The sequence below is a fragment of the Nicotiana tabacum genome, chromosome 3 (assembly GCF_000715075.1).
Source record: "Nicotiana tabacum cultivar K326 chromosome 3, ASM71507v2, whole genome shotgun sequence".
Taxonomy (NCBI): domain Eukaryota; kingdom Viridiplantae; phylum Streptophyta; class Magnoliopsida; order Solanales; family Solanaceae; genus Nicotiana; species Nicotiana tabacum.
This window is the reverse complement of record NC_134082.1, coordinates 47,787,497-47,859,585: the sequence shown is the minus strand read 5'-3', so window position 1 is coordinate 47,859,585 and position 72,089 is coordinate 47,787,497. Positions and strand designations below refer to the sequence as shown.

General features: G+C 37.0%; 3 protein-coding genes and 1 long non-coding RNA gene across 4 annotated transcripts in view; 1 reads left to right on the top strand and 3 right to left on the bottom strand.

Annotated features, from left to right (window-relative positions):
- Positions 1–245, bottom strand: part of LOC107830384 (glycine cleavage system H protein 2, mitochondrial) — a 4,204-nt gene extending 3,959 nt beyond the window's left edge. The window contains exon 1 of the mRNA XM_016657920.2: positions 50–245. Coding sequence (XP_016513406.1) covers positions 50–125 — 76 coding nt within the window. The 5' untranslated portion in view covers positions 126–245. The remainder of the gene's footprint in view (positions 1–49) is intronic.
- Positions 246–28,620: 28,375 nt separating this feature from the next.
- Positions 28,621–43,823, bottom strand: LOC142179425 (uncharacterized). The gene is made up of 3 exons (XR_012707501.1): positions 43,161–43,823; positions 29,941–30,008; positions 28,621–28,942 (listed from the first exon to the last, which is right to left on the bottom strand). It is a non-coding gene; the product is annotated as an uncharacterized LOC142179425 (long non-coding RNA).
- Positions 43,824–48,665: 4,842 nt separating this feature from the next.
- LOC107822410 (uncharacterized) lies at positions 48,666–53,490 on the top strand. Its single transcript, XM_016648948.2, has 3 exons — positions 48,666–48,832; positions 52,567–52,788; positions 52,900–53,490. The coding sequence occupies exons 2-3, from the start codon at positions 52,597–52,599 to the stop codon at positions 53,032–53,034; spliced, it is 327 nt and encodes a 108-aa protein (XP_016504434.1). The 5' UTR covers positions 48,666–48,832; positions 52,567–52,596; the 3' UTR covers positions 53,035–53,490.
- Positions 53,491–53,627: 137 nt separating this feature from the next.
- LOC107822409 (uncharacterized) lies at positions 53,628–58,354 on the bottom strand. The gene is made up of 4 exons (XM_016648947.2): positions 57,673–58,354; positions 57,010–57,315; positions 54,905–56,905; positions 53,628–54,789 (listed from the first exon to the last, which is right to left on the bottom strand). The coding sequence occupies exons 1-4, from the start codon at positions 58,262–58,264 to the stop codon at positions 54,434–54,436; spliced, it is 3,255 nt and encodes a 1,084-aa protein (XP_016504433.1). The 5' UTR covers positions 58,265–58,354; the 3' UTR covers positions 53,628–54,433.
- Between the last annotated feature and the right edge of the window lie 13,735 nt (positions 58,355–72,089).

Here is a 72,089-nt window from a genome sequence, read left to right as displayed (position 1 = left end):
ATGATAAAAATGTTATATACAAACGTGAATCTATGTCCATATATATTACCAGTAGCAAATGCTCGGTGAAACGTTGATACCCTGAGGTATGAAGCAGCCCTTGAAGCCCACAACTTGGTAGCCATTTTTTGAAGTACTCAAAGCAGTGCTCCTCTCTCTAAGTTTGCGGCACACACACTCTTTTTTGCTAGGCTAAAAGCTTTAAAAAATTATGTAAAAAGCTAGAAGCTATAAATAGTTTTTAATGATTAAATACATGAGAAAATTTGGCAGAGGAGTTGGTGGATCGATGTGTCACTAGAACTAATATGGAGAAGTTGGTGAGTGTGTTGTTGTAACCTTTTGTTGGCAGGTCATTCCATGTGGAGCGTCTCACGGTAGCTTCCTGTTTCCTAGCTTTGACTTTTGACTTTTGACTTTTTCTTTTGTCACTTTTTTTTTTTTTTGAGAATATGAGCATTTTATTTATAAAAAACTAAAGTAGTGCAGTGCTATTACAAGCCTTGTTGACACTTCCACATATGCCCTTCATGGCATCAATATTCCTTAGTTCAGCTAGGCTGTTACAAACATTAAATGATAGATTACTTACTACAACATCTTTTTTGTCCTCCAGCATCATGGACTCGACAAAAATAGGTAAAATATTATAATACAAAAGATTATTTATAGTAGACTATCTTGATCCTTTCTTTTCCATTTGATTGCATTCCCTTCCAGCTATGCCTGAGAACCACTTGCCCCATTTTGACCATTAGCCATCTACAATCAAAATTAATATTATTGTAAGTTATATATCCTTTTTCGAGGTAATGTATAACATTTGTGGAGTCTGTTTCCACTTTTAGTGGAGTGAAATTGTGTGTTGCTGCTAGGGGTGTTCAAACCGAACGGGAAAATCGCACCAAATCGAAAAATCAAACCAAATCGATTAAAAAAATCCGACTAGGTTTGGTTTAACTTGGTTTGGTATTGAGTAAAAAAAATCCGAACAAACCGACATATAAATATATAAAATTTATTTATATTTTTAAGACTTTATAGTGAATTTTCTTTAGAAAATGTAGAAATATTTGGGACACTCTCATGTATTAACCTTGAAAGCGTAAATTAACGAAAATTATTGTTAGACGACTAAGATAATAACTATCATGTGTTACTAAAAAAATTCTCCCATTAGAATATTTTAATAGATCATATGTTTGTCAATTTTTTTTCATATTTACTAAACATATATTCACTTATCAAAGTTTTATCTATAACTTTAACAAAGTAAAATTGAAATAATATTCATGTAACAAAAAAACCCGAAAACCCGACAAAACCAAACCGATATAGTTGGTTTGGTTCGTTTTTGATAAAAATCGAACCAACCCGGTCCATGTACACCCCTAACTGTTGCAAAGATTAATCCTTGGTGGATTGCTTAGAGTTCTGCATGAATAGGAGAATCTGCGTGTATTGACTTTATGAATCCAAGAAGCCATTTTGAATCAACATCTCTGATGAGCCCGTCTATCCCTGAGATTGGTGTAGCACTTCAAAAAGTACCATCAACATTAAGTTTGAACCATCCTATTGAAGGTGCATGTTCCATTTAATACATACGGGAATTCTTCTTGAAGTGTTATTTTCCCTATCAGTGAAGAGCTTATATTCTAGGGCATGTTTCACAATTGTTGAAATTGATAAAGGGTGAGAGGTATTATTAATGTTGTTACTATTTTTATTTAGCCAAAGGTTCCATATGATGAATGGAAAGAGGTCTTCCCAGTTTAGTATACTGGGCATTGTGAGTAGGTTAAAATCAAGGGGGTTCAAATTTTTTAGGTAGAGTAACCAGTGATCATTTTGATTGTTTATGAAAAAATGTGGTGGCTGACGTAACAGTGAGTGCCAAAAATTCTTAGCCAAAATACAGCGTAGAAAAATGTGTTCGATATCTTCTTCCCCCTTACGACAACATGTGCAAGTTGAGTCTATATTAATGCCAATGTATTGTAAATATTTTCTACACGGAATTCTCTCACGGTAACAAAGCCATAGAAAGAACTTTATTTTGTTAGGACAATTAAGGGTCCAAATCCAGTCAAAGTTTTATCTATGTGCTTTTGATCACTACAAGGTTCGTTGATGATCTTATAGCATGATTTGGTAGTGAAGGAACCATTAGTGGCTTCTCCCCAGTAAATCCTATCTGCGTGGCTAATGGAAGAAATAATAATAGAATTAATTTTATCAGTTATTGTACGAGGAATGTCGAAGGAAATTTTATTAAGAACCCAAGTATTATTTTGATGGAGGTCTTTGGGTGTGAGAATTAGGTCTGAGTTATTTAGAGTCCCTACTAGAAGTTTGCGGAGTGGTTGACAATTGGGAATCCATCGACAGTTCCAAATATCAAGAGAAGAGTTGTCACCAATTGTCTAGGTCATACCTTTAGAGCAAATGTCCCAACCAATCTTTAGACTCTTCCATATAAAAGAAGTGTTCTTAGGAGAGTTGTTGATGTACTTAGTTATAAGAAGGTTAGCCCAGGGGGAATGAGTGTAGTTTAATAGTCTCCAAGCAAGACTTGCTAGAAGTACTTTATTTTAGGAACGGGCTTTTTTGACTCCTAACCCCCTATTGGATTTACCCATTATGACAGTGTCATATTTGAGAAGATGTAGCTTTTTTTTGCTATCCGTGGTTCCCTAGATAAAATTCTTAATAATTCTATCAATAGCTTGAAGAAAGCTAGTAAATTAAAGGTTTTTAAATTTTCTAGGTTTGACCATAGGTTGACTTTGTTGTTATTGAATTTGAATTTTGGTCCCGGGAAGGTGTTAGGCACCCCTTTCGGTCTACAACGGTGGGTCCCAGATGAACTTATACTTATTTGAATTAGTCTTTTTATCAAATAAATAGTTTAAACACATACTTGCAAATAAAGGCATGTTTTGGACATTGTATGACTCAATTAATGAGACAAAAGGAAAAGACTTGAACAAGTTGCATATATAGAGAAAAGTAAAGTTTAAACATCAGGAATTGGGAAAGAGGGGTCCTAGGTTGGTTAGCCTACAGGATTACCCCACGCAACTATGACGGCCCCAAAGGGGTCATCACCTGTTTTCTTATCCATTCCGAGCTTCTGAGGCCTTGAAAACCTCATTTATAGTTGCCTCGATTTGCGTGCGCAGTCCCGGCGCATAGCCGGAAGCTCAAATATGAAATTCTGTGAAAATTTGCTAAGTTTTGATATTAAAATTAATAACTTTGACTTTGGTCAACATTTTGAATAAACGAACCCAGACCCGTGATTTGACGGTCCCAGGGGGTCCGTAGGAAAATATGGAACTTGGGCGTATGTCCGGAATCGAATTCCGAGGTCCCAGGCCCGAGAAATGAATTTTTGAGTAAAAATTGTTTTCTGAAAATAATTAAGGAAAATGGAAATGAAATTTGATTAGAAAGTGATGGTATCGGGCCCGTATTTTGGTTCCGGTGCCTGGTACAGGTCTTATAAATGGTTTAAGCACTTTCTATAAAGTTTGGTTGAAAACGGACGTCGTTTGACGTATTTCGGACTCAAAATGAAAAATTTGATGTTTTAAGAAAATTTGAAAGAATTCTTGGATTTTAAAGCTTAATTCGTGGTATATGATGTTAGTTTGGCGATTTGATCGCACGGTTAAGTTTGTAGGATGTTGTTGAGTTAGTGCATGTGTTTGGTTAGGAGCCCCGAGGGCTCGGGAGTGTTTCGGAGGTGTCTCAGAGTGATTTCGGACTTAGGAAACAGAAAAATTGCAGAAATAGTACCCCGTGAACAGTATTGTTTACAGTACCCCGTGAACGGTGCCGTATAGTACCGTGAACAGTATCGTGCCGTGAAAAACGCGTGAACAGTACCCGAAATTTTTCTGGACATTGTCCCATTTTCCATTTTTAGCGAATTGGAGCTCGGGAAGAGGCGATTTTCGGGAGATTTTCAGAGAAAACAACGGGGTAAGTGTTATTAACTTAATTTTGGTTAGATTACCCGAATCTATTTCTAGTTTTGGCATTTAATTGGTGATTTTAGTTGGGAAAATTTTGAAACCCCTCTTAGTTTAATTTGAAGATTTGAGGGTCGAGTTGATGTCGGATTTTAGTAAAATTGGTATGAATGGACTCGTGGTTGGATGAGGTTTCATATTCCATAATTTTTGTCGGGTTCTGAGACGTGGGCCCCACGGGTGAATTTTTAGTGCAATTTCGAATTTTTAATGAAAAATGTAGAATTTCATATGGAATTAATTCCTATAATTTTTATTGACTGTATCGAATTGCTTATGACTAGATTTGAGAATTTCGGGCACGAATTCGCGAGGCAAAAGCTTGTTGAAATTTTGAATTGGTTGCAAAGCGAGGTAAGTGTTTGGTCTAACCTTAGCTTGAGGGATTAGGAGTTGTGTCTTATTTGCTACATGTTAATTGCGGAGTACGACGTATAGGCTTTGTAACGAGTATCTATACGTTAGTGTCAAGCATGCCCGTGAGTCTTGTATTATAATTGTTATGACTCCGTTGTGGTTTATTACGCTTCATATGTTATTATCACCATTGTTCCCTTGCCGGGATGTTGTTTGATATTATTGTTCCCTTGTCGGGATGTTTGTTTGATATTATTGTTCCCTTACCGGGATGTTTGTTTTGATAGTATTGTTCCCTTGTCGGGATGTTGTTGAAATATCAATGTTCCCTTGCCGTGAAGTTGTTATACTGCTCTTGTTCCCTTGCCGGGATTCCTTGTGATTATTGTTGGCTTGTAATTGGGAGCGGGTGGTACGCCTACCACAAGATATAATGAAATGGGAGCGGGTGGTACGCCTACCACAAGATATAATGAAATGGGAGCGGGTGGTACGCCTACCACAAGATATAATGAAATGGGAGCGGGTGGTACGCCTACCACAAGATATAATGAAATGGGAGCGGGTGGTACGCCTACCACAAGATATAATGAAATGGGAGCGGGTGGTACGCCTACCACAAGATATAATGAAATGGGAGCGGGTGGTACGCCTACCACGAGATACATGAAATGAGAGCGGGTGGTGCGCCTGCCACGAGATACAGGAAATGGGATCGGGTTGCACGCCTGCAACAAGATGTGAAAAGAAAGTGAAATATGCCTTTATTTTCCTTATTCTTGTTAGTGGTTGGATTTTGATTCCTTTATACTTCTCTTGATATTCTGTTTTAGCTTTTTATATATATATATATATATATATATATATATATATATATATATATATATATATATATGTATATATGTTCAATACTCCAAATTTCAACAATTGTTACATTTTTAACTCAAATGATTTCTCAACTAAATTTTCCTTAAACCATTTGAAGTTTTACTTTACATAAAAAGGAATTTCTACTATATTTTGATTTATTGATTTCTCGTATTAAAGGTAAAGGATTCATTCGATATTGTACTTTAATTGAAAAGGGTACCTTCTTTATCAAATGATTTCTAAAAATAACTTCATCTTTCCTTGTTGATTTTCTAATTGGGTTGGAAATTGTACTCTACTTTATATTAAGTGAATGAGGCGTCTCAAGGTGACATTTACTCGAAAGAATTATATTCGAAAGATGCTTATTTGAAAGATATTTTTTTAAAGGAAATATATTTGAAATATATTCATTGAAAAGCATATTATCTTAGAGATTATTACTTGAAGGATTTATAGGCAAAAGTTTTATATTTGAAGGACTTGATAAATTGATTGCACTTGTATCTATTATTTGTTGAGAAACATTTATGGTGTTCTTGTGGCCTGCTATTTACACCACTGGTTGATCATCATTGCCATCATTGTTATCTGCTTCCTATTATTTTTGTACGCTATATTGCACAGGTTTATTTGGTAGTCTGGTCCTAGCCTCGTCACTACTTCGCCGAGGTTAGGCTAGGCACTTACTAGCACATGGGTTCGGTTGTGCTGATACTACACTCTGCACTGTGTGTAGATACTGATACCGGAGTGCTTGGACCGTAGTGAGGGTGCTATCTTCAGCCCACACAGGCGACACGAGGTAGTCCTGCAGACGTCCGCAGGCCTTGGCGTCACCTCCTATCTTTTCCTTTATCCTGTTTCCTTTACTCATTTCAGAAACAATGTTTATTTTATCTTTCAGACTTTGTATGTAGTATTCTTAGACCATCTGTGAAGTTGTGACACCAAATTCTGGGTAGAGTTGTATTTAGACTTCCAAAGTTTTGTATTAAGATAAATTGTCAGATTTCGTCTTCCGCTTAATTATTTCGCTAGTTGCATGATATCTACTCATCATTGATAATGGTTTAAAACTGGAAAAAAAGTTAAGTCATTAGGATAATTTGGTTTGCCTAACTTTCACCAGTAGGCGCCATCACGGCTCTCGAGGGTCTGAAATCCGGGTCGTGACAACTTGGTATCAGATCTCTAGGTTACATAGGTCTCACAATTCACAGACAAGCTTAGTAGAGTCTGAGGGATCGGTACGGAGACGTCTGTATTTATCCCCCAGAGGCTACAAAGTTAGGAAAAAACTTCACATTTATTCTTTCCTCTCGTGCGGTTTGGTTTCTCAATACTAATTGAATTTCTATTCTGTTCTTTCGTAGATGGCGAGAACACGCGCTTCCTAATCCACTGACCAGCATCCCGATCCCCCAGCAGCAGCTCCCACTAAGGGCAGAGGGCGAGGGCGAGGCCGTGCTAGAGGGCGAGGGCGAGGCCGTGCTAGAGGCCGAGGTAGGGGCAGAGCTCAGCCCAGAGCAGCGGTACCAGCGGCGGAGCCTCAGGTTGACTTTGATGATGAGGTTCTGGCCCCAGTAATTCCGGTGGGCCCAGCTCAGGTCCCAAAGGGTTTTATTGCTACCCCAGTACTCCAGGATGCTCTAGTCCGTCTAGTGGGCCTTATGAAAAGTATCACCCGGGCAGAATTGCTTCCTGTAGCCCCAGCCGTCTCTCAGGCTGGAGGAGGAACCCAGACTCCTGCTACTCGCACTCCGGAGCTGGTAGCTCCCCAGTTTCAGACTCCAACAGTTCAGCCGGGCATGGTAGCTCAGACTAACAATGGAGCAGCTATGTCTACCGATGCTTTGTGGAGATTGGACAGGTTCACCAAGCTCTTCACTACTACTTTCAGCGGTGCATCTTCTGAGGATCCCCAAGATTATCTAGACAGCTGTCATGAGGTTCACAGGAACATGGGGATAGTTGAGACCAATGAGGTCGATTTTGCTACTTTTTGCTTGTCTGGATCCGCCAAGACTTGGTGGAGAGACTATTGTTTGGCTAGACCAACCGGATCGCCAGCTTTGACTTGGGATCAGTTTACTCAGCTATTTCTGGGGAAATTTTTCCCTATTACTCAGAGAGAGATCTATCGGAGGCAGTTTGAGCGTCTCCAGCAAGGTTCTATGACTATTACTCAGTATGAGACCAGATTTATTGACTTAGCCCGTCATGCTCTTATCATACGTCCCACCGAGAGATAGAGGGTGAGGAGGTTTATTGAGGGACTTATTCAGCCGATTCGATTTCAGATGGCCAAGGATACTGGGAGTGAGATTTCTTTCCAGGAGGCGGCCAATATGGCCAGGAGAGTTGAGATGGTTCTATTACAGTGAGGTGGTCAGGGGTCTAACAAGAGGCCTCGTCATTCAGGCCGATTCAGTGGTACCTCATCTGGAGGTAGGGATTCATATGATAGAGGCCATCCTTCTAGACCTTTTCAGTCAGCACTTCAGGTTTCTCACGGTACTTCAGGTGGTCGTGGTTCCCATATGCAGTATTCTGATCAGCAGCCCTACAATGCACCACCAGCTCCTATCAGTGCACCGCCGCTTCAAAGTTTCCAGGGTCATCAGCCCCAGCAGCCGAAGGCTTGTTTTACTTGTGGCGACACAAGGCACATTGCTAGGTATTGCCCTCGAGCACCGAGTAGCTCTCAGCATCAGGGTTCTCGTGCCATGGTTCAGGCACCGAGTGTTCCACGGCCCGCCCAGCCAGCTAGAGGTGGGGGTAGAGGTATTAGAGGTGGAGGCCAGCTAGTAGCAGGTCGTCCTAGAGATATAGTTCAGGGTGGTGGGGCCCAGCCCCGATGTTATGCTCTACCAGCCAGGCTCGAGGCTGAGGCTTCCGATGCAATTATCACAGGTATTATTCTAGTTGTGGCAAAGGTGCTTCAGTTTTGTTTGATCCAAGGTCTACGTACTCCTATGTCTCATCATATTTTGCACTGTATCTGGTCATGCCTATGAGGCTTATTTGAAAATTCTTGCATGAATATCTTTGTGCATAATTTGCCAAATTGTATTGTAATTATTGAGTTTTAGCCTACAAGGTGTGTACCCAGGTGGCGTTAAATGTGACTCGTTAATTTGGGTAAGTAATTATGAGGTCTTCATGCTACGTTGTTAGAAAAGTGAAAGCTTGAAACAAGAAGTTGTTAACATGAAGTTAATTGGCAATTTTGTAATCGATTATGTACCACTATTGAAACCAGAGATGTGGTTAAGGTCATACATATGATGTGTTTCAGGTCGAAATATCTTTATGATAGTGTCACACTTGTAATGCGGAGATTGGTGTTATTGATAATACATTGTGGTGATTTGTTGAGTTGTGAAAATGTTGTTAGGAGTTGTTTTGGTGTTACTCTGACAGGTGGATTGTTCCAATTACAGGGGAGACTCTGCCAAAATTTCTGAAAAAATTGGGAGTTAGAAAAATTTGGGATATTGAGATGTGCAAAAAAAGAGATAAGTTACATTATGAGCTTGAAGACGGACTCTACTTCTCATTTAAGGACGAATGACCCTACGTGGGGGAGAATGTAATACCCCGTATTTGATGGGTGCATAGGCACGGATTGCTATAGCCAGTCGGGACTAATATCGTGTGTTAACGTAAAAATCGGACTTTCTAGGAATGATTGGAGTGTAACAAATTTGGTCTTGAAGTTTACAAATATGGATAAAGAAAATAATCTCAATTGAAATGGTGTTGTCGGACTTATGTCGAATGAGATAATGTGGGATCAATCGTAAATATTTGTGCAGAAGTAAAAGCACCAATTGGGTAACCTGAGAATAATTCTTAGTACGTTCGAGGACGAACGTTTGTTTTAGAGGTGGAGAATGTGACGACCCAAAGGGGTCATCACCTGTTTTCTTATCCATTCTGAGCTTCTGAGGCCTTGAAAGCCTCATTTATAGTTGCCTCAATTTACGTGTGCAGTCCGGGCGCATAGCCAGAAGCTCAAATATGAAATTCTGTGAAAATTTGCTAAGATTTGATATTAAAATGAATAACTATGACTTCGGTCAACATTTTGAATAAACGAACCTGGACCCGTGATTTGACGGTCCCAGGGGGTCCGTAGGAAAATATGGGACTTGGGCGTATGCCCGGAATCGAATTCCGAGGTCCCAGGCCCGAGAAATGAATTTTTTAGTAAAAATTATTTTCTGAAAATATTTAAGGAAAATGGAAATGAAATTTTATTAGAAAGTGATGGTATCGGGCCTGTATTTTGGTTCCAGCACCTGGTACAGGTCTTATATATGGTTTAAGCACTTTCTATAAAGTTTGGTTGAAAACGGACGTCGTTTGACGTGTTTCGGACTCAAAATGGAAAATTTGATGTTTTAAGAAAATTTGAAAGAATTCTTGGATATTAAAGCTTAATTCGTGGTATATGATGTTAGTTTGGCGATTTGATCGCACGGTTAAGTTTGTAGGATGTTGTTGAGTTAGTGCATGTGTTTGGTTAGGAGCCCCGAGGGCTCGGGAGTGTTTCGGAGGTGTCTCAGAGTGATTTCGGACTTAGGAAACAGAAAAATTGCAGAAATAGTACCCCGTGAACAGTATTGTGTACAGTACCCCGTGAACAGTGCCGTATAGTACCGTGAACAGTATCGTGTACAGTGCCCCGTGAAAAACGCGTGAACAGTACCCGGAATTTTTCTAGACATTGTCCCATTTTCCATTTTTAGCGAATTGGAGCTCGGGAAGAGGCGATTTTCGGGAGATTTTCAGAGAAAACAACGGGGTAAGTGTTATTAACTTAATTTTGGTTAGATTACCCGAATCTTTTTCTAGTTTTGGCATTTAATTGGTGATTTTAGTTGGGAAAATTTTGAAAACCCTCTTAGTTTAATTTGAAGATTTGAGGGTCGAGTTGATGTCGGATTTTAGTAAGATTGGTATGACTGGACTCGTGGTTGAATGAGGTTTCATATTCCGTAATTTTTGTCGGGTTCTGAGACGTGGTCCCCACGGGTGAATTTTTAGTGCAATTTCGGATTTTTAACGAAAAATGTAGAATTTCATATGGAATTAATTCCTATAATTTTTATTGACTGAATCGAATTACTTATGACTAGATTTGAGAATTTCGGGAACGAATTCGCGAGGCAAAAGCTTGTTGAAATTTTGAATTGGTTGCAAAGCGAGGTAAGTGTTTGGTCTAACCTTAGCTTGAGGGATTAGGAGTTGTGTCTTATTTGCTACATGTTAATTGCGGAGTACGACGTATAGGCATTGTAACGAGTATCTATACATTGGTGTCAAGCATGCCCGTGAGTCTTGTATTATAATTGTTATGACTCTGTTGTGGTTTATTGCGCTTCATATGTTATTATCACCATTGTTCCCTTGTCGGGATGTTTGTTTGATATTAATGATCCCTTGTCGGGATGTTTGTTTGATATTATTGTTTTCTTGCCGGGATGTTTGTTTTGATAGTATTGTTCCCTTGTCGGGATGTTGTTGAAATATCATTGTTCCCTTGCCGGGAAGTTGTTATATTGCTCTTGTTCCCTTGCCGGGATTCCTTGTGATTATTGTTGGCTTGTAATTGGGAGCGGGTGGTATGCCTACCACAAGATATAATAAAATGGGAGCGGTTCGTATGCCTACCACAAGATATAAAGAAATGGGAGCGGGTGGTACGCCTACCACAAGATATAATGAAATGGGAGCGGGTGGTACGCCTACCACAAGATATAATGAAATGGGAGCGGGTGGTACGCCTACCACGAGATACATGAAATGGGAGCGGGTGGCACGCCTGCCACGAGATACATGGGAAATGGGATCGGGTTGCACGCCTGCAACAAGATGTGAAAAGAAAGTGAAATATGCCTTTGTTTTCCTTATTCTTGTTAGTGGTTGGATTTTGATTCCTTTATAATTCTCTTGATATTCTGTTTTTAGCTTATATATATGTATATATATGTTCAATACTCCAAATTTCAACAATTGTTACATTTTTAATACTCCAAATTTCAACAATTGTTACATTTTTAACTCAATTGATTTCTCAACTAAATTTTCCTTAAACCATTTGAGGTTGTATTTTACTTAAAAGGGAATTTCTACTATGTTTTGATTTATTGATTTCTCGTATTAAAGGTAAAGGATTCATTCGATATTGTACTTTAATTGAAAAGAGTACCTTCTTTATCAAATTATTTCTAAAAATAACTTCATCTTTCCTTGTTGATTTTCTAATTGGGTTGGAAGTTGTACTCTACTTTATATTAAGTGAATGAGGCGTCTCAAGGTGACATTTACTCGAAAGAATTATATTCGAAAGATGCTTATTTGAAAGATATTTTTTTAAAGGAAATATATTTGAAATATATTCATTGAAAAGCATATTATCTTAGAGATTATTACTTGAAGGATTTATAGGCAAAAGATTTATATTTGAAGGACTTGATAAATTGATTGCACTTGTATCTATTATTTGTTGAGAAACATTTATGGTGTTCTTGTGGCCTGCTATTTATATCACTGGTTGATCATTATTGTCATTATTGTTATCTGCTTCCTATTATTTTTGTACGCTATATTGCACAGGTTTATTTGGTAGTCTGGTCCTAGCCTCGTCACTACTTCGCCGATGTTAGGCTAGGCACTTACTAGCACATGTGGTCGGTTGTGCTGATACTACACGCTGCACTGTGTGTAGATACTGATACCGGAGTGCTTGGACCGCAGTGAGGGTGCTATCTTCAGCCCACACAGGCGACACGAGGTAGTCTTGTAGACGTCCGCAGGCCTTGGCGTCACCTCCTATATTTTCCTTTATCCTGTTTCCTTTACTCAGTTCAGAAACAGTGTTTATTTTATCTTTCAGACTTTGTATGTAGTATTCTTAGACCGTCTATGAAGCTGTGACACCAAATTCTGGGTAGAGTTGTATTTAGACTTCCAAAGTTTTGTATTAAGATAAATTGTCAGATTTTGACTTCCGCTTAATTATTTTCGCTATTTGCATGATATCGACTCATCACTGATAATGGTTTAAAACTTGAAAAAAAGTTAAGTAATTAGGATAATTTGGCTTGCCTAGCTTTCACCAGTAGGCGCCATCACGGCTCTCGAGGGTCTGAAATTCGGGTCGTGGCACAATGCCCGGTAATCACTCCTCAATGAGGGGCTACACATGACATTAACGCGTAGTCATCATATCCTTACTACCCAATTCCCTCCCCTTGGTCATAGCCTAAAATGCTCTAGCAACCTTGAAAATGTCCTATGTGTGCACTACTCGTCCCTTCCTCCTGGCCCTGGAGGTATTTTAGGACCTCTACTTTTGGACAGTTCTAGACCCTCCTGAATTATTTAAAGGAGAAAAGTCTAAGCGCCAATCAAAACAGTTAGGACTGCACATAAAGAAGGAACAAGTAATGGCTCACATTTTTTACCTCCACAAGCAGAACAAATAAATGCACGTCTCAGACAATTGTTTCAAGTATTTAACAAAACTTAGAACATGATATCTAGGTGAGCAGGAAGTATACAGCATGAATTAGGACCAAGTGTCAAAAACCTATTAGCTTGCCTACTGATTTTAGACCTGTGAAATCTGCACAGTCTCAAATAACAAAGCAGAATTTTATAGTTGCAGAATTTAAATTGCCTTAGAGGCTTGCCTAAGCGCATAACGGTGACGTCCTAAAAGCATGGTATCTATATTGATTAGGAATGCAGTAAAACAGTGATTAGTTTTAAAATGGACAACTTGAGATCCTATAGACATACTTTCTAGCGACATTGATTTAAGGCAGTGTTTGAAAACTCATTTAAAGAAACAAACAGTTGATTAAACCAATTCAGAATGAACTAACATGAATTAAACTGATTTGTTTAACTAAACTGATTTTAAGTTCTATAGGCATGATTTCTATTAGAGCTGATTTTAATCCCTATAGGCATGATATCTAGTTATTAAAGCCATTTAGATCCTATGGGCATGGTTTCTAATATTGTGGAAGTAAAGCAAACATAGCAAATGCATTTGAATTAACACAACCTTATAGGCATGACATCTACCCGATTTACCCAACATATATATAACTACCCACCCCTTTTTCACGAATCACCCCAATATTGTTTACAATAAATATTACAGACCAATGAATTAAATACATAAATGAACAAAAGTTAATCTATAGGGAGCCTACAGTAGGCCCAAATGACTTCCAAACCTCCAATAGCTTCAAATGCCAAAGTTCCATAGCCAATTTTGTGTCCATGTGTGTCAGAGTTCCTTAAGGATCTCAAGTATCCCGGGCAATGCTCACACATAGACCTTTTTTTTAAATAATAACTAATTTAGGTGCAGTGTGGAAAGGTCACCTCTGACATGCCAGAGTTCAGAGAGGTTTCAAGGATCTCAAGGCAGTACACATGCCAGAGGGGCAGAACCTAATATTCTAGGAGTAATGTGAGAGTGCATGATGACTTTGAAAGAGTTTGGTAAAATAGTTAGAAGTGAAAAGATTCAGAAACAACTTTCTTTTAAAAAATACTGGGAGTGACCAGTTTTTTAGAAGAATGCTAAGAGTAAGAGTAGTAGTTTTGAAATCATTCTGAGGAAAACACACTCAGCAAACAACCCAATTAATCAAGGACTACCCAGATTCACTTAACAAGCAGGCTTACAAACAAGGGGTGAAGGGGATTGGGAAACATATAGGGTTGAGACTACATAAACAGGGAGACTGATACAACAAATATCCAGAACAACTAGGAGTATACTGAACAAATTAGTCATAGACATAGAGAAAGAATGTGACAGAATCATGTTGACAACAAAGATATACTGGACAGAATTGAACATAACCAGTACTAATTGAATGCACTAGAAGACTAAATAACTAACAAAGTCAAACCAATTAAAGGGAGGGGTAAGGGAACTAGGTAAACATGCTGGACAAATATCAAAGAACTTAAATGAAGTCAGTCATGCTAATTACTCATAAGGAAGAATTTAAACATGCTTAATAACAGCAAACAAAGAAACCAAATTGAATAACTAATACAGGAACAAACATAGATATATAGGCATAGAACACATAAAGTTGAGTTTCAAAATCTAACTAGAGACATACCAGTTAATGAAGAGAGCACAGAATGTAAAGCAAGTGCAGTTCAATATCTAGCCTTGGCTTACAACCAACTAGATCAGTGATTATCACAAGTAGCAGAGAAAGAAAGGAGAGTTTTGAGTGTGAGTGTATGTTCTTTGAACTTGTGTTCGTTGTTTTTGAACTTAAAATAAGAGAGGGTTTATATAATAATCAAAAGCTTAACAAATAAGGTAAGAGATCAATTAAGTAGTAAATCAGAGAAGTCACATGTAAATCAGTAGGTCCTTCTCTTAATCAATGGACAATTGAATCAACGGTAAAGCATACTAAGTATTTAAGGAAAGAATCAAGTAAGGTTTAGGTATAAAGTAGGTAATTAGGGGTAAATGAATAGAAGTTTTAATTAAGGAAACAAATCAGTAAGAATCGGCAAAATACAAACAAGGTAAGGAAAAAATAATTAAGGCAGGCAATTCAATCAAATAGAGTGGAGAGGTAAGAATCGAAAGTTTAAGGGAAAGTGTTCAAATCAAACCAAGAAACAAGGAATTCCGAATAATCAAAGAGAAAGTCATAGAGTCAGCATGTTTAGCATATAAAATAAAGTAGAACATGAATAGTCACGATTCCATATAACTTTAACAAAACAAATAGTTAGAACGACACTAATTCAAGGAGAATGTTACAGGTCTTAACACGAATAGTCAAGATGAGCATATAGAATCAGTGAAAGGGTTGAACTAAGAAATTCAGTAGAAGCATATTAGGACAATCACGAGAAATCACAAAAACCCAAAGCAAGAACACAATCAGATGTACCAATACTCAAAAACCAAACGAATAACCCCAAAAATTAGGGCTTTCAGTACAAACGGGCTAAGGTTGTAGCAGACTTACAAAATCAGGCAAAATGTATGAGAAGCAGAAGATTAAACACAAAAAGTCGTCAAACAATTTGTAAAAATAATTCGGAAACCCTAGTCTAGGAAAAAATGAAAATCACTTGAAATCATATGATTCTTGTAAAGAATATTAAGGTTATTGTAAAACTCACATGAAACAAACCCAAATCATCTTAGATCTGTACAGATCTAAGAGGTTTAGAAAAGAAATTAGGGTTTCAAAGAGAACCATACAAAGGTGAAGAAACCTGCTTAGAAAACCATAGATCGTAGTCAATATAGGACGATCTTACTCAGAATCACACTGGAATGGCCTGAAACAGGTGAGAGAGGAACCATAAATGCAAGCCAACTAGCCCTGGTCCCTTGAGGGCCCTGGAGATGGCAAGATTAACGTGAGGGAGGCCATTGGAAGCCTGAGAAGTGGTGAGAAGTCATCGGAGATGGCCATGGACGAGGGTTAGTGAGGTTGTTAGGGTTAGGTTTTGAGAGCTTTTGAAAGTAGAGAGGGGTTTCAGGGCGGTGGATAGTATAGAATGATAGGGTTTGTGGGGTCTTTTGGGTTTATTTTATGAATGGTCGTTTGTGGCCATTGATTTTTATGATCAACGACCGATATTAAAAGGTTTCGGGGGCCGGATCGGGTAGCTGGGGTTTGGGCTGGGTAAGTTAATTGAAATTGGGCAGGTAATTGGGTTAGGTTGAGGCTGAAATTGAAAATAAAATAGGCTAGGTTTTAAATAGTCACTTTTAATAGTTATATAATTTACAAAAAATAATAAATGATTTCCAAAAAAATATTTTCTTATACTAAAATGATTTAAAATATTTTTTAATATTTTAAAAATATAAAAGTTCATTTTATGCATCAATAATGTAATTATGCATTAGTAGGGCTATTATTGCAAAGATATGCAATTTAGCCTAAAAATGTAAATGCAATTATAAAAAATGCACTAAAAATATTTAAACAATATTTTGGCATAAATAAAGAATTTATATGACTAAATCACCACAAAAATTTTTTAAAGGATAATTATTGGAAATTTTATAAATAAAAAGGGAAGAAATAAACCAATTTGGAGCTTTTAAAAATTATAGAAAAATTATAAAAATGCTTATGCATGCTTGTAACTGCATTTGTGATATCAGGTTTTGGGAGCTTCTACTGGATGTTTGGTATAGTAGTTCACGTAACTATTATTATTTTACCGTGTAAATTCTATTTCACACTATTTAATTAATGGAAATTATGATTTTAAAGTAATAAAATGAGTAATTAAGTTGATCAATCATTGTTGGCTTGCTGCATCGATTAAGTTGTACGAGACTTTTTGCAGATTTTGGTTCGTGACACTTGGGTTTTGACCAAGCGGGCCCCAGGTTGGCTTTTGTTGACTTTTTCCAAAATTATTGATTGAATCTTTTTCACTCATGGGTAGTTTCTAAATCATATTTTGAATTATTTGAACTATATTTGGTTAGATTTGATTGGTTTGGAGATCTAAAGGAAAAGTTGTGGTTGTGCCTTGATTTGGTTGCAGAGCGAGGTAAGTATCGTGGTTAACCTTGACTTGAGGAATTAGGACTTGTTGTTCTATTTTCTACGTGTATTATGTGTGGGGACAATGTATATATGAGGTGACGAGTATATATGTATTGTCATTGGGTTAAAGCATGCGGTGAAAATTATTTCTTTGTATTATAATATTTCATTGACTATGTTCTCCATGCTTAGGTTAGATTATTACTTTTTAATTATTCGCCTCATATTTATTGTTTATTTTGAATATGTTAGAAATTTTGAAAGTTGAGTTTGTTATAATAGAGCTATAATTGAAGTGAATTGCTTCTCGCCCTGCATTTGTTATTTTGATTTTTATTGTTGCTTGGTGAGGACAAGTGAAAACATGAAGGTGTTGTCGTGCCTTATTTGCATTCACTATCACATATTGAGAGGTTGTGAGGATTAAAGCATGAAGGGTGATGTCGTGCATTTGATTATTTATCATCATAGATCATATTATGGGAGGTTGAGAGTAAAAACACGAAAGGTGATACCGTGCCATTTATTTATGACATTACATGGTGATGACGAGAGTAAAAACATGAAGTGTGATACCGTGTCATCTTTATTTTATTGCCTTATTTGATTTCCAGATTGTTGCCTTACTTGGTTATATTGTTGCTTATTTCGGAAGATGTTATTTGGTGATTTCCTTCTTGCCGTTTTTATGATATTTTCCCATTCACATGTCCCCTCTCAGTTGATATTTTACTATGTCGTGATGGGGCCTAACGTGGAACTAGGCAAGCCGACTCTTCTACAAAAACAAAACAATGTTTCAATTTAAATATTTCTTTAAGCTATTTAATTAATAAAATTTCATAAGATAAAACTGAATAACAAAGTACTGTCGACGCCCCCTTTTTCTATGGGTGGGTCAAAATCGGGTATACGACATTGGGAGGACAATTCTATACCCTTTCGAGAATTGGGTCTTAGAAGTTGAAGAGTCGTCACCTAATGATTATAGTGTATTAGGACTTTTAAGAAAGGTTTGAGTTGGAAAACCAGAGTTCGGGTAAGGGCTAGAAATTATCTTGAGGGGAAGGTGTTAGGAATCCCTCAAGATCCACTAGTGTGGTCCCGACCATGTTACAATTGTGACTTTATAAGTAAACAATCAAGGCTCAAATAAGGACTCGCATATAACATTACAATTAGGTTGAAAACTTTTGAAGGCAAGTAGAGAGGGCAGAAATTTATGAGAAAGGATTTGAATAGTTTTACAAGAAGAGGTGAAAGCAAATAAAGGGAAGGGGGTCCTAGGTTTATGATAAATATGGATCACTTCAATGCAATATCCAACAATCACTCCTCAGAAGAGGGTTGCACGTGATATTAGCGCACCGGTCATCATATCCATATTCTACCCTTCCCACCCCGTTAAGGTATTAAAGCGCGAAATGGTATAGTTACTTATTGCATGCTATTACCCGCCCCAATCCTATCAGTCTAGGAGGCATTGAGACTACTAATCCTATAGGGTAAGGAGTAGGCTGAACCCTCAGGTTTAAAGGATAAAATGCTAAGCGACATACATAACAAATAGGACTGCACATAAGGGAGCATACAAAGACAAATAAAGGCTCACATATCCCTCCACAAGTGAACATGTAATCAGCACGTCTCAAACGCATTTAAGGTCTCAAAGATGGGAGTTTTCAGAAAACAGGAATAGATAACAGCAGTTGAGTTTAGCGACAGATAAAAAAATAGTTAAAGCATGGTTTTTGAAAATCAAGTAGTGACAGTAGCTTAACAAGGTGCTGGACAAGTATTCAAAATAGCACGATTCTGGGCAGAGAATGGTAACCCAGTAGTTTGAAAACATAATAGAACAAGAATCAGAAAATCAGTGAGAGTAAATAGATGCACAATTTCAAGATTTTGTTTCCAGATATAGCGGGAGTTTTTTTAAAAAAACAAATTGAGTGAACTTCAGCAAGAATGGGAGCAATAGAGTTCAAAATTATAAGAGGCTGATTGGTCTTAAACCGGTAAAACATGATTAATCGATTCTTATTAGGCCTAAAATTTGTCTAGGCGTCGTATGCGTTGCCTAATTATCTTAAAGGGTGAACATGCATATCGATTTTTTTAGTTGTAAGAGGGATAAACAAACAGTTAACCATACTTGTATTATTAGATTAAGCATGCTAATGCGGCGTTTAACAATTGCAACTCAGACAAGTATAAAACCCTAAACAACAGGATGTCTAATGCACATAGGAGTTCCTAAAACATGATTTCTAAATGCTAATGATTATGAGAATGCAGCAGTAGCCATTATAACAGTTGTTTGCCTATTATTAACTGATCATAGTTACGAAATGAATATAACAACAGGCTGAAAGTAAAGAACCTAGAACATGATTTCTAATGTGTGAGATGCATGTCCTATACATGTTATCTATTGCGCAGATAAATAAATAGAGTCCTATAAGCATGTTTTCTACCCATTACTTAAACTAAGCATGCATAACCCCCTCATATTCACTATTCAACCCCAATCATTCGTTTACAAATTATTACAAACCAATGATAGCTGAATTACAGTAATAAAGAATAAAATAAGAAGTTATTCTATAGGGAGCCTTCAATTAGGCCCATTCTTCCAAACTCACTCCTTTCAAGTTTCACAGCCTTGACATGGTCAAGGTGCGGCAAAGCTCCCTAGGGCCCCCATTGGGTCCCTAACCAATATCAGCACCGAAACACTTACCAGAATGTTGGACATGTGCAGTGTGGAATTATCATCCTTGTGTGTCAAAGTTCAGTGGGTACTCAGGGGTACTCAAAGCAATACTCACACGAAGGGGGTAGGACCTAATTTTTAGGAGTAGTGTGAAGTGCAGGAAGGAGAGGAAAATTAGTAGTTCAAAGAGTTTTTTCAAAAATTGGAGAGTTGCCCACAAGGATAATGGGAAAAGGGGACAAATAGATCACATAATATCACCAAGAGATGCAGAGACTTGTGCAAATTCAGTAGCATGAGTACACAAAATCAAAGAGTTTTAAAGGACCTAGAAATGGTCGAATTTAGGCATAATAGTAAGTAGTAACAGAATATAGTCATAACAGGCAAGATTAGGAGCAAACAATGGTCATGAGCATGCAAGTATCAACAGGCAATCAAGGGGTCAATTACATGTTGCACAGCAGAAGCATAGATAGAAAACAATTAGGAATATAACACACCAAAGTAGTAATAACCACATTGGTTTGGAACTTTGAAACTAATCAGGACACACTACAAGAATTCCGGAAAAAAGCGACCAAACTTTAGCGACCAAAGTTGGTCTGTCAAGAAAAGCGACCAAAGTTGGTCGCTAAATTGGCGAAAATAATAAAATAATTATTTGATATATCTTGGTCGCTAATTTTGTCAAAATATTGACCGGACTGGTCAGACTTGCTTAGTCAAAGGTATACTGAGATTAGCGACCAACGTTGGTCGCTACATGGGGACCCACTTATATAATTATAATAATTATAATATTATTTTTAAAAAATTATAAAATATAAATAAATATAACTTAAATTAGCGACCAAAGTTGGTCGCTAATTAAGGGGTAAGCAGATAGCGACCAACTTTGGTCACTAAAATGGGACCCAATTATAAAATTTTAATAATTATATTTTTATTTAAAATTTTTTATAAAATATAAAAAAATATAATTCAAATTTAGCGACCAAAGTTGGTCGCTTACGAAAATAGAGACCAACTTTGGTCGCTAATCTGGGATCGAGTTCTAACGTTTAACAATTATATTATTATTTTAAATGTTATATAAAATATAAATAAATTTGATTTAAATTTAGCGACCAACTTTGGTCGCTAATTTAAATTTATGTATATTTAGCGAACAAAGTTGGTCACTTTTCAGGTTAACAATGGTCAAAATTAAAAATCACTTTTGTATTTACTATCTAAATAATATAAATGTAACTCGCTAACACTTTTGTATTACAAAGGATGAATAGATTAAAATATACTCTAACATGCTATATATGCAGTTAAGCAGTACTACGAAGCGTGTGTGTGTGTCTATATATATAAATATATATATATAAGAACATGAAACACTCGGAACACAGGGACAGGTTCTTTTAGGTATTGATACACTTGTAATTTGATTCATCGACTTATAACCTATATATATATATATATATTAACAATAAATTAAAATGTCTCGACTTATATCAATTAATATATGTATATATATGTATATATATATATATATATATATATATATATATATATATATATATATATATATATATAGCTATATTCGATATAATATTAGCTAATGCACTAATACTTAGTGCATAGTATAGTATAGTATAGTATAGAATAGTATAGTATAGTATAGTATAGTATATATACTAAGTGTATTATATATCAAGGTATATTCGATATATATAGTATAATATAGTATATAGTATATAAGCTATATATATATATATATATGTATGTATGTATATAAGCTATATATATATATACATATATTAATTGATACAAGTCGAGACGTTTTAATTTATTGTTAATATATATATATATATATATATATATATATATATAAGCTATATTCGATATAATATTAACTAATGCACTAATACTTAGTGCATAGTATAGTATAGTATAGTATAGTATAATATAGTATATATATACACACACTATATACTCCAATATATACAGGGACGGGTTCTTTTAGGTATTAAAACGTTTCGACTTATATCAATTAATATATATATATATATATAAGCTATATTCGATATAATATTAGGTATGTATATATAAGAACATGAAGCGCTCGGAACACAGGGACGAGTTCTTTTAGGTATTGATACACTTGTAAATTGATTCATCGACTTATAACCTACTCATATGCATGTATATATATTAACAATAAATGAAAACGTCTCGACTTATATCAATTAATATATGTATATATATATATATATATATATATATATATATATATATATATATATATAGCTATATTCGATATAATATTAGCTAATGCACTAATACTTAGTGCATAGTATAGTATAGTATAGTATATATACTATCTAAATAATATAAATGTAACACGTTAACACTTTTGTAATACAAAGGATGAATAGACTAAAATATACTCTAACATGCTATATATGCAGTTAAGCAGTACAACGAAGCGTGCGTGTGTGTCTATATATATATATATATATATAAGAACATGAAGCGCTCGGAACACAGGGACGGGTTCTTTTAGGTATTGATACACTTGTAAATTGATTCATTGACTTATAACCTACTCATATGCATATATATATAAAAGCTATATTTATATATATATATATATATATATATAGCTATATTCGATATAATATTAGCTAATGCACTAATACTTAGTGCATAGTATAGTATAGTATATATATACTAAGTGTATAGTATAGTGTATTATATAATACACTATACTATATATATAGTATAGTGTGTGTATATATATATATAAGCTATATTCGATATAATATTAGCTAATGCACTAATACTTAGTGCATAGTATAGTATAGTATAGTATATATACTAAGTGTATTATATATCAAGGTATATTCGATATATATAGTATAATATAGTATATAGTGTATATATATATATATATATATAAGAACATGAAGCGCTCGGAACACAGGGACGGGTTCTTTTAGGTATTGATACACTTGTAAATTGATTCATCGACTTATAACCTACTCATATGCATGTATATATATTAACAATAAATTAAAACGTCTTGACTTATATCAATTAATATATATATATAAGCTATATTTTAAAATATTATATATTTATTTATATATGTATATATATATAGCTTAAATTGAATTAAAATCCTAAATTTATACTACATATGTACATAATTTTAAATTGAATTAAAAGTAATTTAATTTTTTTAGAAATAGCGACCAACTTTGGTCGCTATTTTGGTCAAAAAGTCAAAACTTATTTTGCTACCAAATTTTTAATTCCAGTGTCAAAATCGGGTTTTCCCTCCCATTATTTCAAAAAATTCCCCAAAATCTCTCTTTTCTCTCTCACACTCAACCCCCCCCTCCGACTCCCAGCAGCAGCGGCGCCACCGATGCCACCGACGACCACTGACGGTAGCAGCTCCACCGCCGGCGACCTCCATTCCCAAGGTAGGTTTCTTTCTCCTTTCTTTGTTTTTTTTTGAAATACAGTGATTTTGTTTAATTTATCCATGTTAGGGTTCAAAGTTATATATTATTTGTTCCACCATGTTAGGGTTCAAAGTTAATTTCTCCATATTAGGGTTTAATTTCTCCATGTTAGGGTTCAAAGTTAGCTCAACCAAATTAGGGTTCAAAGTTATATATTATTTGCATTTTTTAGGGTTCTTATTAATACATTTAGTCCAAAATATTTAGTTTTACCTACTAATTTGGGGAAGAAATTATTTGAAGAGAAGAAACCCTAAGAGTTGCACCTTTAGGATTTAAAATTTTAGGATATGACTTGAACTTTTGTGGATATGAGTTGAACCTTTAGGATATGAATTGAACCTTTAAGATATGAATTGAAATTTTTGGTTTATGTATTGGAAGTTTAGTTTATAAATTAAAATTTTAGGATATGAATTGAACTTTTGTGGATATGAGTTGAACCTTTAGGATATGAATTGAACCTTTAGGATATTAGTTTATGTATTGGAATTTTAGTTTATAAATTGGAATTTTAGTTTATAAATTGAAATTTTAGGATATGACTTGAACTTTTGTGGATATGAGTTGAACCTTTAGGATATGAATTGAACATTTAGGATATGAATTGGACTTTTAGTTTATGTATTGGAATTTTAGTTTATAAATTAAAATTTTAGGATATGACTTGAACTTTTGTGGATATGAGTTGAACCTTTAGGATATGAATTGGACTTTTAGTTTATATATTGGAATTTTAGTTTATAAATTAAAATTTTAGGATATAACTTGAACTTTTGTGGATATGAGTTGAACCTCTAGGATATGAATTGAACCTTTAGGATATTAGTTTATGTATTGGAATTTTAGTTTATAAATTGAAATTTTAGGATATGACTTGAACTTTTGTGGATATGAATTGAACCTTTAGGATATGAATTGAACATTTAGGATATGAATTGGACTTTTAGTTTATGTATTGGAATTTTAGTTTATAAATTAAAATTTTAGGATATGACTTGAACTTTTGTGGATATGAGTTGAACCTTTAGGATATGAATTGAACCTTTAGGATATGAATTGGACTTTTAGTTTATATATTGGAATTTTAGTTTATAAATTAAAATTTTAGGATATGACTTGAACTTTTGTGGATATGAGTTGAACCTTTAGGATATGAATTGAACCTTTAGGATATTAGTTTATGTATTGGAATTTTAGTTTATAAATTGAAATTTTAGGATATGACTTGAACTTTTGTGGATATGAGTTGAACCTTTAGGATATGAATTGAACATTTAGGATATGAATTGGACTTTTAGTTTATGTATTGGAATTTTAGTTTATAAATTGAAATTTTAGGATATGACTTGAACTTTTGTGGATATGAGTTGAACCTTTAGGATATGAATTGAACCTTTAGGATATGAATTGGACTTTTAGTTTATGTATTCGAATTTTAGTTTATAAATTGGAATTTTAGGATATGACTTGAACTTTTGTGGATATGAGTTGAACCTTTAGGATATGAATTGAATGAATTGGACTTTTAGTTTATGTATTGGAATTTTAGTTTATAAATTGAAATTTTAGGATATGACTTGAACTTTTGTGGATATGAGTTGAACCTTTAGGATATGAATTGAACCTTTAGGATATTAGTTTATGTATTGGAATTTTAGTTTATAAATTGAAATTTTAGGATATGACTTGAACTTTTGTGGATATGAGTTGAGCCTTTAGGATATGAATTGAACCTTTAGGATATTAGTTTATGTATTGGAATTATAGTTTATAAATTGAAATTTTAGGATATGACTTGAACTTTTGTGGATATGCGTTGAACCTTTAGGATATGAATTGGACTTTTAGTTTATAAATTGAAATTTTAGGATATGACTTGAACTTTTGTGGATATGAGTTGAACCTTTAGGATATGAATTGAAATTTTTGTGTATGAATTGAACTTTTAAGATATGAATTGAAATTTTTGTGTATGAATTGAACTTTTAGGATATGAATTGAGCCTTTAGGATATGAATTGAACATTTGTGGATATGAATTGAAATTTAGGATTGCGGGAGGATTTTGTAGAAGGGGTTGATGACTTTATTAGACATGCAATGCAACTTCCACCAAGAATAACTTAGACACAGTACCTGGCATAGTGTGCCTTTAATTGTTGTTCTCATTAGCGGCAATGATGATGAGAAGGCAATGACATGTGTTTCAAACAGTGATGGTGTAGGTAGGAATTTAATATTTCCTAAATTGATAAAAGAAAAGGTTATAGAGGAATTCTCTACTCCATTTTCCAAGAGGAAGTAGAGAATTCCTCTATAACCTCTTTTTTTATCAATTTAGGAAATGTTAAATTCCTACCTACACCATCACTGTTTGAAACACATGTCATTGTCTTCTCATCATCATTGTCGCTAATGAGAACAACAATTAAAGGCACACTATGCCAGGTACTGTGTCTAAGGAAGTAGAGAATTCCTCTATAACCTCTTCTTTTATATGCTTAGGAAATGTTAAATTCTTACCTACATCATCACTGTTTGAAACACATGCCATTGCCTTTTCATCATCATTGTCACTAATGAGAACAACAATTGATCAAAGACACACCCTGTCGGGTACTGTATCCAAGTTACTCTCTGTATCTAAGTTCATCCCGAGTAATAGTACCACGAGGATAATCACCAAAGCCACCAGACAACTTTATGATGCCAATGAAGTAAGATGAGTTATTCAATGAGACTCGTATTGTAAAGAAGAAGAAAGAGACTGATCTAGAAAGGTGGGTCGAGGGTCGAGCCTCGACTATACATGTAAGTTTTTTACTTTTCATTAAGTATTTTGATTTACTTTTATATAAATTTTGAAATACTAATTCAATATAATTTTTCTTATAGGTTCGCTTCACAGCTGATGTGGGGGAATTCATACGCAGTCAGTCACCTAATGAGTCGGGCGAGGCAATCCAACTTTCGGATGAGGATGCTGAAAAAACACTCCTTGAGTACTTTATATACTTTGAACTAGACAATAGAACCAGTTTTCGAATGGGCTTGTAATAAGCGTTAACTTAGTTTTGTTAGCTTAATGTGTTAGTTTTATTGAACTTTATAGTTTGTTGGTTTTAATGTTATTGTTGTTGTTGTGTTGTTGTTGTTGTTGTTGTTGGCATAAAATGCATGTTTAGGATTTTTGGTAAGCTGGCAGGTGGTGTAGCTGCCAAAACAGGCATTTTCTGGCAAAAATATACCAAGAAAAGCGACCAACTTTGGTCGCTAATTGGTCGCTTGTCCCTTAAAAAAACAATTTTCTGGGCAATAGCGACCAACCTTGGTCGCTATTTAACCCAGATTTCTCAAAAGCGACCAACTTTGGTCGCTATTCTATTTTAAAAAAATAATTTCTGGAAATATAGCGACCAAAGTTGGTCGCTTATAATTAAAAAAAATATTTCTTGAAGTTAGCGACCAACTATGGTCGCTTATTTTTTAAAAAAATAAAAAAATTAATAAAAAAGCAACCAATCTTGGTCTCTATTTTCCAGATTTTAATATATAATATTTGGATTAGAGACCAAAGTTGGTCACTTTTTTATGATTAATAATAAATAAATAAATGACGTATTTTACATTTAGAGACCAAAATTATATTATTAAAATAATAAAGTGACCAAAGTTGGTCGCTATAGTCTTTACCTGGAATATTTGGTCCTTTTACCTTAGAGACCAAAGTTGGTCGCTAATTGCGACCAGGCATGTTTGGTCGCTTTTTGGTCGCTTTTAGGCCTATAAGCGACCAACTTTGGTCGATTTTTGTGGTCGTTTTTTACCGGATTTCTAGTAGTGACATACCAGTAATAAGAGAGTACAGCAGAATGCAAGAGCCAAATATGAGCACAATGTTAGCCTTGGCTTTCCAGCAGGCTAATAATAGTGAGGAGTAGGGAACAACAACAGAGCAAGAGAGAGAAGTAGCACAAGAGAGAGAGAGAGCAATGTGTATTGCTGTGTGAGTTTGTGATATGCAATGTGTTAGTGAGTCTCGTGCAAAAGAGAATAGGGGGTATTTATAGTACTGAAGACGAGTAAACAAACAAGGTAGAAATCCATATTTAAGGAACTGGGTATCAATCATAATCAAATCAGTATAAGGACTCCCCTTTAATTAAAGAATCAAAGTCAAACGGTAATAAGCAGTTGTTTAAAAGGAAAGAAATCATAAAGCATAGTATGATCACATAAGGAAATAGAATAGCATAAGGTATACAATAAAGACTAGGTACATGATACTTAATTAGGGAAATATGTCAGACAAATCAATCAACATATTTGTGCACACATATAGGGCAGAATACTACCTTAATTCTAGAAAATAGTCTCAAAAATAATGAACGAGATTGAAAACCTAGGAGATCAGTATTAATTGAGGAAGGTATCCCATAAATTAAGGAAGCAATTCGAAATCAGTACCAAACTATAAGGAAAATACGCAAAATCACAATTTTTAAGGCAAGTATCACAGTCTTAAAGGGAGCTTGTAAGAATCAGTATAAAATCACCACGTCAACAATCAGAGAAATCTTAAGCAAAGAACACAGAAGGGTAGGAGAATGAAACACTAGCGGCAAAATTAAAGCAAAGAGCACGGAACTCAGAGAAGAATCTAGAAGAACACACAAACACGACAATAATACAAATATAAACCCTAAAGCTAGGGTTTCATTAGACTTAAGCAAAATGTTTAGAAATAGTGCTGAGAATCATGACTTAGTACTCAAAATCGGAAGATAAAGTATTTTCGAAAAGGGGTTAAGAAACCCTAGTTTCCAAAGGGAATAAAAACGTATAAAACTTGAATAATCGTAAAGATCGAGTAGAGAATAGTGCAAAACATAAAGGTATGAGTTAAAAACCGTTAAAAAATATAGAGATTTAAGAGGTTTGGGTCGAGATTAAGGTTTCATAAGAAACCAGAGGGAGAAGTGAGGGAAACCTGGCTGTGAACCTGGCTCAGATTAGTTCGGAGTTGGGCTGGGTTAGTTTAGAGTTGGGCTGGGGTGAATTTGGTTGGGTCTTGGGTTAAATTAAATCTGATGGGGTGGGGTTAAATTGGGGCTAAAAGTGAAATAATAATGGGCTATGTGTTAAATAGCCAATTTCCCCCTTTTATGTTATATAAAATAGTTAAAATAATTTTAAAAACAAATTAAAAGCACTGAACTAATTAATAATATATAAATATTAATATAAAAATACTGAAAATGATTTTATAATTATAAAATGTTGTTAATCGTAAAATAGGTTATAATTGCAATTATATGCAATTTAGCCTTAAAATACCCAATAAATTTGTAAAAATATGCAAAAATTAACTTAATTATATTTTGGTGTAAATATGAGAATGGAAGTAAATTATTCACAAAAAATGATAATTTGGAGAGCAATTACTGGATTTTGTACTACTGAAATAGACAATAAACTAATTTTAAAATCTTAAAAATTAGGGGAAAATACGAAAACTCTTGGGCATGCTCATATATGCATACACATGCCATTTTGAAAGTATTTGAGTATATAAAAAAATACCTAGGGAAAAATTGGGTATCAACAAGTACGGAATGAAAAGCCCGACATCGGGGTGTCACAAGTCATGAGCATCTACTAAAAACTGTCCAAAATTCTAAGACTAATACAGTATGGAAATCATCTAATAATATCTATAGGAATATAGGAGGGAGAAGAGCAAGGCTGCGATCACCATGCAGCTACCTTGCCAACTCCAAAATATCTGCGACGGATGAAAATCAACGCTCCCAAGAACGTCTAACAATCCCTGGATCTGCACACAGGGTGCAGGAAGTAACGTGAGTACACCAACTTAGTAATTAATAAAAGTAAATAAAGACTGAGGTGTAGGAAACACATAAGTCCACATCATGAAATCTCAGTAATTACAACATGCTTTCAAATCAGTATATGAGTCAAATCATATCGTTTAAAATCTAGTTTTCGGTAAAATTATTTGAAGATATTTTTCAACAGTTTCAACAGAGACTCAATACAAATGAGGGTAAAAGTGATGAAAATCAAAGACAGCCTCTCGGGCACAAAATCACTCAGAATCAGCCCCTCGGGCAAACCTCACAGTCACTCATATACGGCCCATCGGGCATATCTCATATCTCATATCTCATATCACTCACTCAGGGTACCCGCGCTCACTTGGGGTGTGCAGACTCCGGAGGGGCTCCTTCAGCCCAAATGCTATAATCCGCAGATAACTCACGTGTTGTACGGATAATTCACGTGCTATAGTATCAATATCTGGATCCGCACGGATAACTCATGTGTTGCACGGACAACTCACGTGCTATAGTATATCCTCACAATTATAGGCCCTCGGCCTCACTCAGTCATAATCCTCTCAAGCCACTCGGGCTATCAGTAAAAACCAGGGTGCTCAGCCTAAAATAACATTTTATATGCATCAAAACGGTGTAATAAAGACTGAGTTATGAAATCAGTAAACATAGCATGACTAAGTATAGATTTTCAATCAAAAATAGTGAGAGGATAATAAGAAAAGTCCCCTAAGGGTCCAAACAGCTTTGGCACGAAGCCTAAATATGGCATTCAACCCAATTTACAAAAATTCTTTCTACAACACATAAGTATCAGATAGTTTCAGCCAAATACACAACTTAATAGTTGCTACAGGACGGACCAAGTCACAATCCCCAACGGTGCACGCCCATACTCTCGTCACCTCAAAACAGTAAAACAATGTAAAATTCGGGGTTTCATACCCTCATGACTAGATTTACAATCATTACTTACCTCAAACCGGTCAAGTTCCTACTCCGCGATGCCCTTTCCTCTGGAATCGTCCTCCAAATATCTCGAATCTAACCAAAAGTAATACAATGTAATCAATATAGGCCAAGGAACCAATTCCTTACGAGAAACTATCAATTCATACTAAAATCCCGAAATTCACCCAAACCCGGCCCCTGGGCTCACGTCTCAGAATTCGACAAAAATTACAAAACTAGAAACCCCTTTCACTCACGAGTCTATACATACCAATTTCATCAAAATCCGACATCAAATGGTCCCTCAAATCCCCAAATCAAACTCTCCAATTTCAAGCCCTAATCCCCTCAATTTCATCCCTAATTTCTACTATTTTCATGCTTAAACAACTGAAATTTACCATAATCACAAGTATTAAGCTCAAGTAACGTACCTCAATGAGTATCCCCTTGAAAAAGATATATAAGGGAGTTTTTCCAATTAAAGTGACATAAATCGAAATGGGATTATTTTATTTATTTTTCAAAATCGCCACTTGGAATGTGTCCCAAGTCACCGGTTTATTTTAAAATCCCAAATCGAGGAGAATTTTGACTTTATTTAAAAGTCTGCGAAACCAGAAAATCTAGGTAATGAATTCTGTTAACCCGAGAGAAGGTGTTAGGCATTCCCGGGTTCCATGGTTCGAGCACGGTCGCTTAACTATTAATAATTAGCCTAATTATCTGATTTATTACATGTTTTAAACTTATTGTACATTTTAACATTATAATTGCTTTTATTTATTTAAAATCGCTTTTAGGATTTATGGAATTATTTCTTGAACAAGTTACGATTATCGTACACTTGCCGTTTTGGAGCACACCGCAAACACGCTACATAAAATGCACCCGCAATTCGTGACATGCTTATTTTATTAATGTTCGAAGTTGTTACGATCGGGTCACATGAAAAATGTACACCTGAATTTGGGAATTATGTATCGTGATTATGCCACGGGAACCCTACCCAAAGTTACGATGATTTATTATTAATCGCGCCTAAAGCAAGCTACGATATTTGAATTATTTCCTAAACCAATTTGAGATTATTGCGAGGTCATGAGAAGTATGAAAAGTTCTTTTTGAACATTACTTGCAGCCTTATTAGGCTACTTGCAGCCTGTTTTAGGATTATTTTTGGATTTAAGACGCTTTTGAATAATAGTACATGTCAAACAATTGCAGCTTTCTAAGTAGCTAGACTTCCTGGGAATCTGATGATCAAGGAAAATAGTTTCTATCCATGCCCAAAACGTTCAGAGAGCAAAAGCTGCAATTAACATTCCTTTCACAAAGAAATCTCCACTCCTAATAACATGATTCACCCCAAATGGCTTCACAGACAAAAACTTCGAACACTTTAACTTTCAAGAATCGTAATCAATCAAATAGAACCTTCACATTCCAAATAAGAATGAACTTTGGAGATACAGATATAACACCAAGACAACAAACAAACATGAACCTTTGCCCGTCAACATTGAAAGCATTCAAATTGAAGTCTTTGTTCATGATTAACATTATAATCTAACAAGCTTTATATCGCGGAATTAAACACGAATTGTCTTTGTTCAAAGTTAAAGTTACATTAACCAAAGGACAACATTGAATTCTATAATGACCAGTTCTTCAATTACATTTCGAATGTCAGCTACATAAGTTTCAAAATAGAGTGAATAAGTGCTCAAATTCAACAGGAGCCTTTTTTAGGCTTGGGAAGAAAAAATCAACCTATAGACTACTCTTGTAACTACATATAGTTTTCCTCTATGACGCCACCAGGTTCAGTAGAAAATAGAAAAGCAGGATCAGTTATATGTTGAATAGAAACAGGATGAAAGCAAATAGAGTTAGCATGATTATCTAGGATTAACAATCATACTTAACTGAAAGTAGGCATCAAGGTAGTTCATACAAGTATCATCCTAGACTATGTCATCAATTCATCCAAATTGAAATCGAACAAACAGTGCAAAACCAAGATTCAAGTAGATCAAATGCAAGAGGAATCTAAAAAGAGCAGAATCTGATTCAAACTAATTTTGCGCAAGTGAAACAACGTCCGGCTAGTGAAGGAATAACAACACTCGGCTTCGAATCTCAGTCAGAAAACCAAATTGAAACTCAGAAAATAATGAAGAAAACTCCTTGAGACAGCAGTAACAAATACACTCTTCAAAACCATTTTTTTGTTTGTTTTTCCTTCGAATCGTAAAGCTGAGAATCTCAGATCTCAAGCTCAAATTTTGACAACTTTTGAATTTTTTGTTTTGTTTTTGAGGCTAGTGAGCCCGTCTTTAGGAGTGAGTGTGTAAGAACGAGAGAGGTGAGTGAGTTGAGAGGTGGGGTGATGGTCGTTCATCTCTGTTGTGAAGAAAAAGGGAGGTATCAGAATTCATATTCGTCTCCTCTTTTGGAGAATGAAACGCCGTTGCCCTCTACGTGAAAGAGAAGGGTCTGATGGTTCTTGCTTTAGCTTAGGAACTCTTTTGGGATAGATGTGTTAGTGCTTAGTCCTCTTTTAGGTTTGGAAGGTGAGAGTCTTTTAATGAGAGGGGAATGAGCTATTGGGTCAGGCGTGAGAATTGGGTAAAAGAATCACATTTGGGCCATTGCATTTGATCTTTGGGGTGACCCAATAAAAAACAGCATTTTCTTTTATTTTCTTTCTTTTCTTTAATTAATTAAAATCCTAAATCAATCTATTTTTATAGAAATTAAAATTCTTTATCTATTTCTAATATTAAAACAACTAGTTAACTTAAAACTAAAGAAAAATGCTAATTTTAAAGACTAAAATCTAAATATGTAAAAATGACTATTTTTTTGTGATTTTTGCTCAATATAATTAATTCCTAGATGCAAATTGAACCTAAGATGGCATGAAATTAAAACGTAATAATTTTTTATGATTTTTAAAAAAAATACATGAAATGCAACTAAATAAAGAAAAAAAAACTTCTTAAATTCCTTAAAAATTATTTTTGGTATATTTTAGGAGTTATTTTCATGTGGGGCAAAAATTAGGTGCTCACAGCTGCTCCTCTTTGCTCAGAAACATGAAGAATTTTCGGGCAAAGATAAAGTGAACAACTGCGAGCAATTTTTGCCCGTTTAAAACTCCATTTGGAAGCATTTTGAAAAAGTTTGATCGAACCTTGCTTCGGAGGTTGCCTACATATTGTTGGCTATAAAGGAATCAGGTCGGTGTAGTACTGAAAGTTTTGGTAGCTAGGACTACTGAGAAACTGTGATTTCACAGTTGTTGCTGCTGTTTCTGCTTGCTGAGCTCCTTATTACACCAAAATGAAAATAAAAACTAAACTAACTAAGCCTATCAGCTACGAGTTACAAGATTCCTATATATAAATTTTCTGGAGCTCGATCTTGAGTCTTGACTGGATGCGGACTCTAATCTGAATCTTGATGCTCATTAGTTGCAGGTGCTAGTTCATTCTTCTTTAATTTTTGAAACAAGACGGGACTTGCAAGGCTTGCAGCTTCAATCATGCCTTGAGCAGTCCAGATGCGGATCCATAATTTTAAGCTTATGGGTTCCTATAACAATCTCAAGTTAATCAACATGATAACTGGACCAACGAACTGAGTTCCAAGCTAAATACTTTTATATTTTTAATGAATTTTTTAGTACAAATATAGGGTCTATGCAAAAGTTACTGGGTTCACGGGAACCCGTAACCTTTGCTCTAGATCCGCCTCTGGAGCAGTCCATATGTTTTTCGCCTTTGCACTTTGTTTCACTTTATTTTATTCTGGATCGAGACTTCTTTTGGTCGTCTCGAAACTTGTGCCTCAAGGCAAAAACTTGCTCATGCACCAAAACAAACAAACAAACGAAATTTTTCTGCCCCAGTTTTGACTAGGAAACTTTCGTGAGTTATTGTAACAAAAATCTAAATCTTTATTGAAAGCAGTAAAATCAGGATTGTGTATCCTTGGAAAAAAAGATATTAGGGAATGGAGCCTTATATCTAAAATAAAATCAAATGGGGATCGGAGGCCCTAAGTTGGAAAGATTACTAGGTTATGTTGGCATCAACTAAGGAATGTGACCCTGTGCCGGAAAAGATTACCAGGTTATACTAGCAAAGCTAGGGAGTGAGACCCTATGTTGGAAAAGATTACCAGGTTATGCTTGCATCAGCTAGGGAATGAGACCCTATGTTGGAAAAACTTACGAGGTTATGCTGGAAAAATTATCGGGTTATGCCAAAAAAGTCCTCAGGTTATGCCAAGGAAGTCATCAGATTATGCCGGAGAAGTCATCGGGTTATGCCGGAAAGGTCCTCGGGTTATGCCGGAGAAGTCATCGGGTTATGCTGGGAAAGGCCATCGGGTTATGCTGGAAAGGTCATCGGGTTATGTCAGGGAAGGTCATCGGATTATGCCGGGGAAGGTCCTCGGGTTATGCCGGAGAAGTCATCGGGTTATGCCGGGGAAGTCATCGGGTTATGGCGGAAAGGTCCTCGGGTTATGGCGGGAAAGTCATCGGGTTATGCTGGAAAGGTCCTCGGTTTATGTCGGAAAAGTCAGCGGGTTATGCCAGGAAAGTCATCGGGTTATGCCGGAAAGGTCCTCGGGTTATGCCGGCGAAGGTCATCGGGTTGTGCCGGAAAAGTCCTTGGGTTATGCTGGGGAAGTCATCGGGTTATGCCGGGGAAGTCATTGGGTTATGCCGGAGAAGTCATCGGGTTATGCCGGAAAGGTCCTTGGGTTATGCCAGGGAATTCATCGGATTATGCCGGAAAGGTCCTCGGGCTATGTCGGGATCAACTAGGGAGTGGGACCCTATGTTTGGAAAGATTACCAGGTTATGCTGGCATCGACTAGGGAATAGGACCCTATGTTGGAAAAAATTACCAGGTTATGCTGGCATCGGCTAGGGAATGAGACCCTATATTGGAAAAGACGTAGCTAGAGACTGGAAACCATATGCTACCATGATTTTGAATCTTTCTTCTTCTTCTTCTTTTCATTTCATTTTTGGCATTTTTTTATTTAAGAAAATGAATAAAATGCAGGAAAAAATTTGGAGGAGACTTCCCTTTTGGATTGATCATTGCTGCAGAGTTGTTTCTAGCCCTTGCGCAGTTTCTTTTGGTTGCACCTGCTTCTTATAAGGTTGCTTTGGATTGCACTTGTTTCTCTTTCAAACAAAGAACAATTATCAGTTCGAAACGGTGGTTGGTTTTGTGACCTTGATTATTTAAACCACTTGATCTTGGCCCCTTTCATCTGTAACTGGTTGTTTTCCTGAATACCTATTGCATTTCTGACCCTTGAGACACTCTGGCTTTTACAGACTTTGCCATGACTATTGGTCGATGAGACTCAACCTTTTCGATTTTATTTTGCCTTAGTAGGCCTTTCCCTTCTTACTTGTTGTTTTTCTTCTTCTTCTTCTTCTTCTTCTTCTTCTTCTTCTTCTTCTTCTTTTTTTTTTTTAAAACTTCGGAGCATTAGGGAACTTTTGGCTCCTCAAACTTTGCTGCAATGGCTAGTCGCTTGGGACTTAACCTCTTCAACTTCATGTACCTTTATAGGCACTTCAATTTGATTTTCTCCTTCTAAGAGTTTTGATTTCGAAACATCAGCCGCCATGGCCGGTCGAGGTCGACTTGATGCCCCTTACGAGGCTGGGTGCCTTTTTGCATATGAGTTTGTATCAAATGAGAACCCTGTAAATCAGTCTTACCATCCTTTCTTTGTCTTAGTTCCGGAATAGAATTAGACCGAAAGGGATTCAAAAGAAAACAGACAATGGAATGGAGAATGAGTTTAAAACAAAAAGTGTCCCTTTCGGGGAAAGGAAAGAAGGACTTATCTGAAGTACATGTGGACTTCAATGAATATGACATGCCTTTTCGACTGGATGTCTGATCTGTGTAAACCGTCCGACTCTCAGAAATTCATCACAACTTTTCCTCAAAATCGAGAAACCTTGCCAGGACTCTGTTGATGCCGATGGCTGTGAGGATCCTCTTTTCGATCAGGGGTGCCCTTTGCGGGTTTTCACGAGCTGGCCTCTCTTATTTCTCTTCTCACCATCGCCTTATAGTGCTCTTTGCGAGTTTTCACTAACAAGAGCCTCTCATTTTCAATTTCTCTGCTTACCATCGCCTTACGGTGCCCCGTGTGGGTTTTTACCAATAAGACTCTCTCATTTTATTTCTCTCATTTTGATTGCATCGGATCCAAGTACCTGCATTCTCCGATCCTTGAACATTCTCACCGATTGATCAGAAGGACTTGAATAGGATTTGGGGTAAAAAGAATTTGGATTGAATTACAACTTTGGAACCTTTCAGGCGCAACCATCGCCGAACCATAGTAACTTCTGCCCCAGTTTTAACTTTTGGGGAATTTTGGATTTTTATTTTGGTGTAACTGAACCCCAGAGAGAGACTGCCTATGTATCCTTTCGGAATCAAGTTGAACGTAGTTCAGGAATTGTTTTTGATTTTTCTTTTGTTTTTCTGTTTTGTTTTGTTTTCTCTTTCTTTTTCCTTTCCTTTTTTCTCTCTTTTTTCAGTTTTTTTTTTTCATTTTCTTTGTCTTTTCTTCCCTTTTTTTTATCTTTCCTTTTCTTTTCCTCTTTTCATTTTTTTATATCATTTCATTCTTTTTCAATTTTTTTTCAATAGCACTTTCAGGTTCCAAATAGGGTAATCAAAGAAAAGTAATCGGCTCAAAGGGTTTGCAAAGGGTTGATAGTATTTGGGTAGCGAGAATAAAAGCCTTCTTCATCCCAATCAGAGAACATTAATGCTTTATAGAGGATCCAACATAGTACATTTTGACTGCATTTGCATTGACAGTTGTTTCAGGGACATTTCCTTCGATGTGTCCCAAGTACAACGCACTCTTTTGGCAGTACTCTTGTTACAATGTATGAGCCTTTCCAATCAGGAACCAATTTTCCTTCAACTGTTCCAACTCTTTGTTTTATTTCCTTAACTTATCTTCATTGCGAACTAATTCTTGATTCATTATTTCGAGGTCTGACAGTGTTTCAGGATCTGGGCATGAAGTCCGCAAGCATGTCATGTTGTTGAAATATACATTTAACAGAACTGAGAAGAGAATAAGAAAAAATGACGAGATTATGAAAAGAGACATCCCTGGAAGAATTTCATTTGATTTTTTTTTGTTTTTGATTGATTTTTTTTTTTGAATTTTAAAGATAGAAGGGTTTACATCGGAAAGTAAGACAATAAAGTAAAACGTTCGGATCACACCCTGAGATAATCCGGATGCAGAAAGGATAGCAAAACTGGCTACAGAGACTCCCGTCTGATGGTGAACTTTCAGGCTTGGCGACCGTTTTTCGGCTTTTCTTTTGTCTCGGCAATGGCTGCAATAGCCTTCAATGCCGGATCAAATTCCTCATCTTTACAAATCATTCCGACTATTGGCCCAGTGTTGTGAGCAGTCAACATATTGTTTATCACATCAGAAGCTTCTTCATCCCAAAAACGATTCTTTCAGCTTCAATCAAGTCTTTAATTGCCTTTTTAAAGGTCCAACAATCCTCCGAACTATGTCCCACTGCTCCAAATTGGTATTCACATCTAGCATCAGCTCAGTGCGAGGGGGACTCGGGGTTCGGTCAGTTCGGGGCCACTGGCTGCAACAGATCTAGTCTGATTAGCTTTTGGAACAAGCTTGAATACGATTCACCAATAGGGGTGAACTGATTCTTTTGAAAGGCTCTCTTAGGCTAGGATTGCACTGGGGATCATTTGATTGGGAATTATATAGAGCTTGGTAAGAATGGGCATTTCTGGGAGGTGGAGCTCGGTTTTGTGTATAATGTTGTGGCCGCATGTAAGGTTGCGCGCTCATCACCACGTAGGGAGGCGGTGCAACAATATAAGCATCATCTTGAAGGGGATAATAGTGTGTTGGGACCATAGGAGGCACATATGATTGGTTGAATGACCTGTGGGCCCCTCGAGCTTGAATCCATCATGGCTCCCTCTTCACTCCCATTGTTGTTCATCAAAACCTTTGAACCATTTTGAGCAGCCTTTGAGGTGGCCTTAAAAGCAGCATGACTCAAGATTCGCCCTGTTTTTAAACCGTTTTCAACCATTTCCCCAATTTTGATAGCCTCAGTGAAAGGCTTACCCATAACGGATATCATATTCTAGAAGTAGTCCGCCTCTTGGGCCTGTAGAAAATCTCAACCATTTCTGATTCGTCCATTGGAGGCTTTACCCTGGCAGCTTGCTCACGCCATTTGACAACATATTCGCAGAAGCTTTCCGCAGTTTTTTTTTCAAATTGGTCAAAGAGTTTCCTGTTGGAAGCGATGTTCATATTATATTGGAACTGGCGGACAAAATCTCGAGCCATAACGTCCCACACATGCCAATGGGTAATTTTTGATCCGTATACCACTCAGAAGCGATTCCGGTGAGGTTTTCCCCAAAATATGCCATTAGCAGCTCCTCTTTTCCACCAACGCCTCTCAATTGGTTACAGTATCGCTTCAGGTGAGCGACCGAGTCTCCATGCCCGCCGTACTTTTCAAATTTTGGCATCTTGAAGCCAGCTGGCAAGTGGACATGTGGAAACATATAGAGGTCAGAGTATGAGACACTCTTTTGGCCGCTCAGACCTTGCATGTTTTTCAGGCTTTGTTCCACGCTCTTTATCTTCTGAGTCATTTCCTCTTGCTCGGGATTTTTAACAACCTTTTCTTGCTCCACCGAGAGATCATATTGCGGAGGTTGAGCGAAAGAGTACGGGGCCACATAAGTTATTTCTAATTGAAGTTGTGGACCCTGAAAGGTGAGCATTGGAGGCTCAATATACGGTCGTGATAAAGTTGGTTGTGCTCTGGTGCAGACTGGTGCCGTAGAGAACAATATTGGAGGTGCCCAGAAAACTGGCACCTGGGGGCGAACCACAGAAGGCATGTCAGGAACATTGGACGGCATTGGAGGGTGCCCGCATGAGATGAGCGGGTTAGGCATAGGGGCGTTGGTAACCTCACCTGACCCGAGGATAAACTCAGGAAACCCAGGGATTGCACTTAGCGGTTCTCTACCATTAGACCAGGCGTCCCACATTTCCAATATGCAGAGATGCAACATCCTATTCTTTTCAGCAACTGCTGATTCTGGTTGTGGAATAGCCAGTGTTGGGCTATCCTTAGGATCGATGATTTGTAGATGGCTTTCAGAGGCCATATGAACCTTTCCTTTGTTGTGAAGTAAGGATGGGAAGCCAGATTACCAACAAAACCAACCACCTAAACAGAACCTGGCTAATTTGCACATCCAATAACCTTGTTAGTTTTGAGACACTTAACGGATAGGAAATGCATATTGGGATGCAATGCACCTAAACAGTTAAACGTTTCTACTATGTGTTTGAACGAGTTGCATATTTCATCCCTGCCTTAATCTAACCTTCTTCTTTTTTCAATCTGCACTTATTTTCATTTTTGCTTCTCTCTAATCACTCTTGATTTTGGTTTTGTTTCTGTAGCTCTTTTCTTTTATGTCGCTCTTTTTTTTTCTTTTTTTCTTTTTACTCTTTTCTTTTTCACTCAAATTTTTCTCTTTTTTCAGTTTATTTTTCACTCAATTAATTTTATGGCTATGATCAAATCCGACAGGGATTGCCTACGTATCATGATGCCGCATGAATCAGATCTTGCGTAGTTTAGGGAGATTGAAAATGGAGTAAATAAACTAACTCATTTTTTCTATATTTTTTTTAGTTTTTTTTATAACACTCAAACCATGAAAGCTTTGAGACAATTTTTTTTTTCAATTCTTTGTTTTGTTTTTTTTGAATTTTCGAAAGAAATGCTTTAAAAGAAGAAAAGAAATATTTTTTGGATTTTTGATTTTGACTTTTTTTTTTTGAAAGAAAGACTTCTGAAATTTCTTTTTCTTTTGATTTGAACATATGGAATTTCAAAAGTAAAAGGAAAATATTTTTGTTTGAATTTTTATTTTTTTTCTCTTTTTCTAAAGAAGAAAGAAAAATATTTTTTTTTTGGATTTTGGATGTTGCCTCTTAATTTTCGAAAGAGGGACTTTTAAGAAAATATTTTGGACTTCTGAGTTTTTTTTTTTTTTTTTAAATTTACAAAAGTTCTAAAGAAAAACGAAATATTTTTAAACTTCAATTTTAAATTTTTTTTTGAAAGAAAGACTTTTAAACAAAGAAAAGATTTATTTTTATTCTACTTTTTTTTTTTTTTTGAATTTTTGGGAAAAGACTTCTTAAAAAGGTAGAAAACTATTTTTGTTCTTTTTTGAATTTTGATTTGACTTGTGGATTTTCGAAAGAAGGACTTTTAAGAAAATATTTCGGATTTCTGAGTTTCTCTTTTTTTTTTTTTAATTTCCGAAAGTACTTTCAAAGAAAAGCGAAAATATTTTTGGACTTTATTTCTCAAATTTTTATGGACATTTACAAAAGAAAGACTTCTGAAGAAGAAAAAAATATTTTTGGATTTTTGTTTCTGTTTTTTTTTTTGGGATTTGTTTTGTATTTTTTTCTTTTTATTTCTTTTTCCGTATGAAAGACTTCAGAAAGAAGGAAACTACTTTTTTTGAGTTTTAAAAAAACTTCTTCCTTTTCTTTTGAATTTTTTAAGGAAAGATTTCTAAAGAAGGAACTAAAGGAATTGTTTTTTTTTTGGATTTTTAAAAATTGGGGTCGGAACCGATAAGGTTTGCCTACGTATTTCACATCCGGTGAGAATTAGACCTGCGTAGTTCGGTCAGTTTTGACGAAACAGGGAAATATGACACTTGAATATTTTGGGCTCATTTTGAAATGACCTTGTCTTTTCTTTTTCCCTTTTTTTTTCAGAATTTCGATAGAGTTTCGGAATTTTTCAAATACCTACCTCTCACTCTTGTTTTTATTTTTTATTTTTATTTTCTTCTCTCTTTTTTTTAATTTTCTTTCCCTATTCTAGAAGTCGGTCAACATGCAAGCCGAAGCAAATAGATGAGCAGGTAGCACGTAAGATGAATCATGATGGTCTTTTTAATTTGGGTACACCTGTCCTAGACAGACCCAACACCTGTGTTGAGTCCCCAAAGTCAGATGCATGTGATGCAAACAAACGTACCTACTAGGGATCCAGCATGAGACAATGTTATTCTAGGTTTAAAATTTGGGTGTATTGTTCGAGACCTGGCTTACCCGAGCGGACAACTCGAGTCGGGGGGAGGGGGGCAGCGTACCGGGAATACAGAAGCTTCACCGGCTTTGCAACTTGTCCGAACCTCGTTCTAAAATTGGGATATGACTCTAACAGAAAAGAAGTCACACGAAGTGCACACTTCCTAGATGATTTGGAAGACTCAGGGAGAAGAGGGTTTCGTAACAGTTTATATACAGTCCAAACCATATCAAAGCGGTAAAAACGACATTTAGCACATTAAGCTCAAACATGTAAAAATCAGATAATAAATAAAGCCAAGTATAACAATTATTCTAAGCTCGAATTCTTAAACCTTGAATCAGAAGTTCTGGGTTCTTTTCCCCAGCAGAGTCGCCAGAGCTGTCACACCTCCTTTTTACCATCCGAGAGGGATATATAAGGGAGTTTTTCCAATTAAAGTGACATAAATCAAAATGAGATTAATTTATTTATTTTTCAGAGTCGCCACTTGGAATAATTTATTTGGTGTCCCAATCACCGCTTTATTTTAAAAATCCCAAATCGAGGAGAATTTGACTTTATTTAAAAGTCTGCGAAACCAGAAAATCTAGGTAAGGAATTCTGTTAACCCATGAGAAGGTGTTAGGCATTCCCGGATTCCGTGGTTCGAGCACGGTCACTTAACTATCAATAATTGGCCTAATTATCTTATTTATTACATGTTTTAAACCTATTGTGCATTTTAACTTTATAACTGCTTTTGTTTATTTAAACCGCTTTTAGGATTTATGGAATTATTTCTTGAACAAGTTACGATTATCGTACACTTGCCGTTTTGGAGCACACCGCAAACCACGCTACATGAAATGCACCCGCGATTCGCGTCATGCTTATTTTATTAATGTTCAAAGTTGTTACGATCGGGTCACATTTAATCGCGCCTAAAGCAAGCTACGATATTTGAATTATTTCCTAAACCAATTTGAGATTGTTGCGAGGCCATGAGAAGTATGGAAAGTTCTTTGTGGAAGAGGTGTAAGACTAACTATTGGATTTATTAGCAAGTTCAATTACCTTACTAGACTACTTGCAGCCTGTTTTAGGATTATTTTTTTGATTTAAGACGCTTTTGAATAATAGTACATGTCAAACAATTGTAGCTTTCTAAGTAGCTAGACTTCCTGGGAATCTGATGATCAAGGAAAACAGTTTCTATCAATGCCCAAAATGTTCAGAGAGCAAAAGATGCAATTAACATTCCTTTCACAAAGAAATCTCCACTCCTAATAACATGATTCACCCCAAAATGGCTTCACAGACAAAAACTTCTGACACTTTAACTTTCAAGAATCGTAATCAATCAAACAGAACCTTCACATTCCAAATAAGAATGAACTTTGGAGATACAGATATAACACTAAAACAACAAACAAACATGAACCTTTGCCCGTCAACATTGAAAGCATTCAAATTGAAGTCTTTGTTCATGATTAACATTATAATCTAACAAGCTTTATATCGCGGAATTAAACACGAATTGTCTTTGTTAAAAGTTGAAGTTACATTAACCAAAGGACATCATTGAATTCTATAATGACCAATTCTTCAATTACATTTCAAACGTCAGCTACATAAGTTTCAAAATAGAGTGAATAAGTGCTCAAATTCAACAGGAGCCTTTATTAGGCTTGGGAAGGAAAAAGCAACCTATAGACTACTCTTGTAACTATATATAGTTTTCCGCTATGACGCCACCAGTTTCAGTAGAAAATAGAAAAGCAGGATCAATTATATGTTGAATAGAAACATGATGAAAGCAAATAGAGTTAGCATGACTAGCTAGGATTAACAATCATACTTAACTGAAAGTAGGAATCAAGGTAGTTCATACAAGTATCATCCTAGACTATGTCATCAATTCATCCAAATTGAAATCGAACAAACAGTGCAAAACCAAGATTCAAGTAGATCAAATGCAAGAGGAATCTAAACATGTCTTGGTCATTCAACAAAAATGATACAAAAAGGGACTTAGAACTGACCTAGGTGAAGAGGAAAACACCAAAGGATAATCCAAAAAAGAGCAGAATCTGATTCAAACTAATTTTGCGCAAGTGAAACAATGTCCGGCTAGTGAAGGAACAACGACACTCGGCTTCGATTCGCAGTCAGAAAACGAAAATGAAACTCAGAAAATAATGAAGAAAACTCCTTGAGACAGCAACAACGAATGCACTCTTCAAAATTATTATTTTTAATTTGTTTTTCCTTCGAATCGTAAAGCTGAGAATCTCAGATCTCAAGCTCGAATTTTGATAGCTTTTGAATTTTTTGTTTTGTTTTTTAGGCTAGTGAGTCCGTCTTTAGGAGTGAGTATGTAAGAACGAGAAAGGTGAGCGAGTTGAGAGGTGGGGTGATGGTCGTTTGTCTCTGTTGTGAAGAAAAAGGGAGGGATCAGAATTCAGATTCGTCTCCTCTTTTGGAGAATGAAACGCCGTTGCCCTCTATGTGAAAGAGAAGGGTCTGAAGGTTCTTGCTTTAGCTTAGGAACTCTTTTGGGATTGGGGTCTGTTTATTGTCATTTTTAGAAGAAGAAGGAATGGAGGAAACCAAAATGGGGGAGATGCACCGTTTTCAGCTTTCTTCGAGAAGGGGAGGGTCTGTTTCCTCAGATGTGTTAGGTCTTAGTCCTCTTTTAGGTTTGGAAGGTGAGAGTCTTTTAACGAGAGGGGAATGAGCTATTGGGCCAGGTGGGAATAGGGTAAAAGAATCACATTTGGGCCATTGCATTTGCTCTTTGGAGTGACCCAATATAAAAAAACAACCTTTTCTTTTGTTTTTTTTTCTTTCTTTTCTTTAATTAATTAAAATTCTAAATCAATCTATTTTTGTAAAAATTAAAATTCTTTATCTATTTCTAACATTAAAACAACTAGTTAACTTAAAACTAAAGAAAAATGCTAATTTTAAAGACTAAAATCTAAATATGTAAAAATGACTATTTTTTGTGATTTTTGCTCAATGTAATTAATTCCTAGATGCAAATTGAACCTAAGATGGCATGAAATTAAAACGTAATATTTTTTATGATTTTTTTATGATTTTTTTTAAAAAATGCATGAAATGCAACTAAATAAAGAAGAAAAAAACTTCTAAAATTCTTAAAAATTATTTTTGGTATATTTTAGGAGTTATTTTTATATGGGAAAAAAATTAGGTGCTCACACAAGTAACTTACCTCAATGTAAACCCCCTTGATTCCCTCTTCAAAACTCTTCATAAAAGCTCCAAGTTCGAATAAAAATGGTGGAAATAACTCAAATTTCGCGAAGGGTCCAATTTATACTTTCTGCCCAAGCATTCCCGCACCTAAAGCCCTTTTCTCGCACCTGCACAACCGCTTTCGCGATCAAAACAACCGCACCTGCAATTTTCACTTAATCGCCCAAGACCGCTTCTGCGATCCATTCCCCGCACATGCGGTCTCGCAGGTGCGCTCCACCTTCTGCACATGCGGTCCAGCTTCAGATTCCAAGTCCCACATCTGTGGTCCCCTTTGACTTCTGTGGACCTCGCACCTGCGGTCCCCATTCCGCAGGTGCGATTATGACAACTGAGAACAAATCTTCAGCATTCCTCCAAATTCCATCCTTGATCCGTCAACCACCCGAAATCAACCCGAGGCCCTCGGGACCTCTACCAAATATACCAACAAGTCACATATCAACATTCAAACTTAGTCGAACCTTCGGAACACTCAAAACAACATCAAAACACCAAATCAACCTCGGTTCAAGCCTAAGAACTTCTAAACTTCCGAATTCCGCAACCGATACCGAAACCCACCAATTCACCTCCGAATGACCTGAAATTTTGCACACACGTCACAAATAAAACTACGGACCTATTCCAACTTCCGGAATTCCAGTTCGACCCTGATATCAAAATTTCCATTGTCGACCGAGAATCGCCAAATTTCTAATTTCGTCAATTCAAGTCTTATTCTACCACGAACCTCCAAATCACATTCCGGACGCGCTCCCAAGTCCAAAATTACCTAATGGAGCTAACCGAAGCATCAGAATTCACATCCAAGATTGTTCACACATAAGTCAACAACCGGTTGACTTTTTCCGACTTAAGCCTTATCAAAGAAACTAAGTGTCTCATTCCACACCGAAACTACTCCAGACCCGAACCAACCAATACGATACGATGAAATACAGCTGAGGAACACATAAGGAAGCAGAAATGGGGAAAACTGGGCTATAACTCATGAAACGACCGGCCGGGTCATTACATATATACATTATATATAGAGAGAGAGAGAGAGAGGGAGAGAGAGAGAGAAAGAGAGAGAAAGAAAGAGGGAATTTTACGTAGGTGGCTTGTCATAGCCTTGTCACTACCTCGTCGAGGTTAGGCTCTACACTTACGGAGTACATTGGGTCTGTTGTACTCATGCTATACTTCTGAACTTTTGCAAATACTAGTGTGGATCCCAGCGGCGTCTAATGGTATTTTGCTCGGATTCAACTATATTCGTAGACTTAGGATATAGCTCACATCGTCCGCAACCCCGGAGTCCCCCTCTTTATTATTATACTGTTTATCTAGTCTCAAACAATTGTATTTGCTTTAGACCTATATGTACTACTCTAGTTGCTCGTGTATTCATGACTCTGGATTCTGGGAGATGTTTGGATATTGTCATATGTATTATTATTCCATTTCAGACTATTTCAGTTTATTTTCATTAATGTTTTGTTTTGAATTATTAAAATTGGTTAAATAATCTAGCTAACGTTGTCTTGCCTAGCAAATAAAATGTTAGACGCCATCACGATCCCGAAGGTGAGATTCCGAGTCGTGACAATTACACTATATGATTACAAACTAATATAACTTTTTTAATTCTCTTTTTCCCCCAAATATATTAGTACGACTTCTTTTACGCCGTTTTTCGTATTCTCAATTTTCAACCTTCCAACATGTTGCTTATAGTGTGCTTTCATATAATTTTATAATTTTTATATTTTGTAACAAAATATAAACTTCATATTATATTCATATGAGTTGACAAAAAATTAAATATATATTTTTTAATTACTATAAATTAAATATGAGTTATTTTAAAGATTGCTGAATATGGTTATTCTTTACGATATCAGTTACCACACTATAATTATTTAATACTCTTATTTTAAAAAATATAGTTTAAATACCTTGTTTTAAGTAATATCTAATATATTTTTACATACATGTATTTATCATACATTAAAAATTTCTTACTTTGTATTTTACTAGTTCTGTTTTCTAATCATTAGTATATATATTTACTTTTAAATACTTTTAAGCTCATATCTAACTACTTTCTTATATTCACATGAGTAGAATGTTATCAACTTTTTATAATATTATTTATTAATATATATATTTTTACGGAAATATATTTATTTTATTACCTCATTAATTAAAATTTGATATTTATTTTTACATATATGTTTATCGCACATTAAAACTTATCTAAAATGTTAAATTGAAAAAGTTTATTTAACTATGTAATTATACTTGTCCAATCAATTATGAAAATGGTAATTTTAATGGAGAATTATACATAAGTACAACTCATTCACACACATCGCAACTAAATAGCTCAGTTATAACTTTGCAAATCTATAGCCGAAAAATAATAGGCCAAAATCCAAAAAAGCTTAACATTTTTTCACACAATCAGCATTTCTTACTGTCAATGGTATTCGACATTTCTATTGTTGAGGAGAGATTATGTACTTATCTCCTACCAAAACCAATATTTTACTATTAACTTTATGAGACAATTAATAAAATATATTTATATACAAAAAGAGAAAGAAAAAAGAAGAAGAACTGGTAGCGGTTTTCCCCCTTTGTCAGTTGCAGAGAATTTGTCGGTTTCTAAATAGTTACTAAACATATAGTATATGAATATAAAAGTAGAAGAACTCGATTAAACAATTAGTAAAGTAGATATTCATTTATAAACAAACAAATAAAATAAATTTCGCAGCTTTTTTGCTTTGTCAATGGTAGAACAGATGGTAAATCCTTCTCATACACACATCATTACTAGATTTTAGTTCTTTATTTTTTTCTTCAATGATGCCATTAATGGAGTTTAACCCAAAACATTAATGGAGTTTAACCCAAAACAAAGAATAAGTTAAAATTAAGTAAAGGAGGTTGTCCAACTTGAGAAAAGGTAAGAAAACACACAAAAATTAATTTCGCCGTTGTGCATTCTTATACAGTGGTATATAAAAACGTTATATACACTTATATATATATATATATATATATATATTGTATTTATAATATCTAAATAATGTACTTACATTGTATAATTGTGTATAAACAATAATTATATACGTTTACAGAGAAAATACCTTTTATCCACCATTATACCTTAATTTTAACACTAAATTCATTGAAGAAGAAAGAAGAAGAAGAAGTTAGTAATCTACCAAATACTTGGTATAATAGTGTATAAGAGATGTTTATATACTCATATACACTATTATACATTACTATACAAATGAATTCTATCAATGAAGCTTCAGAGATTCTTCTTTCTTGAGCCTCTTTTGAAATTTGACTTAAATGTAGCTCAAATCTGCTCCAAATCACTTCAAATTTAAGTTTTAAACTCCTCTTGATATTTTCAACCAATTGGAACAATACCCAATGATATTTTCAAGCAAACCCAATAACGCCCACTTCAAAATTAATCTCAAATCTTAGATCTGAATTTGCTTTCAAACTTAAAATTTCAGATATGGTTCAAACTTAAAGCTTCAACCTTCAATGGAGTTTTTTTAGTCAATCAAATTTTAGATTTGAGAAACTTGAGCTCCAATAATAGAGGTTTTATGATTATATACACGGAAAGGAAGAGAATACTAAACCTAGTAGCAAGGATGAGGCAAATTCGTCACTGAACAACTTCAAAAATCTTGTTCAAATATCCAGGTTCTTATATGGAGTTGAAGTGTGCTTATATGATAAGGCAGAATACGCATAAAAGAGAGCTATCAAGAAGCTTATGTAGGCTATGAACTATGGAGGAACTGCGTCTTTAGTTTTGGGCTAAATGATAAAAAGATTCTTTTAGATTATGTACAACCTGGACCAAATAGGGTAAGAGCTTTAAACTTGGGCCATTTTCAGTTAGGTTGGCGGGTCAAGGGACAACAGACATAATTTGAATGTAATTACGTTGTTACAAACAAATATTTCATTATAATTGCTATACTGTATAATTATCAGGATGTAAATTACTAGCCTAATAATTACACAATCAACTACTTATACATGACTTTCCAAACTGATCCTAGGTGATTTCTTTTTATCTGTTTAAGTATTGGTGGATATAGTTTCCCATACTTATGCGGGTAGGAGGTAGTATATTTTTTCGTAAAATTAGCCGAGGTACACACAAACTAACTCGAATACTTCGGCTATAAAAAATAAAAATGTAAATAAAATCTATGAGTTTGGTTCAAAAGTGTTCTTGAAAATGGGGGAAAAAGAGGCTCTTTTGGAGGGCCGAATCGGGTGATATTGGCCCAAATAGTAAATTGGAGTTTCCAAAACACAGAAACCCATAGGGCAGAGGGAAAGTCCTAAAGTTCAGCATAGAGGAGCAAAGTTCAGTCTTCAGTGAGGACTTGGCCAAGTAAGTTTGCAATTTGATCTTCATAACACTATTTCTAAAATTCTAATATGCCCGTTAGGATTTTGGGTGTCTCTAAATTGTCTTGTGTATTAACTTCTGATGTTAATTAGAATGAAAACATGTTAATTATTCCCTCATGTAATCCCAAATATTAATTATAGTGGAAGAGACATTGTGTGAAGTCCTTGAAAAAAAAGTTCAATTTTTATCTTTCCATCTCTGCTGGAAGAGGTATTGAACTCGTAAAAAATTGTTTTGCTCGTTAGCGAACAATAAAAGAAATTGATTTTGCCATTTTTTTGGTAATTACTTAGATGTTAGCTTTTCTTTTTATTACTGAGAATCTGTCTGGAATCAACCCTTAGGAGTTAGAACCATGTCTGGAACCGCAGCCTTCAGAATTCGGGGATAATGGCCTGCTCCTCTATCCTTCTACATTTAGATAGGAGACTTAGTTCCCTTGGCAAAGAGCTGAACTTGTGACCTAAGCCACAAGTCCCTCAACCTCTGCCGATTGAGCTAAGCCCTATGGGTTTAGATGTGAGCTCAGTGTATAATTGACGTTTGACAAGGTTTCAGTTAAGTACTGTTCATGGCTGAGAGGTTGGCCGCAATATGCCTATATTGAGTGGGAACACATGTTCAAAGTGATGAGGGTCGAAAATAGTGGTTTCGCTTCTGGAATTAATAGCAATCATTTATGCTGTTATTATTTCTATGCTTTCTGTTAACGACACTGATATATTGTCTCTACTCGTCTTTTCCGTCTTCTTGAGCCGAGGGCCTATTGGAAACAGCCTCTTTACCCCATCGGGGTCGGGGTTAGGTCTTGCGTACACACTACCCTCCCCATACTCCACTTGTGGGATTTTACTGGGTCGTTGTTGTTGTTGTTGTAGTATTGCTACTACTGCTAGTCAACCCGTTTCTTGAAGAAGATGTCAATTACTTCTTCAGGCTTTCATGAAATGCGATACTGTTCCTGTTAATTGACTCCTAATCTTTTCCAGTAGTGGTGTATAATAAATAAGCTACTCAGTCGTAGAACTTCCTAATACTATGAAATACTTGTAAGAATTAATCATATAGATAAATAATCAATTTTGAAATATATGGACCACATTTTGTTAAACCTTGGGGAGAATCCTGCGTTCTCCCAGTCTGAGTACATGTTTACTGATATTGGTGATAATGAACCAAAGTTCCTTATGAGTTTACACCAAGCAATGTAATGTAAGACTCATGACAGTTCTGCCCACTATGAGTTGGTACTCCTTCCATTTTTACCTCATAACCTTGAGAAAATCAATTCTCTAACTTTCATAGCTTCCGGCAACATCACGCTTTGAATGTTGATGCTTATGGATTTTACTTTATGCATCCCTGCAGATTCTAAAAATATGAATAAATATTATACAGACATGTTTTTTTTTTTTTTTTTTTGATAAGTTAATGTATTTCATAGAAGGCATCAAGAAGATGCAAATTCAGAAATTACAGAGCAAAGGAATAGAGAAAAAAGAAGAAGACAATGTTAGATCTATTACAAAAGGCCTAATCTAAAGTTAAGGAGCTAACAAAGTCCAAAAAAGATTCAGGGGAATTGACAGGGGAGAGATTACTCCAGCTACAAAGACTTGTTAAACATCTAGCCTTAAGAACGTAATTTGGAGTAGTAATGCCTTCAAAGCATCTAGAGTTTCTTTCTGTCCAGACACACCAGAAAATGCAAGCAGGGATCATCTTCCAAACTTTCCTGATGGATTTCCCAACTTTCCATGAGCTCCAGCTAACCATGGCATCTTTAACACTCTCAGGCATAACCCATTTAAGACCAAAAGCTGAGATGAACATGTTCCATACATCTGCAACAGCTGTACAGTGTAAAAAAAAATGTCTATTGGTCTCTAAGGCATGTTGACACATGTAGCATCTGTTGACTATGGGGATGCTTCTTCTGCTAAGATTGTCTTGAGTGAGTGATGCTTCATAGAGGGCTATCCAACTAAAGCAAATCACCTTTGGAGGTAGCTTAGTTTTCCAAATTAATTTCCATGGCCAATCGATTAACAATTCATTTTGAGTACATTGCATGTAGTAGCCTGCCTTCACAGAGTACTTGCCATTGGCTTTATTCCCCCAGATGAGTCTGTCCGATGCCTGATCATTAATTAAGACTGTCCCTAGTCTTTCCAGTAGGTTGAGAAGATCTTGCAGCTCCCAATCTTGTATGTTCCTCCTGAACAAAGGATTCCAGGAATAATCAGCTCTGTTTTGTGAAATGGTTGACTGTTTACTTGTGGATATTGAATAGAGGTTCGGAAAATCAGCTTGCAATGTTGAGTACCCCAGCCATTTATCTTCCCAGAACCTTATTTTTGCTCCATTGCCTACCGTAAACTTGCATTGGTGATAAAACTCCTCCCCTAGCTTGCTGATATACTTCCAAGGTCCTACTCCATATGGTGATCTAGCAACCTTGGTACTCCAGTGATTTTTATTGCCATGTTTTGCAGTTACCACCTCCTTCCAAAGGGCGTGATCCTCTTGTGAGTATCTCCACAGCCATTTCATAAGCATGCTCTTATTATGGACCATGAGATCTCTAATTCCCAGGCCACCTTGTGACTTTGGTAGTGTTACTTTTTTCCAATTAACCAAGTGGAATTTATGAGTTTTGCTGCCTCCTTCCCAAAGAAAATTCCTCCTGTATTTGTCTATCTGCTTCAGCACCTTTCCGGGGATGGGAAATAAAGACATAAGGTGGGTGGGAAGGCTATCCAATACACTGTTGATGAGTGTGAGTCTCCGTCCCATAGAAAGGTATTGCATTTGCCAGTTAGCTAGTCTTCTTTTAATTTTTTCAGTGACTCCACTCCATATATCATATGAGTTGAACTTTGCTCCTAGCGGAAGCCCCAGATACGTAGTTGGTAGTGTGCCAGTACTACAGCAAAGAATGTCAGCCAGGCCCTCCAGATTAAAAACATCATTGACAGGATAAATGACACTCTTCATCATATTAATGTGCAAACCTGAAAGAGCTTCAAAAATAAGCAAGGTCAGATTTAAATGCAGCACTTGAGATTCTTCAGCCCCACAAAAAATTAGGGTGTCATCTGCGTATAGCAGATGTGAGACAGTCACTCTATTCCCAGACCTGCTACCAACTTCAAAGCCTTTGAACCATTGTAAATTCTTGGCTTTATTTAGCATGTTACTGAGACCTTCCATGGCAATGATGAAGAGAAAAGGTGATAGAGGATCCCCTTGCCTAAGACCCTTTTGAGGAGAGAAGAAGCCGGCTGGGCTTGAATTAACCAAGACGGAGTACTTCACGGTGGTAGTGCAGAACTTAATCCATTTAATCCATTTGTTTCCAAAACCCATTTTCCTCAGCATCCAAAACCCATTATACAGACATGTATTTTCATATTTGTAAAGGATATGCCCGAACAATCAACGTAAAAGGAAAAAAGGAACACACTACGCAATCACCCCCCCCCCTCCCTTTTTTTCGGTTAAATTTTTTTAATCCATGTTGTTACTTAAGATAGTTATCCAGCTTAGGTGTGTTTTATTAATAAGTTCATTGCTGTCACTTAGCTATATTTTGTTTAATTGTGAGAAATATAAATATCCACGTGAAGTAGATTTGTTAGATCCTTTACCTCCTTCCCTAGCTTCCTATTTGAAAATATTTGATGGAAAGTTTTACGTTACTTCTGCCACAGGAAAGTATAAACCGGTAAAACAGGAAAGAGATGAGTGCTTACAACGCTTTTAAAGCTTGTGTTCCAGTAGCTTGGAGCCCTAATCTATACATAACCCTTGTAAGGGGTATTCCCGGCACTAGAAGGCTCCATAGACGTACCTTAGAGGCACTGCGTCTTCGCAAATGTAACAGGACTGTAATGCGGTGGAACACCCCTACTGTTAGGGGAATGCTTCAGCAGGTTTTAAAATTGGCTTGCTATTAATATGAATTAGTTGAATGAGTGCTCTTCTCTCGTTTTCATATGAAGTACTAGTAATTATTCATTTTACATTTCTCATACTGATCTTAGGTGAAAAGGTTGGTTGTCATTGAGACAGAAGAGATGTACAAGGCACGCAAGGAAAATGTAGCTAATCACAATGCTCTTCGGCCTCCTGTGGTTGTAAACCATCATCCAGTCCCTGCAGCCGATTCCCTTCAGTAATGTTGTTGAAATTGTGTGCTTGTCTCTTCTTTGATTTATTCCTGCTAATGGAATCATGCGCTAGTGCAGCTAAATACGATTTGGGGGCATTTGAAAGTTATTAGAAATGTAGTAGGACTTTTGCTTAAGCATTTCTTGTTAAATTTGCCCCCTATGGGGGTTGTCATTTAGTAGCTTGTGCAGGCACTTGAATGATTTGAGTTATTTCTATAGCTTGTGAAGGTACCTGAGTGACAGTTATGGAGGCAAATGCTTGGAAAATAGAAATTAACGACCGAGTGCTTTTTGGTGTAGTCCAGGCAGTTGGTTAGGTAGTTTAGTTGTGTCAACAACAATGCTCAAGGAAAGATGGTGTGGTCCCCATGTAATAAATGACTGATTATGATCCAATGCGTAGGTATTTTCCCCTTTTTCAGTTTCTATGTAGTTGTGATAATTTATTATGGACCTTTTCATTAGAATTCAAATATTCCTGCCAGAATCTCTCCCTTTATTATTCCAAAGTGGGTATTCTTGCAAAAATCTCAGTGGTTACGTAATCTGATGTTACTTAATTGATTCTCTTCATCTAAAGCAAATATGATAAAAAGGAGGAATCTGTGGAGGGGTTCTCGTCCGATTAGCTAGTTCTGAGGCAATAGTTTACCAAGGTGAAGATTAGTAGCTGGTCCGAGAGGACTACAGCAACACTAGAAGTGGCACCTTGATGTAGTAGAAGTTTTTAATTCGAGCTTATTATTTCCAACTGCAATGTGAATACTTCTAGTTGCTTCAAAGGGGCTACTGCAATTGACATGCGGCTGATGCTCTAAGAGCCTGAGAGCGTTGTGTAGAGCGTATCAACCACCATTGACTACATTTCTCTGATGAACTGTGATAAGCTCTGTGAGTTCACCTGCGAAACAATGATCACAAATGGTCCTTCTGAAGAGAAAAACAATGATCAGAAATGGCATCCTAGGACATATCTATTCTCATTCCATTGGGTATTGCAGATATCGACCTGAGTGAACTGAGAAAGGTGTACAGTTAAAGTCTTGTCCTGCTTCATCTATGTAGAAATCCTTGGTCTGGAGAAAAGCAGTTCTGTAAAGAAACATGAGGCTCCATTTAGTTGTAGACCTGTTTTTCTTAAGTTTATTAGTTTCAGCATATTCTTTTACGAGGATAAGAGAACTAACTTTTTGTATGCATTTATCCCTATGCATTCTGTACTTCTCACCAACTCCATTGAGCTATCGATGGAATTTGAAGTCATAGGTCTGTTACTTTATTTTTTAGTAATCATATCATATAGCTTATTTCTTTACAAGCTCTGAATCACACACAGAACATACATCATATGGAGTGATGAAATAATCATGGGAAAACTGACAAAAAAGGAGTAGAACCTTTTCTTTTATGTCCTAACACAACTAGTGACAAACTGAAATCTTATCTTCCTGAGGGACGAAAGAGCATTTTCCATGTTAACTCTTGCATCAGGTGACACTAAAGTGCAACTCAAAGCTAATTCCATAATAGACAACAAACATTGAATCTTGGCTTCAATATGTCCTTCCTCTGGCCTCAACAAATTGGCATCCACAACTTGACCAACTCCACTAGGAAAAGAGTCATTAATCCAACATCTTAGGCTCAAATCTCCAGTAAACATATCATCACTTGGCCTCATCCTAATAAATGTTTCCATCATCATGATGCCGAAACTATAGACATCACAATTTTTGGATACTATTCCATCCTGTCCATACTCTGCAATCAAGGGGGAAATTTTGTTAGTTCATGAGCTAAAGTACTCCTTATTACCATGGAATATAATTTTGAAATGGAAAATCTACAGCATACCAAGTTTGAAAGGTTCTATTACCTGGAGCAATGTATCCAATGGTTGCTATAGTCCTTGTTTGGACGAAAGTCTCCCCTGCACCTAGCAACTTTGCTATGCCAAAATCACTCACATGACCAATCATTTCTTGATCTAGCAAGACATTGCTTGGCTTCAGATCACAATGCACCACAGGTGTTGGATACCCATTGTGGAGATAATCTAATGCCGATGCCACATCTATCATAATATCCACCCTCTGCAACATGTCTAAGAACAAGTTATGAGAGTATAGCCACTTATCAAGTGTTCCATTGGGCATGTACTCCAATACTAAGGCTTTGAAGTCTGGGTTGGAACAACTAGTGATCACTCTTGTGAGATTTCTATGGCGAAGGTTGCGTAGTATCTCACATTCTGTGTCAAAGCTCTTAAATGCTCCCTCCAAATGCACATTGAATACCTTTGCTGCCAAAAGAGTCCCATCCTTAAGTATCCCTTTGTAAACCATGCTGAAACTCCCTTTACCAAGCAAATTGCTCTCACTGAATCCTCCAGTTGCTTGTTGAAGTTCATGATATGATATTCTGTCATGTCCTTTCACAAAAGACTCATCTGTTTGACCTGAATTCTTCTTTTTCTTTTGCCATCTTAACAGCATATATCCAAGGACAAATACTAGAAACATTGATCCAATCCCTAATAGAATAAATAGTCCTATAAGCATTCTCTTTCTCCTTGATTTCTTGGTGGATTTGATGAGGCATGGTGACACATTAAAGCGAGAAGCACCACAGAGTGCATCATTGGACATGAAAGATTGACCGGTGAAATTTGCAAAAGGACCGCCAGTGGGAATTTCTCCCTTTAACTTGTTAAAAGAGAAGTTGAAGTAGTTAAGGTGTGAGAGTGCTTCAAGTGACTTTGGAATTTCACTAGTAAGATTGTTGTAAGAAAAATCCAAGAATTCCAAGCCTACCATTTTACCAAATGAACTTGGAATAGGCCCTTCTAATTTATTATGTGCCATTGAGAGACTAATCAACTTTTCAAGACCCCCTATAGTACTAGGAATATTACCAGAAAGATCATTTTTTGACAGATCAATTAGTGTCACAACTTTTAGATTACCAATCTCAGGAGGTATACGCCCGCTTAATAGATTTGATGATGCACTCAGTTCTAAGAGATCTTGAAGACTCCACAGGCTTTCAGGTAAGGTGGAATTCAATCTGTTGAAACCTAAATGCAGATATCTTAAAGTCGACACTTTTCCTAAACAAGCTGGAACTGAACCAGAAATTTGATTAGAAGTCAAGTCTAAAGCTCCAAGATTCTGTAATCTGCAGATATCATCAGGTATTGTTCCTCTTAGACTGTTATTTTCTAAGTAAAATTCTTGAAGATTTTGCATTGTTCTCAACTTCTCAGGAATGGAACCAATGAGGTTATTATGAGACAGAGCTAGCACACGTAAGCCGCTTAGATTTCCAACTTCTTCTGGGATGGTGCCCTTCAGTTTGCTTCTACGTGCAATAATTATCCGAAGAGAATCGGAAAAATTTCCAATAGAAGCTGGAAGAAAACCATTCAAAGGATTCTCTTCAATGACCACTTCTCTTAAATATCTACAATTAGTCAGGGATGTAAGGAAGCTTAACTCAGAAGAAGATGGCTCATTAATGAAGTTGTTACCACCCAAGTATAGGCCTTCAAGAAACTCTAAGGTACCAAATGAATCAGGAATTGGACCTGTACATTTGTTGTTTGCTAGGTCTATAATAATTAGCCTTGAAGCATTTGAGATTGTAGGAGCAAGTCTTCCGCTGAGATCATTCGATCCAAGGTAAACTTCTTCAAGATTTAGTGTTCTAAGGCCTAAATCTGAAGGTAAACTACCTGATATCTGATTTCCATATATGGTAAGTATCTTCAATGCTGAAATGTTGAAAATATTTGCAGGAATAGAACCACTTAAGTTGTTAGCTTTTAACCCAAGCATTTGAAGGTTTTGTAGATTACCTATCTCAACTGGTATTTCTCCTGGCAATTAGAGTAAAATGCATAAAGATTAGCTCAAACTGACATTGCTTAGCTATTCAGAAATCTTAAAATAAAAAAAACAAAAGCTGAAAGATAATTCATACCTTCTAAAAGGTTTTCTCCAAGATGCAACACTGTGAGCATAGTTAAGTTCCCAAGTTCTCTAGGTATAGTTCCAGTGAACTGATTGCCAGACAATGTCAAATTTTTAAGCTTTGAGCATTTCTCTAAATTTGGTGGGATTAGGCCATCTAGGATGTTGCTTGAGAGAAAGAGCACTTCAAGATTTGGGAGATTGTTACAAATATCTACAGGAAGTTTACCAGTAAGACGATTGCGAATTAAGGCGAGTTGTCTCAGGGAAGTCATGTTGAAGATTGATGGTGGTATAAAGCCAGTAAGCCGGTTACCTGTCGGAGACATAATTAAACTTTTAGATGAGGCGATCACACACTTCAACATGGCCAATCAAAAAGATCAACTAGGTCTGCATGTTGAATATATAATCAGGGGCGGAGCCAGCCCTTCAGTTATGGTTTGGCCGAACCCAGTAGCTTTGGTCCAAACCTTATATTTGTCTTAAGAAATTAATTGAAAAAGAACAAATTATTAATTTAGAACCTGGTAACTTAAAAGAACTAGAATCCTGAGCCCATAAGTTTCAAATTCTGACTCTGCCTCTGTATATAATGAAGTAAATGAAAATATGCATGCACTCTCTAACAGTTTAAGCTTTTAGATGAGATGATAATATACTTAAACATTACCTTGTAGGTCTAACATTGTCAAGTAACGAAGGTCGCCAATTTCAGGAGGGATCTTTCCTTGAAGAGAATTCCTCTGCACTCTTAACTGTTGAAGATTTGTTAGATTGGAAAAGGAAGATGGGATTTCCCCTGAAAATTTGTTGCTCGAAAGGTAGAGGAATCGAAGGTTAGGTAACAAACTTAAGACTGATGGAATAGGGCCACTAAAATTATTTTCTGTAACATCAATAAGTTTCAACCTTAGCAAAAGAGACAACTCTTGTGGCAGATCGCCACGAAAACTGTTGTTACTGATGTCAAGGGAAACAAGAAATGAGAGATTTCCGAGGTGTGGAGGAATGGTACCGCGAAGTTGCATGCTAGAAATGTCTAAAGCAGTGACTCTATGGTGACGCGAGCTGCAAGTAATGCCAATCCAGCTGCAAACTGGGGAGGAGACAGACCAGTTGCTTTGTAACAAGTTATTAGGATCAGAAGAAGAAATGTGAGATTTGAAGGCAAGAAGAGCAGCTTCATCATTAGGATTAATAGCCAAAGAAGCAGTAAAGAGATGAAGCAACACAAACATAAGAATGCTGTTGGTTTTTTCCATAATTGGTTGACTGATAAAGTTGTCTTTTCAATGAACCAAACAAGAGTAGTAGCTGAGAGCAATGCAACAGTTTCTTTAATATCCTTTTTTTGTATTAGTTAGTAAGAGTCTTACATTCCCTCCCTTCCTCAAACCCAACACACGCCAGCTTCACTTACTCGGTTTCGTATTTGCCGTTTGTTTTGAATATATACTGCCTAATTAAATTATATGGAGAAAATAGAAACGTTACACAATGAGATTTCATCTTATTTTTTGTTTTAGTTTTTGCATGTGAAAGCTAGCTTCCTGGTTCGTTCCAAGTTCAAACTCTTTCTGGTTTATATATATATCATGGCAGAGCCTTTTGCTGGTCTTCTTTCAAAAGTTGTGCTACTTGTTACTTGTACATTTTTATGATTTTATTATTAAAATAGTCAACCTTTGGGGGAAAAGAAAAATATTTGTGTCCACATTAAAACGTTGTTATCTTGGGAAAAATATATCGTATCCACAAAAGTACGAGATTGGAGAAAAAGAAAAATACTTGTGTCCACATTAAGAAGTTATTATTTTGCGAAAAAGATATCGTATCCACAAAAGTACCAGATTATTATAACTTGAATAGTTGAACAACTCCACTAATTAATGACGTAAAACGGGACCTACTTATACTCTTATGAATATAGTAATAACTTGCTTGTAATAAACATTTCACTAATGACGTAAGAAAAGTCAACATAAACGATACCAACCATTCTCTTAATAAATAAACCATATGAAGTGCGATAATTAATTGAATCGAAGCAAATACACTTTTTAAAATCAAGGATGTTGTAACGAAGTACTAGTTGAAGCAAATAATATGAAATTAAAAATCTGTTGTAAGAAAATGACCTTCATCCATAAGTGAGGAAAGTCAGTTATTTCCTTTAGTTTTTTTTCCGTTTGATGAAAAAAACTTTTTGTAGCCAAACAACACAAAATGATTTACTTATGAAAAAAAAGAACCTAAAACTAAATTCCGTCATACGAAACATACAAAGAAACATAAAAGTGTAATTGCATCAAGAAATAAATTTAATTTTTAAAAAAGTTTCCGGTTAATCGTAAAAGAAATAATATTAACTTTTTCAATGTGTATAGCATTTCGGAAATAGCCTCTTTACCCCATCGGGGTAGAGGTAAGGTCTGCGTACACACTACCCTTCCTAAATCCCATTAGTGGAATTATACTGGATCGTTGTTATTGTTGTTGTAATATGTATAGCGTTCTTAGCATGAGACACCGAAGGAAATTCGCCTGACGTAATTAGGAGACTTTAGTCAAAGAGATGGAAAAGAACAAGATAACCACGTGGTTTTATTTTTTCGTTATAAGCACATGGTTTTGAATACAGGATTACTTTATTCTAAAAGAAATCACTATACTATATATAAATTATTTATATTAGCAACTCAATTGTGCACCTAAAGATTAAAAAAACATTAACCAAATGAAAGAGTAATTTAAAGTTGATGATTAAGTTGGTCAGTCTATCATGACCTAAATAAACCTTGAGATTATTGTTATATACCTGGATTTCCTATCCTCGGGAGTCGTGATGACGCTTACTAATGTGAGCTAGGCAAGCCAATCCTGTAAACTAACTACTTCATTATCCATTTATTTCCTTATAACACACATAAACTGACAACGTATAAACAACGGAAATTTAAATTAAGCAGAAGAAAACAATAAAATATCTGAAATCTGTATCTATTACAACTACTCAAGCCTTAATCACCCAAAACCTGGTGTCACAGTACCACAGACGGTCTAAGACTGCTAAATACAAGGTCTGAAAATAAAAGGACACACTGTTTCTGAAGCAAAAAGATGAAACCGGAAATAAAAGATAGAGGAGACGCCAAGACCTGCGGACGCCTGCAAGTCTACCTTGGATCTCCGCGTGGACTGAAGGTAGCCTCCAAACTACGGTCCAAGAGCTGCTCCGGGATCTGCACATAGTGCAGAGTGTAGTATCAGCACAACCGACTCCATGTGCTGGTAAGTGTCTAGCCTAACCTCGGTGAAGTAGTGACGAGGCTAGGACCAGACTACCAAATAAACTTGTACAATTCAAGCATATACAACGGAAGAGAAACACAGAAATAAACAATCAAGTATGGGAGGGGTAGCATGCTGCGGGGGAAGATATCAATTCCGAATAGAAAGACAACAAGTAAACGAAAGAAACAATATAACTCAGATATCAACAAGGAATCAGAAATCAATAAATGCACGGCATCACCCTTCGTGCTTTTACTCTCGTCCTCACCAAAGCAATCATATAATAAAAAATATGCACGACATCACCCTTCGTGCTTTTACTTTTTTTCCTCACCATATAATCAATATAATCTGCATGGAATGGTACATCGTGCGACACGACATCACCCTTCGTGCTTTACACTCTTTCCTCACAATCATACACGGCATCACCCTTCATGCTTTACACTCTTTCCTCACAAAAACAATGCATGACATCACCCTTCGTGCTTTAACTCTCTTCCTCACCCAAACAACAATCACAAACAATAGGGCAAGAGAATAAATGAAATTATAATAAGAATCTCGGCAAGGGAACAACAATTCAATAATTTAGTCCCGACAAGGGAACAACAATCCAACAATTTAGTCCCGGCAAGGGAACACCATCAATAATATCAACATCCCGGCAAGGGAGATAACAAATAAAACAATAATAGCCCGACAAGGGGGCAACATAATGATCTCTTCTCTTTCCCACTTTTACTTCACAATTCGCTTCACAACTCGAGTCAATGCTCTAATGGTTCAATTATCACTTATACCTTCACAATTCGTATTACAACTTGAGCCAACGCTCCTCAATGTTCATAGGTCATAATTCCTTCCACAAACTTTACACAACAAATAGAAACTACCACCAAGGCATGAAAGATACAACGAAGTCATGATAATCACAATATAAAGACTCACGGGCATGCTAGACACCAACGTATAGATACTCGTCACCATGTCTATACGTCGTACTCAACAATTACCACATAACAAATAAGACTCGACTCCTAATCCCTCAAGCTAAGGTTAGACCAAACTCTTACCTCGATGTCACGAACACAATTCACGTTTCAATTATAGCTTTACGCCTTGATTCCACCGCCAATTCACTCATATCTAGTCACAAGTTACTTAATTACATCAATAAACGTTAAATGAATCAACCCCAATGCATAAAATGAGTTTTCCAAAGTTTTACCCAAAAAGTCAAAAATCGCCTCGGGCCCACATGGTCAAAACCCGAGGTTCAAACCAAAACCCGATTACCCATTCCCCCACGAACCCAAATATTTAATTTGTTTTGAAATCGGACCTCAAATCGAGGTCCAAATCCCCTATTTTTTGAAAAACTTATGTTCTACCCAAAACACCCAATTTCCCCCATGAAAATCATTGATTTTGAGATGAAATCATGTTAAAAGATGTTAATGATTGAAGGAAATGAGTTAAAATTAACTTACAATCGCTTTGGAAGAAGAGTTGTTCTTGAAAAATCGCCCTAGGGAGTTTGTGTTTTGAAAAGATGTGAAAATGGGTTAAAAATTCGTCTAAGTATAAAAGTTGCAGGTCGCAGATGTGGGAAACGCGAATTGCGAACCCCGACCTTTGCTATGATGGGAATTGCGAAAGAGGGATCGCATTTGCGACTGGGTTTTCGCATTTGCGACTAAGGAGGATCCAGACGGGTGTCACATTTGCGACAAACACTTCGCATTTGCGAAAAAGGCTGCCCAGGCCACCTCTCGCATTTGCGATACATGGCTCGTATTTGCGATGTGAAGCCTGTAGGTCTGAAACATACCAGCATTTCCTAAGTTAAAATTTTCACTCCGTGGCCTATTAAAACTCACCCGAGCCCTCGGGGCTCCAAACCAAACATGCACACCACCCTAAAAATATCATACGAACTCGCTCGTGCATTCAAATCACTAAAATTACATCAACAACTATGAATTTAGCATCAAAATCATGAAATTTTCTCAAGAGCTTTCAAGTTTCCAATTTTCTCAAAAATGATCCGATTCACGTCGTTTCAAGTCCGTTCCTTACCAAACTTCACAGAATTATCTTAAATCACATATAAGACCTGTATCGGGCGTCGGAACCAAAATACGGGCTCGATACCATTAAGTTCTAATCACAATTCATTTCCAAATCTCATAAATAATTTCAGAAACAATTTTCTTTAAAAATTCATTTCTCGGGCTTGGGACCTAGGAATTCGATTCCGGGCATACGCCCAAGTCCCATATTTTCCTACGGACCCTCCGGGACTGTCAAATAACGAGTCCGGATTCGTTTACCCAAAACGTTGACCGAAGTCAAATTAATTTATTTTATAGCCAAAATTTATCATTTTTCACAGATTTTTACATAATAGCTTTCCGGCTACGTGTCCGGACTGCGCACACAAATCGAAGTGATGCTAAAGAGGTTTTTAAGGCCTCAGAATGCAGAATTCATTTTAAAAACAAGTAATAACCCTTAACAACCGTTCTTCCTCGAACGGACAGAAGAAGGAAGTAACTGAGTCAGGGAAAAGATGGGGATAACGGCTTCGCATATCGGACTCAGACTCTCAGGTCGATGCTCAGAAGGCTGACCTCTCCACTAACGAACCTGCCGGTTTAAGAATAGCTACCGACTCTCCCTCATAAGACAAGTCCTTGTCTAACTGGACAGTGCTGAAATCTAGCACGTGGGATGGATCGCCGTGATACTTCCGAAGCATGGACACATGAAACACTGGATGCACGACTGATAAGCTCGGCGACAATGCAAGTCTATAAGCCACCTCTCCCACTCGATCAAGAATCTCAAACGGGCCAGTGAACCTAGGGCTAAGCTTGCCCTTCTTCCCAAATCTCATTACGCCCTTCATGGGCGACACTCGAAGCAATACCCGCTCACCGACCATAAATGCCAAATCACAAACCTTGCGGTCGGCATAACTCTTTTGTCTGGACTAAGCTGTACGAAGCCTATCCTGAATAATCCTGACCTTGTCCAAGGCCTTCTGAACCAGATCCGTACCTAACAACCGAGCCTCTCCCGGTTCAAACCATCCAACCGGCGACCGACACCGCCTACCATACAAAGCGTTATACAGAAACATCTGAATACTCGACTGGTAGCTGTTGTTGTAGGCAAACTCTGCTAAAGGGAAAAACTGATCCCACGAGCCTCCAAAATCGATGACACAAGCTGGAGCATATCTTCCAAAATCTAAATAGTCCGTTCGAACTACCCGTCCGTCTAAGGATGAAACGCTATGCTCAACTCAACCTGTATGCCCAACTCTCGCTGAACTGCCCTCCAGAAGCGTGAGGTAAACTGCGTACCTCGGTCCAAAATGATAGACACGGGCACACCATAAAGACAAACAATCTCCCGGATATAGATCTCAGCTAACCTCTCTGATGAATAGGAGACTGCCACAAGAATGAAATACGCTGACTTGGTTAGCCTATCAACAATGACCCACACTACATCGAACTTCCTCTGAGTCCGTGGGAGCCCAATAACAAAGTCCATAGTGATACGCTCCCACTTCCACTTGGGAATCTCAATCTGCTGAAATAAACCACCGAGCCTCTGATGCTCGTACTTAACATGCTGACAATTCAAACACCGAGCCACATATGCAACGATATCCTTCTTTATTCTCCACCACTAATAATGCTACTGCAATCCTGATACATCTTAGCGGGACCTGAATGAATAGAGTACCGGGAGCTATGGGCCTCCTCTAAAATCAACTCTCGGAGTCCATCCACATTAGGCACACAAACTCAACCCTGCAATCTCAAAACTCCATCATCACCTAAGGTAACCTGCTTGGCACCTCCGTGCTGCACCGTGTCTCTAAGGACACACAAATGAGGATCATCAGACTGCCGATCTCGGATACGCTCCAATAATGAAAAACGAGCAACTGTGCAAGCTAACACACGACTGGGCTTAGAAACATCCAACCTCACGAACTGATTGGCCAAAGCCTGAACATCCAAAACAAGCAGTCTCTCACTGACCGGAATATACGCAAGACTGCCCATACTGGCTGACTTCCTACTCAAAGCATCGGCCACCATATTGGCCTTTCCCGGATGTATAAGATGGTGATATCATAAGTCCTTTAATAACTCCAACCACCTTCTCTGCCTCAAATTTAGCTCCTTCTGCTTGAACAAATACTGCAGACTCTTGTGATACGTGAACACCTCACATGCCACGCCATACAGATAATGCCTCCAAATCTTCAACGCGTGAACAATTTCTGCTAACTCTAAATCATGAACCAAATAGTTCTTCTCATGAATTTTCAACTATCGCGATGCATAGGCAATGACCTTGCCATCCTGCATCAATACTGCACCAAGTCCAATACGAGATGCATCATAATAAACTGTATAAGGCCCTGAACCTGTGGGCAAAACCAACACCGGTACCGTAGTCAGAGCTGTCTTGAGCTTCTGAAAACTCACCTCACACTCATCCGACCATCTGAACTGGGCACCCTTTTGGGTCAACCTGGTCATTGGGGTTGCGATAGATGAAAACCCCTCCACGAACCGAAGATAGTAGCCTGCCAACCCTAAAAAACTCCGAATCTCTGTAGCTAATGCTGGTCTAGGCCAGTTCTTGACTGCCTCAATCTTCTTCGGATCAACCTAAATACCCTCTGCTGATACAACATGACCCCGGAATGCAATTGAACTCAACCAGAACTCACACTTTGAGAACTTAGCATATAACTGACTATCCCTCAAGGTCTGAAGAACCACTCTAAGATGTTGCTCGTGCTCCTGCCGGCTGCGGGAATATATCAAAATATCATCAATGAAGACTATCACGAACAAATCCAAATAAGGCCTGAACACTTGTTTCATCAAATCCATAAAAGCTGCTGGGGTATTTGTCAACCCGAATGACATCACCAAGAATTCATAATGCCCGTACCAAGTGCGGAAAGCTGTCTTAGGGACATCGGATGCCCTAATCCTCAGCTGATGGTAGCCAGATCTTAAGTTGATCTTTGAAAATACCTTGGCACCCTAAAGCTGATCAAACAAATCATCAATCCTTGGCAATGGATACTTATTTTTGATTGTAACCTTGTTCAACTGCAGGTAATCAATACACATTCTCATAGATCCGTCCTTCTTCTTAACAAACAATATCGACGCACCCCAAGGCGAAACACTCGACCTAATGAAACCCTTCTCAAGCAAGTCTTGCAACTGCTCCTTCAACTCTTTCAACTCAGGCGGGGCCATACAATACGACGGGATAGAAATAGGCCGAGTGCTTGGGACCAAATCAATGCAAAAGTCGATATCCCTATCGGGTGGCATACCCGATAGGTCTGAAGGGAATACCTTAGGAAACTCACGAACAACAGGCATAGAATCAATAGAAGGAACCTCAGCACTAGAATCACGAACATATGCTAAATAGGCCAAACACCCCTTCTCAACCATATGTCGAGCCTTCACATAAGAGATAACACTACGGGTAGACTGACCAGGAGTCCCTTTCCACTCTAAACGAGGTAAACTCGGCAAGGCAAAGGTCACAATATTGGCATGACAGTCCAAGATAGCGTGGTAAGGTGATAACCAGTCCATCCCCAATATGGCGTCAAAATCAACCATGTCCAGAAGAAGCAAGTCTACACGAGTCTCAAGACCTCCAATCACAACTATACATGAACGATGGACTCGATCTACCACAATAGAATCACCCACCAGCATAGACATATAAATATGAGCACTCAAAGAATCACTAGGCATGACTAGATACGGTGCAAAATAAGATGACACATACGAGTATGTAGACCCTGGATCAAATAACACTGAAGCATCTCTATCACAAACCAGAACCATACTTGTGATAACTACATCGAAAACCTCAACCTCGGGTCTGGCTGGAAGAGCATAACATCGGGGGTGGGCCCCACCACCCTAAACTATATCTCTAGGATAGCCTACTGCTGGCTGGCCTCCACCTCTAGCGGGCTGAGCTCCACCTCTAATACCTCTACCTCCACCTCTAGCACCTCTAGCTGGATGGGCGGGTTGTGGAACACTCGGTGCCTGAACCATGGCATGGGAACCCTGATACTAAGAGCTACTTGGTGCTCAAGGGCAAAACCTAGCAATGTGAGCCATATCACCACAAGTGTAACAAGCCCTCGGCTACTAAGACTGCTGACGCTAACGACCTGAATGACCACCCCGAAATTTCTAAAGCGGCAGTGCACTGATAGGAGCTGGTGGTGCACTATAAGACTGCTGATTAGAATGCTGCATCTGAGGACCACGACCATCTGAAGCACCGTGAGAAGCCTGGAGTGCTGATTGAAAAGGCCTAGGAGGATGGCCTCTACTATATGAATCCCTACCTCCAGACGAGGTACCACTAAGCTTGAATGATGAGGACTCTTGTCCGACCCATGACCACCTCCCTGCGACAGAACCATCTCCACTCTCCGGTCCACATTGGCCGCCTCCTAGAAAGATCTCACTTCCAGTCTCCCTAGCCATCTGAAGATGAATCGGCTGAATAAGTCCATCAATGAACCTCCTCACCCTCTCTCTCTCTCGGTGGGAAGTATGATAAGAGCATGACGAGCCAAGTCGATGAATCTAGTCTCATACTAGGTAACAATCATAGAACCCTGCTGGAGACGCTCAAACTGCCTCTGATAGGCCTCTCTCTAAGTGATGGGGAGAAACTTCTCCAGAAATAGCTGAGTAAACTGCTTCCAAGTCAAAGCTAGTGATCCGGCTGGTCTAGCCAAATAGTAATCCCTCCACCAAGTCTTGGCGGATCCAGACAAGCGAAAAGTAGCAAAATCGACCCCATTGGTCTCAACTATCCCCATGTTCCTGAGAACCTCATGACAGCTGTCTAGATAATCCTGGGGATCCTCAGAAGATGCACCACTGAAAGTAGTAATGAAGAGCTTGGTGAACCTATCCAACCTCCACAAAGCATAGGTAGACATAGCTGCTCCATCACCGGTCTGAGCTACCACACCCGGCTGAACTACTCCAACTGGATGAATTGCTGGAGTCTGAATCTAGGGAGCTACCTGCTCCGGAGTGCGAGTAGCAGGAATCTAGGTTCCTCCTCCAGCCTGAGAGACGACTGGTGCTACAAGAAGTAAGCCTGTCCGGGTGACACTATCCATAAGGCTCACTAGATGGACCAGAGCATCCGGGAGTACTAGGGTAGCAATAAACCCCTATGGGACCTGAGATGGGCCCACCAGAACTGCTGGGGATGGAACCTCATCATCAAAATCAACCCGAGGCTCCGCTGCATGTGCTGCTGTTATGGGCTGAGCTCTGCCCCTACCTTGGCCTCGCCCTCTGCCCCTCGTGGGAGCTGCTGTAGGGGGCTCGGGCTGCTGGTCAGTAGATGAGGAAGCGCGTGTTCTCGCCATCTGCGAAAGAACAGAGTAAAAATTCAATCAACGTTGAGAAACCAAACCGTACAACAGGAAAGAATAAATGTGAAGTTTTTCCTAACTCTGTAGCTTCTGGGGGATAAATACAGACGTCTTCATACCGATCCCTTAGACTCTACTAAGCTTGTCTGTGAACAGTGAGACCCATATAACCTAGAGCTCTGATACCAACTTGTCACGACCCGGATTTTCCACCCTCGGGAGTCGTGATGGCGCCTACTAATGTGAGCTAGGCAAGCCAATCCTGTAAACTAACTACTTCATTATCCATTTATTTCCTTTTAACACATAAAAAGCGATAACGTATAAATAACGGAAATTTAAATTAAGCGGAAGAAAACAATAAAATATCTGAAATCTGTATCTATTACAACTACTCAAGCCCTAATCACCCAAAACCTGGTGTCACAGTACCACAGACGGTCTAATACTTCTAAATACAAGGTCTGAAAATAAAAGGACACACTATTTCTGAAGCAAAAAGATGAAACATGAAATAAAAGATAGAGGAGACGCCAGGGTCTGCAGACCCCTGCGGATCTACCTTGGATCTCCGCGTGGACTGAAGGTAGCCTCCAAACTACGGTCCAAGAGCTGCTCCGGGATCTGAACATAGTGCAAAGTGTAATATTAGCACAACCGATCCCATGTGCTGGTAAGTGTCTAGCCTAACCTCGGCGAAGTAGTGACGAGGCTAGGACCAAACTACCAAATAAACCTGTGCAATTCAAGTATATACAACAGAAAAGAAACACATAAATAAACAATCAAGTACGGGAGGGGTAGCATGCTGTGGGGGAAGATATCAATTCCGAATAGAAAGACAACAAGTAAACGAAAGAAATAATATAACTCGGATATCAACCAGGAATTAGAAATCAATAAATGCACGGCATCACCCTTCGTGCTTTTACTCTCGTCATCACCAAAGCAATCATATAATAAAAATGTGCATGGTATTACCCTTCGTGCTTTTACTCTCTTTCAATAGGCACAGAATGGTACATCGTGCGGCATGGCATCACCCTTTGTGCTTTACACTCTTTCCTCACAATTATAAACGACATCACCCTTCGTGCTTTACACTCTTTCCTCATAAAAACAATGCACGGTATCACCTTTCGTGCTTTAACTCTCCTCCTCACCCAAACAACAATCACAAACAATCGGGCAAGGGAATAAATGAAATTATAATAAGAATCACGGCAAGGGAACAACAATTTAGTCCCGACAAGGGAACAACAATCCAACAATTTAGTCCCGGCAAGGGAACACCATCAATAATATCAACATCCCGACAAGAGAGATAACAAATAAAGCAATAATAGCCCGGCAAGGGGGCAACATAATGATCTCTTCTCTTTCCTATTTTTACTTCACAATTCGCTTCACAACTCGAGCCAATGCTCTAATGGTTCAATTATCACTTATACCTTCACAATTCGTATTACAACTTGAGCCAACGCTCCTCAATGTTCATAGGTCACAATTCCTTCCACAAACTTTACACAAAAAATAGAAACTACCACCAAGGCATGAAAGATACAACGAAGTCATGATAATCACAATATAAAGACTCACGGGCATGCTAGACACCAACGTATAGATACTCGTCACCATACCTATGCGTCGTACTCAATAATTACCACATAGCAAATAGGACTCGACTCCTAATCCCTCAAGCTAAGGTTAGACCAAACTCTTACCTCGATGCCACGAACACAATTCACGTTTCAATTATAGCTTTACCCCTTGATTCCACCGCCAATTCGCTCGTATCTAGTCACAAGTTACTTAATTACATCAATAAACGCTAAATAAATCAATCCCAATGCATAAAAATGAGTTTTCTAAAGTTTTACCCAAAAAGCCCTTGGGCCCACATGGTCAAAACCCGAAGTTCGAACCAAAATCCGATTATCCATTCCCCCACGAACCCAAATATATAATTTGGTTTGAAATCGGACCTCAAATCGAGGTCCAAATCCCAAATTTTTTGAAAAACCTATGTTCTACCCAAAACAGCCAATTTCCCCTATAAAAATCATTGATTTTGAGGTGAAATCATGTTAAAAGATATTAATGATTGAAGGAAATGAGTTAAAATTAACTTACAATCGATTTGGAAGAAGAGTTGTTCTTGAAAAATTGCCCTAGAGAGTTTGTGTTTTGAAAAAAATGTGAAAATGAATTAAAAATTCGTCTAAGTATAAAAGTTGCAGATGTGGGAAATGCGAACAGGGGTTCGCAATTGCGAACCCCGACCTCTGCTATGATGGGAATTGCGAAGGAGGGATCGCATTTGCGACTAAGGAGGATTCAGGCGGGTGTTGCATTTGCGACAAACACTTCGCATTTGCAAAGAAGGCTTCCCAGGCCACCTCTCGCATTTGCGATACATGGCTCGCATTTGCGAGACAGGCTTCGCAAATGCGATGCCTGCAAGTCTGAAACATACCAGCATTTCCTAAGTTAAAATTTTTACTCCGTGGCCTATCCAAAACTCACCCGAGACCCCGGGGCTCCAAGCCAAACATGTACACCACCCTAAAAATATCATATGGACTCGCTCGTGCATTCAAATCACTAAAATAACATCAACAATTTTGAATTTAGCATCAAAATCTTAAAATTTTCTCAAAAGCTTTCAAGTTTCTAATTTTCTCAAAAATGATCCGATTCACGTCGTTTCAAGTCCATTCCTTACCAAACTTCACAAAATTATCTTAAATCACATATAAGACATGTACCGAGCACCAAAACCAACATACGGGACCGATACCATCAAGTTCTAATCACAATTCATTTCCAAATCTCATAAATAATTTTAGAAAATAATTTTCTTTAAAAATTCATTTCTCGGGCTTGGGACCTCGGAATTCGATTCCGGGCATACGCCCAAACCCCAATTTTCCTACAGACCCTCCAGGACTGTCAAATCACGGATCCGTTTACCCAAAACATTAACCGGAGTCAAATTAATTCATTTTATAGTCAAAATTTATTATTTTTCACAGATTTTCACATAATAGCTTTCCGGCTACGTGCCCGGACTGCGCACACAAATTGAGGTGATGCTAAAAGAGAGTTTTAAGTTCTTGAAATGCAGAATTCATTTTAAAAACAAGTGATGACCTTTTTGGGTCATCACAATTATTTGTTTGAATTGTAGCCTGTTCATTCCAAGTCAAGATATCCATTCCTCTTTTGACTTTTGAAATATTCAGAAATATATATATATATATATATATATATATATATATATGATGTGGCATCTCTATTTATCATCAATTCTATTTTTCTTTTTTTCTCAAATTTTTGCCTTTTCTTTCATTTTAGAATTTATTGTGTTCAATTAAAATTTCCAAAAGACACTTTATTAACCTCTTAATCACACCCATTCCAAAAGACAATTTCTTCCTCTTAATTGTAATTTCTCTTCTTCCGTTCGTTATGCCTTTCACCCTTTATGCCCTTAAATTGATATCATTAAATTACTTTACAAAGCTTCAGCGTAAGTTAAGGCTTCAGCATAATGTTATGACCTTTTAATTCTTATACGTTAAGGCCTTTCCATTTTTTTGGAGCGGTTATGGTGCCTTTTCAATGGGAAGAGATCTTTTAAAAAGTTTCTTCCGAAATGGTTATGTATACTATTATTCTGTATTTCTTATTCCATGTTCTTTTATATCCTAAATTATTATCTTAATTTTTTTTCTTGTAGTTTTTTATTGGTCATTGTAGTCCTGACCTCATCTTTAAACAAAAGGCTAAAGATGGTGATTCAAATGTTACTAAGACTTACACCTTCTCAAATAGTCATGAAGCTTCTCCTCGAAAAGTAATGTCTTCAACACTTCTCACTTTATCCGTACTCATGAACTTCTGCAATTAGTATATATCTTTTATTTTTTTATTGTGTTTTTAATATGTATTTGGGACCTTTTCCAACTTTAAATGCTAAAAATTATATCAAATGTTATTTCTCTTTCCTATTTTTGTTTCATGTTTACATTGATTATAATTGAAAATATTGTACTTTTGATCTTCTTTTGAGGCTTTTTCTGTTAGTTTATGGAGTTTCTTTGTCCCTTCAACTCTTTGGTATATAATTGTTCATATTTATTGACTTTAAGTTTGTTCGTTTTCGCAAGTTGGTTGGTGTTTGAATTTAGTGGATTTAAATTATTTTATTTTTTGCAGATATTATTAAAGTTATTTCTCACGTGAATTTTTCAAGTCTATTATGACAAATAGTAATTGTAATTGCATGAGTCACTAGAGTA

Bases quoted from the DNA above. Each gene is read 5' to 3' on its own strand.
- LOC107822410 (XM_016648948.2), top strand. From the start codon at position 52,597: ATGAGTGCTTACAACGCTTTTAAAGCTTGTGTTCCAGTAGCTTGGAGC. The intron at 52,789-52,899 runs GTTTTAAAATTG...TACTGATCTTAG, and splicing joins TTAGGGGAATGCTTCAGCAG to GTGAAAAGGTTGGTTGTCAT.
- LOC107822409 (XM_016648947.2), bottom strand. From the start codon at position 58,264: ATGGAAAAAACCAACAGCATTCTTATGTTTGTGTTGCTTCATCTCTTT. The intron at 57,316-57,672 runs GTAATGTTTAAG...TGTCTCCGACAG, and splicing joins GACAATGTTAGACCTACAAG to GTAACCGGCTTACTGGCTTT. The intron at 56,906-57,009 runs GTATGAATTATC...TCTAATTGCCAG, and splicing joins TGGAGAAAACCTTTTAGAAG to GAGAAATACCAGTTGAGATA.